The 64,915-nt window shown below is 31.0% G+C and overlaps 1 protein-coding gene across 1 annotated transcript; it reads left to right on the top strand.

Moving 5' to 3' along the window:
• Positions 1–18,214: 18,214 nt before the first annotated feature.
• LOC148303951 (uncharacterized) lies at positions 18,215–52,946 on the top strand. Its single transcript, XM_088269099.1, has 5 exons — positions 18,215–19,276; positions 41,661–41,823; positions 46,292–46,451; positions 47,502–47,631; positions 52,927–52,946. The coding sequence occupies exons 1-5, from the start codon at positions 18,904–18,906 to the stop codon at positions 52,944–52,946; spliced, it is 846 nt and encodes a 281-aa protein (XP_088125225.1). The 5' UTR covers positions 18,215–18,903.
• The last annotated feature ends 11,969 nt before the right edge of the window (positions 52,947–64,915 follow it).

The raw sequence follows: 64,915 nt of genomic DNA, 5'->3' as shown, positions 1-64,915 counted from the left end.
TCATATGGTTGTCAATCATGGGTAGAATGGTGAATGTCACACAGTGTAAAAAGTGGTCACTTAAACCAACCTAAGACAGGTAAGCCCAGTTAATGCCAGACATCCGTATTTTTCTTCATCTTTGTCAATATATCTTGATTAATATCTTAATGAATGAATAAAAAAATCTTCATCATGGGTAGAATGGTGAATGCTACTGGTATACAAAGTGATTAATTATGAGCTCAAGCAGGTCGTAAACCCTATAAATACCTAGACATTCATGTTCTTCTTCATTTATGTTGACATATCAAATTAAATATTTTACTTCCTGGCTACATCCCAGCTTATCGTCCTTGCAGACTACTGGGGTCAGCTCTCCCCGTCCTCAGGTTATAGGTCCTTCTGTCCAGGACAACGTCATCAAGACCATGCCTTCGAATCATGTTATCTTTCTGCATCACCCATGAATTCCTTGGTCTTCCTCTAGGTGACTTTCGAGGAAGATCCTTTTCTATTGCCTGGTTAACTACATGTTCGGGTTCTCTGCGTCCTATATGCCCATACCATGTCCATTGTCTTTTCTCTACCTTTCTATTAATGGCTTTTACGCCCATGCTTCCACGAATGCGTGAACACTTTATTTTGTCTCTAAGGGACACCCCATAAAATAAACTCCCAACTGGACAAAACCCATACCTTTTTTAAAAACATCTTAGTTATGTATATGTTTTTATTTTATTTGTATTAATCCTGACTTTTCACCTTCCACGTTTATAACGTGAATACAATGTTACTTGGTAACGCTGATTTGGGTCAAATATATCATTTTATATGACAGTAACGTTATTATACCTGATGGTAATATATGTACCATACATTGTTGAGTATATTGAAATGACATTACGCTATACGGGAAACTGAACTACACACGGAACGTTAAACAGTAGGAATCGCATGACGTCACCGAAAACGGACGTGATATGTTACGTAAACGGAGACAGGAGGCGTGATCAATAAGCATTACACATCATAATATATATATATATATATATATATATATATATATATATATATATATATATATATATATATATATATATATATATATATACATATATATAAATATATATATATATATATATATATATATATATATATATATATATATATATATATATATATATATATATATATATATATATATATATATATATATATATATATATATATATATATATATATATATATATATATATATATGGAACTAATTTTTTTTATTCACTTTTCTCCACAGTAGTAGTACAGTGTTATGGTGTTAGGCTACCATGCTGAAGGTTCTGGCATCGCGTAACAGGGGGTCAAATCAAATGTAATGTTCCTCTGTTTAATTACTTATATTTACTAAATAGTCACTGGAAGCGCAAGACTGATCACCTTGTCTTTAATTAATAATCAACTAAACACTGTGTCTATCTATTGCAGTGCTTTATAGACAATAGGGTGCGAATGAAAGTCAAAAGAAGTATTAAGAATGAAAATCTATGTGTGAAAAAATACATGTGAAATAATTAACAATAATAAACAAATTTGACAGAGGAGCAATAGAATCCCAAATCAGAAAAACGTCAAAAATGAAAAGAATGAAGAGAATATCATTTTGACCCGGATTTTCTACAAAATAATTTTTTTTTTTCTTTGCATGATTTCAGAATTATTAATCACAGTGGGCAATACTTGAGCAAATTTGCTTATACGACTAATAATATTGACGTAAAAAATAATTATGTACATTTGTTGTTTTAAAACTTAAAATGACTGTAAATTGCAAAGCGCCCTTAAACTGATCTATCACGAAAACGGCGATATATGAATTGGCCAATATAATTATTATTGTTGATATTGTACTTTACGGTATGGTAGGTGGACTGAATATTTTCATTAATTGATTCGGCAGTCACGTTGTGGAAAAATGTATAATTTTTTTCATTTAAGTTTTACTAAGTAAATACCACTATTTCTTAAAACGGTATCTGATCGTTGTGCGGAATGCATCAACACGTGTCATAATAGATTTATTTAGTAAATTTAAAACATTTTGAGTGTGTCCAAATACTTGTTCTCAAATCTGGACTATCTCCAATTATAAGAGTTATTTTTCATATCATTTTTTGACATTTCACCAAAGATGAAGAATAAATTAACTGGTAAAATTATAAGCTAAAATAATAAAAATTAAAATGATATTTTCTGGCGTTTCTCATGTATGTGATTATAATCCAGGATTTGGACCTCACAAACTAATATAAGAGTTTCTGCTTGATAAAAAGCTTCTTTATATCTCACCAATAGATGTCTTTGGTGAAGTTCTAGTGATTCAAGAACAAGGTTTCTAAATTGGTTCATATATATAGAACTTCCAAGAATTTGAGTAGTGTGGTTGTCAATAATGGTTAGAATTGGTGAATGAAACACGTGTGTAAAGTGATTACTTAAACCAGCCTATGACGGTCACCCCAGTACATGCCCAGACTTCCATATTCTTCTTCATATTTGATGAGATGCCAAAAAAGTATATTATTAAGTAAAACTTAAAAAAAATAAACTGTTGATTTTTTACGCTCCATGTATTGCAACTTAAAAACACATAAATTCGTACATATGAAGGTACAAGCAGTCGAAAAACACTCCGCAATGCATTTAACTTATGTTTCTGACGTGGAAAATGCAGGCTGTATCCTGACGCTAGGTCTGAGTAGTGGCTAGCCGCCATTCCGTTCCGGGGGTAGGGGTAGGAACTGAGAGGGAGAGAAGCAAGTACGGGTTGGTACAGGATCCGCTAGGGGTTGGAGTCTGGGGGCGTTACCGTCAGCCATTTCAGCGGAGCATGAATAGATAATAATACTTGAAAACGATAGGGTAATAATTGAGGAAGTAAAGCTTAAGGCTTCGCAACCAGTGATAGAAAATTTGTTTGGGAAATTGGAGAGGATCGTAAAACAGTTTAAGGCCTATGAAGATCTGGTAAGTGTGAAATATTAGCGTAATAAACGAAAATGTTTTCGAGTTACAAAATTCAATTCTTTGTTAATGAAATTTTTTATTTTTCAGAAAATAATCAACTCGTTTATGTATCTCTTTAATATTATTTCTTAAGTTAATTACATTTTTTATGTTTTAAACTAATTAGCTGTAATCTAATACTCAAGCAAAGTTACACATATTCTATCTTAATGTAAATTTACGATAATTGTATGTTATATTTCGTTCCAAGTAACTTAACATAAACAGTTATATTGTCTATGGTATTTAAATTATAATATATTGTAAATAGTAAGGACTTATTTCTTTGAAATCTAAACCGATACAGCAAAAAAAACATATTAGAGATACTTCGTCATAGATATGCCAATTTTATTTTTCCATGAAATATACTGCTGTTTAAACAAAGGTATGGTAGAGTGGATAGCTTAAAATACACCTTTTCTGTGTTGAACGATTCTGCGTAGCATTATTTGTTGGATGAATGGCAGTGATTTCTTCTTGTATTCATTTGTTTATTTCTTTAATATTTGTCTGTTTTTTTTGTTTTTACCACCTAATTTATTGTTTTTTGTTATTGTTGATATTCGACCAATTTTCCTTTTTTTTTAATTATTACTATTATTTTCATGCTTACTTTGGAATATATTTTATTTTCATGCATATTTTTTGTCCATTTAGGATTTGTTTAAGTAATCGATACACATAAATAAATATATGTTTCATTGAATTTATATAAAATAAATAAAGCCTAATAAAACTAAATGCTTAAAACAACAAAATAAAGAGATGAAACGTTTATTTTATTTAAGTAATTATGAAGTACATATATTGAAAATTTACGAGTGTAGCTAGTAATAAATAAACAAGAAACACTTATTACTGGTTACTTTAAAAACCATTATTTCACTCAAAACAAATTAAATAGAACGTTTTTGAACACAAAAATTTTCACTTAAAAATAAAACATTTTAGATTTATTTCCTTTCAGCAGTGCTACCTTGAAAGGAAAAAATTGTTAGGTACCTATTTAATTACTCAATAAGTAAGGTAGATTTTAGTCGTATTCAATGATATATTTGTAATAAACCCATCAACAATAAGTTTATTAAATTACCTACATGCTGCCCAGAATTGAGTTTGCATATTAAATTTTATTAAAACACATCCTTGATCGTTATTCGTGACCTTTGGAATATATGTAATATGTAATTGTTTACGTACTAAATTAGGGAAATTAAAATACCAGATGCTGGTTTGTTCACCCTTTGTACTTCGCAAATTCTCACCTGACGTCAGCACCATCAGCCAAATTTATATGTATCAAAATTACAAGTGGCATACGAAAGTAATCCTACAACAGTGCATTCATATATAATATTTTTGAAGATTTTGCAATTTGGATGTTCAATAATATCCAGAATTGGGAACTTTACACACGAAGACATAAAATTGAGTATGGTATTTTCAAGAGTTTCCCACTACACAAAATAATTCTGAAGGAATATTACAAACATTTCACGAAGGCTCCTGGTAAAACAATGTTAAATTATTTATCGATTTGGCATAACTTTGCGGATAAATATAATGATTTCAATATAAAAATATAAAACTTGTATATGACCACTTTTTGAGTTAATTAATATTATCACGATAAGTCGATTACTTCAAATAATTTCAGATATGTATTTTCACCTACTGATGAGAATATTTGTAGTTCTTGAAATTATCGTTTTTTCACGAATGAGCTCAAAAACGTAGTGTCATACAAATGTTTTATTTTTTACACTTATTTAATTTAATGTAAAATTGAAGCACTTGTGCAACATCACTTTTTGAGTTCATTTATGTAAATACGACTAGTTTCGAGAATTGCTCATGTGTATTTTCACATGTTGATGAGAACATTTGTAGTTCTTGAAATTAGTCGTGTTAACATTAATTAACTGAAAAACGTATAAAAATAAGGATGAAAGTAGACTGAATGCAGTCGAAATGCGATCTCTCAGAAAAATGTGCGACAAAACGATGTATGATAGATGTGCGAATAGTGAAATAAGGAAGGAATGCAAAGCTGAGATAAGCATTATCGATAAAATTAAGAAAGGTGTGTTGAGATGGTTTGGACATGTAAAACGAATGAGTGAGGAAAGAACGGTAAAACAAATTTATGAGGCGAATGTAAGTGGAAAAAGGAGCAGAGGAAGACCGAGAAGAACATGGTATGCCAAATACTTGAAAGTCTGGTTAGGAGTCGTAACAATCGGCGGGTATGTATGAGGAGATGCATGAACGTGGAAGAGGCGAAGAATATTTGCAAGGACAGAGTGGTGTGGCGTTCTATTCTCTCTGCCTACCCCTGCGGGGAAGCGGCGTGATGGTTAGTTAGTTAGTTAGTTAACTGAAAATCGTGGTTTTATACAAGAGTTTTATTTATACATATAATATAATTTAAAAATCTATGTTCAACCATAAATGATGCTGAAGAAGTAGTATGCTTAAGATATTTTCAATTGGAGCATAAATATAATAACGCAGACTTTGAAGAATTCTGCTTAAGGTGTGATAACATTTTTAGTTCAAGAATTTGTAGTGTTTGCGTTAATAAACTAAAAAACGTGGTGTTGTACAAGTTATTAATTCTTATTATATAATACAAAAAACTTACTAGTTTCTACCATAGATGAGCTGAACAAGTAGGACGAGTAAGATATTTTCAATTGAAGTATAAAAATAACAACGCAGAGTTTGAAGAACACTGCTTTAAAAGTATGGTACTCCATAAATATTGATATTGTTTGGGCCTGTATAGAGGAGCAATTTTCCAGATTACCTTCAAGCGGAAGATAGACACGGGATATTATTTATCGGTTGTTTTTCTGACGCTTTTCTCGTAAAACGTTATTAGTGGATTGTTTGTCGCCATCAGTTTTACTGTTATGGCTCCCAGAGAGGGTGGTGGGTGGGCGACAGGGGGATGCTGGCGGGGGATGCTTGGGAGGGGCGGGAGACGCGTCTGACAGTGATCAAATGGTGCGCACACAAACCGAGACTGAAATTATTATACAATTTAACTGTCTATTATCCACGAACGTGTAAGACACTCTTTACATTGTTCGTCTGAATTATTTTTTAAGTACCTACATATAATTAAATATATTTTAGTCGCAACGTAATCCAAACAATAATAGTGATTTCCATACTATATGGCAATATTTCTTTTAAAATCATAAGTTTCACATTTTTAAGATCGATAATTTACGACGTAAACGAGTAAACTTTTCATTTTCACTCTTTTCATTCTCCATACATTCAGGCATCTCATCATACATTTTCAAACCCTTATACATTAAACAGTTTTGTGACTCGTTTTTTTTTCAACAATGGCAGTCTTATTTTATCCTTATTTCTAGTAATATGTTCATAAAAAAATTTGTTTAACACCAATTTATCCTTAAAATAATTGGGTAATTTATTGTTGAAATATTTATAAATAAAGATCAGCATATTTGATTTCAGTTTATTTTTTTATAGATAACCAGTTGAGTTCTTCTCTCATTTTTTCTATATTATTAGATCTATTTTTCTTGCTTATTTTTTTTTTTACAAAAATGTTAATAATATTAGTATAAACCCACTCACCGAGATTTTTATGCCTACCGGTTTCAAGACGTACCCGTCTCTTCGTCAGGACAATCACTACTGCAGCATGCAAACAATACCACCCTTCACCACCATAGCACCATTTACACACTTAAAACTACACAAAATGTTTAACACATGCAATTTTTGGTTGACCCGAAGACCAACATGCACTAAAGTTTTCACCACAGACATGCGTTACGAGCCGAGGTCAAACATGCAATAGGGTTAAACGTATTAATAATCCAGCTTATATACTCTTATAAATTTTTCTTGAGCTAATACTCGATCACGCCAAGTTCTATTTATTATTACATACATCAATTGTCATCACACACGTTATAATATAATTCTTCAATGTTGTTATTTTACATTAATATCTGCCAGCTGATCCGTTAGGAAAATATGATATGAACGCAAACAAACTTGTACATACGTTTGGGGGTTTTAAATCAACATTTCAGCGCCGTAAATCACAATTTCGGGAACCGCGTTGACGTTGCGGAAATACTCGGAAAATATCCGGCGCATTAAAGCAAATTCCTTCCCCGGTTTTTGTCACCCCTTTATTCTTCAAAAAACCCATCACACTCCCGAATAATAAACAAATTTTAAAATTTCAATTAATTCCGAAATATATAAAATTTCAATTAATTCCTCAGAACAGGTATCTCCAAATACCTAGTGAGGATAGGGAAAAAAAAAAATAAAAAAAAAAAAAAAAAAATTACAACCAAATAAATTCCAGCAATACTTTTCAATATAAATTATATTTAAAGCACTAATTTTGTGATTTTCCATTTTATAATTAAAATGAGCCTTTGTTTTAAAATCACTTTAATTATTTTATAATAACTTAAATATAATGTCTACCGGTTTCGAGGCTAACCGCTTCTTTAACAAGACTGATTAACGCTCGTATATATAATATAGTATTAAGAATATAGTAAAATTTATTTATTATTAATATAAACCCTTATCCGCACCTAATGGTGTATAGGGCACTGCATCAAATCGATGCAGTGTTATCTTGATCATTACTTATATAGTAAATAATATAGTGTTAATCAGTATTGATAAAGAAGCGGTTAGCTTCGAAACCGGTAGAAATTATAATTAAGTTATAATAAAATATAATATTTATAGTAAAACAATGTAACATTTTTTTAAATAATTAATTTTAATTTTATTTATTTATTTAACAGTCACCCAGTGAGAAGATGTTTCTGCCGGTACTATTTTTATTTAAAAGCAAAATAATAATAATAAAAATATAACAATAAAATTTTTCATGGTTATCATTTTCATTGTTATTAATTTTAATGTTATTATTGTACACATACATACGCATTTTAGAATGCAAAGTCATGTCTAAATTTCATAGCTAACGTTGAATAGCCTAGGAGATTTGAAATTTTGATGAAACTAAATTTTGGATTTTAAATTTTTTTAAATCAATTTTTATTTTTTATATTTTTTTATATTCATATCTATCGATAGATGAAGAAAAATCAAGAAATATTGAAAGGAACAGGGTAGGGACCATTCGTATGCTGGTTTCTCACTTATATTATCATTTTACACATTATTTGTGTATTCAAAAGGGTCGCTGGTAGATAAAGCTTAATCAAATCAACTATAGATACTGCCCGTGAACTCGCGATGACACTCCGTAAAAATTGTATCGTATAAACATATGTATATGAGATCCAAAAATCGGAGTATTGTGGTTGTCAGTCATGGGTAGAGTGATATATCGCTCACTCCTGTCAAGAACGTCATAAATCAAAAATCGACAATTTTCAGTTTTGCATGTTTTCTGAATGCCCAGAAAATGTACTATATCCCAACAAAAGCGGCGTATTTTTAACTAATGTAATATTTACCCGCTACAAGGCAGAAAGTGTTGTTTTTGCATTTTGAAGAAAAATTATTGTTCTATTATTTTTTTAAATATACTAAATATTTTTCAAATGGAGAAAAAACATTCAGGTTTTACCTAAAAAGATCTGTTGTTTAGTAAAAAGTTCAATAAGTGGCTTGATATTGATTTTTAATACATTGTGTCATATTTTTAAACTTTAAAAACGATCTCCTGAAAAATCAAGTTTTTTTTATATAAGACGTTATTGAAAGGAGTGAGCAATATGTTACACGTGTATAAAGTCCTCACTTCCAGCCCACGACAACTCATAAGCTTTGTAAATACCCAGACTTCCATATTGTTCTTCATCAATGTTAAGACCTCAAAAAGATACAATGTTTTCCTTATTTTTTTATTATTTATTTATTTATACCACAATACCTAATTTTCTTTCCCCGCCTTTATTAATTATGTAGGTTTAACGGATCAAGTAAAGGTACGATCGAGCACATCCTGAGATAGTGGCTTTTAAAGTGAGGGTGGAATGTTTGATTCAGAACCTTCGGGAAATTCTTTGCAATTTCCAGCGCTTAGCAGACTGAGATGGAAAATGTTCATATAACAGGAAGTAGACAGCCATGTAATATGTACATATTTTATATACGCGGGTCGTTTTATCCGAAAACACTTTAAAAGTTCAGCGAAATATAAATCCTTAAAAAATGTTTTCACTGATGGAATCGATGTTAACTTTTTAACGATTCTAAGAATAGCGTAAGAAATAAGATTAACAACATTTTGAGTGTATCAAAATACCTGTTCACAAATCTGGATAATTTCCAATTATAGGAGTTAAAGGAGTCAAATTCTTAAAAAAAACTTCTTCATCTCACCAATAGATGTCTCTAGTGAAAATTCTAGTGATTCGTGTACAATGTTTCGAAATCATATAAATAGAACTTCTAAGAATTTAAGTAGTGTGGTTGTCAATCATGGGTAGAATTGGTGAATGTTACACGTGTGTAAAGTGATCACTTAAACCGGCCAATGACGGTCGTAAGCTCCGTAAATGCCCAGACTCCATATCCTTCTTCATCTATGTTGAGATGTGCAGGCACCGGGGCGTAGTTGGGTAGACACTCGACTGCGAAACTGGCGTCGCGAGTTCGATTCCCGCCAATTGCAAAATAAATTCAAAAAAGATTTATCTTCAATTGGTATGGGTGTTTATGATGTATTTTTCACATTTACCTTTCCTATCCTAACTTTCCTACCTACAGACAAGCTTCTAAAAATAGAGGGCTTTGCGGGTTATTTCTTTAAAAAAATGTTTAAAAACAATATGAGAAATAAGATTATTCACCAAAATCGTAAAATAAATTTATAATGCGGAAAAAAAGTTAACATCCATTTTTAGCTTCAGTTTAAGAATCACAATACCGCTGGAGAATATTTGAAATTTCATTGATTGATTTGGCAGTCACTTTATGGTTATATTAATCCATTTTCAGTTTAAATTTTACTAGGTAAATACCATTATTTATAGAAACTACACACTAGAAACTTAAATTGAAAATATTTTAAATGACTATGTAGTCTATACGAATTGGCTGATGGACATCTCACCCTTTTACACAACATCTGCTTTCTGTTAGTTCAAACTTCATACTAACTAAAAAGCAGCACACTCCTTTTGGCGATCGTACCTTTGAGGATGCGGGGACAATAATGTATAATACTTTTTTTGTTATCAGAAGTAGGAAAGGGTGAGAGTGACAAAGGTTTTAAAAAATATATAAAATGATGGATGTAATGATTGTTAGTTACACATTTTTTAACATATATTTTACTATATCTTACTTTTAAGCTTTGAGCTTTAATAAAGACCCAAGAGTCAGAATAGCTTAAATCCTATTATACGTTTTTCTAACTAAATATTCAGATTAATTGAAATGTCGCTTAAGCGGAAATGGCCCTAAGTGCCACAATTATTTATAAAGTTTCCTTTGCGGCCATTTGAATAATTTTCAAACCATGAATTTATATATTTTTCAAATATAAAATATCAAGCCAAAATAAGTGAAATTGTGTGATAGTTTGCATCAGCGCATCAGTTTTGCAGCGAACGGTATTTTCCATACAATATCGATCACAGTTGAAACTTAAAAAAGTACAAAGGAAAAAATGTCATTTGACTATCGGAAAAAAATGAAAACACTGCGCAAAAGTGACATTTCAATTCGGTGAAATTTATTTTATGTCGACACGGAAAAATCTAAAAAAATGTTATGAAAAGTTTGTGTTATTAAGAATCCATCCAGGTTATGAGAGTTTTGAATATGTGGTTACAATATCATTTAAAAAGTGATTTGAAGAGGTTTTTTTTATTAATTAAAGTGTTACTTTTACACAATTGGTAAGGTAATGGCATAAGGTAAATGCTTAAATATGTCATTAAGTAAGGTAACGAAACGGGAAATGCTTAAATGTGGCATTTAGTAAGGAGACGAAGTGGGAAATCCTTCAATATGGAATTCATAAAGATTACGATATGGGTAATACTTAAATATGTCGTGAAGAAAGGTACAAAGGGAAACGCTTAAATATGGCATTTAGTGCTTAAAAATGCTTAAATATGGCATTTAGTAAGGTAACGACTTCGAAAAAGCTTAAATACGGTAGTACGTGGTATTTTCAGATTTAAAAATAAATAAAAATTTCTCACTGATTCCTATCTTACAATTTTTATTAATTCTATCAGACTCTGGATATTTGTCCTGCGGATGGTATATCAAGATGGATATCGGTAGAGACACCTGTAGTAGATTCTATTATAGTCTATTGATTTTGTTATTATTTTCCTATCTAAATAAGCCAATCTATTTAATTATTCTGATACTTTCAAAATACATATTTTACAAATATGTTTGTTTCGTGACGTCACGCACATTTTTTAATACATAATCGTACATTGCTTTGTAACTTACTGGTAATTTTGTTTGTTCGCTTTCGCAGTGTAGTAGTTATCACGTTTCAGTACCGTGTTGGAGGTCCCGGGTTCTATACTCAGAGGGATCAAAAAAAGCTATTTTCACTCTCATATTTATTCAATATTTCCCTTGACAAGCCTCAAGGATCGTAGGATTGATGAACGTGATTTCGAACAATTAACGATCAAGACAACACTGCATCGATACGATGCAGTGTTCTATGTATTTTTTAAACCCTTCATGGGAATTGAACTCGAGATCTCCAGCACTGTAGCTAAGTGTGCTATCTGCTACACTACGGAGGCTTTTCTCATAATGGACTTCACCCTAAGCTCTTTCACTTACGTTATCTGAATCTTATCAAATATATTCTGCTTCTAGATATCACTTAATCTGTATATATTAATGACCAAGCTAACGCCGCGTTAATCCGTTCTTCATTTTATAATACATTTCAAATTCGTTCATTTTACTTTTGAATAATATACGAACATGTAGCGATGTCATGTTGTTTACCAGGAATGTTCAGAAATAATGCATCAAGCTAAATGGTTTCTTCTCGGAAAGTCTATCAAACGTGCAGCAGTTCAAAACACAGACGTGCTCCGTGCAATAATGCATAAATAGCAAAATAATGTTATTGCTTTGTACACATATTACAACTGCACCCATAGATGAAAGAAAAATTGATAAATTCCAAAAATGCTTCGGTAGTATTTTTTTATTCGTGTAACAATGTGAATGAGAGAACTTCCTAAATAGCTTAATATAGGCAAGAATTCAGCTCCCCACCCACGTATCTACCATTTTTTCTGATTCTAGCTCCAGCATTGCTTTTATAATGTATCAAATGATAAAGCTAAACGCAGTTCAAAAATGTTTTTCATTTTTATTATTTTCTTTGTAAATCAAAATAATATATTGAAGGAAACGGCGCTTCACTAGGTGACTGCCAAATAATAAAACAATGTTACTTATTATCGTAATTTTTTTTTTTAAAGAATGTCTTAGTTTAAATCGGAAAGTTCAGTATGTATTCGATATGTATAATATACCACGTTTTCCCGCAAGATGTCCAAGTATCTAATTTAGCTTTATATGAGATAACTTAAAAAATCATACATTGAACTTTTTATCATCTGCACGGTGATTTTTCATAATCTGCTTTTTTTGCAGGGTTATTATTATTATTATTATTATTTCAAATATACATATAATTTACATTTGAGGCACTAAATTTGTGATTTTCCATTTTGTATTAAAATGTAACTTTGTTTTAAAATCGCTATAAATATTTTATTATAACTTAATAATAATGTATACCGGTTAGATTCCAAATCGGTAGAGATAATATTTAAGTTATAATAAAATATTAATTGTGATTTTAAAACAAAGTTACATTTTAAATATATTATTTATATTATATTAGTTAAAATACACTTTTTGCATAAGCAAAAGGCAAACAAACAGAAAATACATAAATGACAGAAAGTTAATAAAAAAAAGAACTTTTCACGTAGGTACTTACTTTGAGGGATATCCTAGTCTAAAATACAGCAAAGAGCGTTATTTTTAGGATTTTTTTTCGAAAAATACTTAAAGCTAATTCAAAAATCTCCATAAATTGTTGATATCTGTCTAATTTTGTTCTTATTTTTACATAAAACATTTTGATGTTTTCGAAAAATATCCAAATATGAAATTAAGTGATGTAAAAAATTAACTGTTCCGTATTAAAGATTTAATCTTTATGCTTAGTGAATTTCTTTACAACGATTTAACTGACGATTGCTGTTCCTTAATTCATAAAATACAGGAGAATTAATAAAAAATATGTACCTTTTGTATGCATCTATCCCGAAATTCATATATCCATGTCTGGCACCCTCGTAAAATTGAATGCAAGGAAAACATTGGCCAAAAATATTGCTGTGAGTCCATTTAAAGTTTTAATGGCGGTAACATTCGGGACTTTATTAACAAGTTTATCGAACCGTTTCCAATCCGCGCATGATTAATCTTGTATTCGGAATATAAAAGTTTGTATTATGTTTACGGCTAGAAGATAAACATATTATTTTTCACACAAAAAAGCTATTTCGATTTCCGAAAAAAATAAACAATCTGGTTTATAAGATGCGATTGATTTATGTTATGAAGAATGCCTATTAATTATGAATATATATAATAAAATAAAATTGAATTATCAACACACGTGATTGTATCTACATCGTAAAAAATATGCGATTTATGTTTTACATGTGGAGTATTTATGTGTACATTTATAGCTTAATAAATATATTTCCGCCTCCGTAGTGTAATGGTCAGCGCGCTCGGCTACCGTTCTGGAGGTCCCGGGTTCAATTCCCAGAGGGGTCAAATAAATATAAGTGTTTTTGTTCACTGTAATATTTATTCAATATTGCCCTGGACTGGTACCTGAAGCGGAGGGCCGATCACCTTTCCTTCATGTGTAAACGATCAAGATAACACTGCGTTTATATGACGCAGTGCCCTATGCACCATTGGGGTGCGGATAAGGGTTTATTATTATTAAATATATTTAAAACATGTAGGTTTGATTTTTTGTTTATGAAAAATTTAGTTCAATTATTGTGTAATAATTTTTTTACTTTGTAAAATAAAACTTAAACTTAGTTTTTAACCTTTTTAGAACTTTTTGGCCCTTTTTTGTTACCGGATTCGACCTTGTCATCTACAGGGATAAGTACTTTTTTATTATACTGTTGCAAAAACCACTTTGAGAGTTTCCATCGCATTCATGACCAGGTGCTTGTCGAAACCGGTTGGAAAATAGTACCAAAAATAAATGTGGTTAATAAACAAATTTTGAATTCTATTCATAAAGTCACAAAGTATCAGCCAAAAAATAAAAATAATTATTGATTTGTATTCATAATTTACGTAGATTTTTTTAATTATGTGAATACCTTACTGGGTACACCCCGTATTGAGACATTAATTTGTATTGTTTATAAATTTATTATTTTTCATTTACCGTACTTTCTTGTACGTTTTTGGGCTGAAATCAAGTAGTTTTTTTTTATTGTATCTTTTAGTATTTTCAATTTTACTACAATTGAGAAGTGGTTAACGTCATTCCATTCAACCTAAAAAAAATAACGAATGGTAGAATTACTTTTCTTAATTGTCCATTCATTCAAGTTAACGTAAAAATAAACAACAATAATGAAAATATATATTAGATGAGAGAGCAAAACATTTTATTTTTTCTGATGACATTAACTTAATACAGGCTCTAAAAATAGAATTAAGTCCGGATCATGGTGTTTTTATGGATATACTGATCAAGTGACCACCGTCATTTTTTTATTATTATTTTTTGTTTATAAAATATATTTTCATTAATGATTCATCACTTTGTGGTGCACACACACACACACACGCACACACATATATATATATATATATATATATATATATATATATATATATATATATATATATATATATATATATATATATATATATATATATATATATATATATATATATATATATATATATAATTATTTTTAATTTAAATTTTACTTGGTACAAGTAACAGTATCCCCTCTCCTTATCCTTCAACGTCCCAAGAGCAACTCTAAAATTAAGACTTCACATACGGTGTTTGAAAATGATGCGAAATGTATCGAAATACGTGTCACAGTAGATTTAAAGAAAAAGTGGTATTTATCAAGTCAAATTTAAATTTCAAAAATATATACTGTTTGAAAAATATATTTTAATGATCTACAAATATACCGTAGAACGGGGCTAGTTGAACTTTGATGTGTTACTTTAGCCCAGTACAAAAATAAATAAATCTGTATTTGGTCTACAATAATGAACGTATCGTGACAATAAGTGTCACCTGTCAGGGAAACAATGAATCATGTCGATATGTTCATTATTGTACACCAAATACAGATCTAAATATTTTTCTTTGTACTGGGCTCAAGTAACACATCGTAGCCCCGTTCTACGGTACTAGAAACGATTAAGGTTAGATTACAAAATAGATTTTCTTGACTATATAAAAAGTGCAGTTTTGCATCTTCAAATAAAAGTACCAGTATATTATGATAAATCAACCATATCTAAATATCTTCTTTAAGTCCATTGTTACTGCTAACGGTACTGGAACACTTTTGATTAGGAAGACGGAAACGCGCAAATGAAGACAATCTTTTATTTATTAAAAAATCACAAAGTTATAAGAACATAGGGTCACAAATATATCGAAAATTACAAACTTATTAAGGCGAGAAGAACAAAGCGACACCAATATAAAAACAGAGCGAGCGCGGCGTATACACGTTTTGAATATTATTTAATCTGAGCACACAAAATTTTGTCCGCCACCCCTTATATACGATTTTAAAGGAGCTACACGTGGTGGGGACAATATTAAATATATATACTTAAAATATAAGTACTATACAAGTAATATACTAAAATATAAGTCGATGAACTGCATCTCTTTGTTCTTCTCGCGTACATTTATTAATACTATTTTAATACATAAATTATTCTGAAAAATACACAGATTTTGGCCGAAACATCTATGTTCTATAAGTCCACTTTTTGATTATTTTATATAGATTAATCAAGATTTGTCACCACCGACTTAAGACCCCGCCTACTCCTTTCAACCTGTATAACCCTGACCTATTTTGACAAACATCCTTAATGCGTGTTAGATCTCGGCTTTTGTTTTGTTAGTTGTTCTGCAATCCTTAGTGAATGTTGGAAATCACATCGACCAAAAACGCATGTGATTAATATTTTGTGCTGATTTAAATGCGTGAATAGTGCTATGATAATGAAATGGAGTATTATTAATTTAGTAGTGTAGTTATTGTCCTGACGAAGAGACGGGTATGTATCGAAATCCGTAGACTAAAATCTCGATGAGTTGTTACCATATACTAATATTACTAACATTTTTGTAAAACAAGTAAAAATCATTAATTGGTACAACACGTTTCACTGTAATAATATTGATTATCACAAAATGTAGTACATACAAATACCGGAGCAAATTACATACATTATTACAAACTAGAGGTCATAGTTTGAGGCGCAGTGATTCCCAACATGTGGCGTGCGCCCCACTGGGGGGCAATTTGAATGTCTTGGGGGGCAATGCGTTAAATCATTAATATTTGTGCATCAACGAAAAATGCATTTTCCAAATTAGCACACCACATAAAAACTCTTTGCAGCTCATATCAAACCCAAGGATCGCACTTATTTTCTTTCGAGTAGCAAATACAAATTTGTACATATTTTTTATTTTTTAAAATTAAATAATGATTGGATATATTGTACAGAGTGGTACAAAATTAATCACACTTTCGGAAAATGTTATCATTTTGCAAATGGCTATCATATTTGACATTTGTAAACTAGACAGCTGTAGCATACAAATAGATTTAGGGTGGCGTAAAATAAAGAATTCAATTTTGTTTTTGAATAACTTTTTTTATTAAATAAAAAATAATGTTTTGAGTAATGAAAATCTTTATTTGGACTTTCCTAATTTTTCTCGTAAATAGAAAACGATGAAATCTGACAAGTGGCTGCCGTCAGTATTGATACATATTTGTGCCCGTTTTATTAATTTGTTTGTATACTGCAGCAGTCTAGTTCACAAATTTCAAATTTGATTGACGTACGACGCCATTTGCAAAAGTTAAAATATCTTCCGATAGGGGAATTAGTTTTGTGCCACCCTATAAATGCAATTTTTTAATTTGAAGCAATAATTTTACTAATGAGATTTTTTTAAAGTAAATAAAAATTTGATAGGTAAAATATGAATCATTGATGTGAGGCATGGTACAAATAAAGTTGGGCAACACTGGTTTACGGTAATATTTTCACATTTACAACGATAAAATAATCTAAAAAAAGTGAGTTATTATGAACCCTTTTTCGCGTGACATCGTAATAGTTTCATCAGATACCACTAGTTTACCAAGGGGAGGCCTTTAATATATCGTGCGTTAATCTAATTTGGTATGGCACTAACAAAAACGATTATTTTAATATGTACTTATCGTAGATAATCGTTATTTTATAACCGATTCAGGAAAACTGTTATATTAATCATAATTATGAAAATAGTCTCAGAACTTCCGTTTCTGGATTTTTTGTTAATTTATTTATTGTGTCGGTATTCACTTTGTGGTATAACATAATTCAAATGTAAATATACGAATATAACACTTGTTTTTTACTACTTGCATACTATATTTTTACACATGCTTACATCTACGGGTTTAAATAAAAACATTAAATTCATCTTAATTTTTCATTAATTTCTGCATGGTTTAAACCCATAGATGGAAGCATCTGTAACTTTCGAAACTAATAAAGAAAATAATACATAAAAAACGTAATACGTAAAAAACAAGTGTTTTATTTATAATTTATTTAATTTTATAAATTTTTACTATATTATTAATCCAGTGTCTGATAATATATTTGATTATTGACCCTACGGATTGTATATCATTATATAAGTCTATATCAAAATTATAACTAATATACGAAAAGAACTCAACAACAGTATATGTGTAAATACATTTTTCAATTTATTTAAGATATTATGAACCATATTACAAATTTGTAATCTATTAAAAACTAATAATTTTCTATTAATTTCCAGTTCGGTCGAGTCCCTTGTGTCATCAATAATGGACGAATATCGAACAATACCGGTCAACATCGGCATCTGTTTGTATTAGGAAGTACCGACATGCAATCATCCGAGAGATGCAGCTGCAAGTCCGCTCCTAGGGCGGGACGATAATAGACCACGATGCCTATCTACAGGAGCTAGACATTTGAGAAAATTGGCAATCAATGGCCGCTCCGTCAGGAGAGTCATTCCGCAAAAATATTTGGGACTGCCCGGAAAAAGGGCGGCGAATGAGAGATATTGAAGGGAAAATCGCGTTATTTGAACGGCATTTACGAGGATATTCAGATTACCGACCATTTCAACGGTATGTGACAATAATGTCACCGGCAAAACAGACGTTCTGCTGAACTCGATGTCGTTATATTTAACCATCGCTTATTCTGTGAAAGTGATCCGTCGGCTATTCGCAATGAGTATGCGCCAGAGCATAAACGTGCAGTGACTAATCCAACTGGTGTATTTGAAAATTATACAATCGTAAGATTTTTTTACTAGAGAATGAAGAGGTGTAAGTTTATTTGAGATTCGTGCTAAATAGTTGTTTGGGATAAAGTGTGAAATCAAAGTGAACGCGCCGGCGAATGTAAATATTTAAATTTCCCCACTAATGCCGGGTTTCCCGAACGAAGTCCTGGTCAGCCGCATGAACGATGAGACAAATCATAGAAGTGGCTGACAAGGCAGTTTCAACGGATGACTTGATTCCAGCCGAGAAGGAAGAGTTTGCCAAGAGCGTTCTGGATGTGGCTCGCCTGGAAACGGTCCTAGCGGCTTTGGTCGAGAGCAAGGTGGTGGCCATAAGGACTGAGAATGAGAAGAGCGGGTCCAATCACTCGAGTCCGATCGCTCTCTTGGCGGGGAGGATCAATCGGCGCTTCCAGAGCAACTCTACTGTATCTTCCGAGAAGATTAGTAAACACAAGTCTAGTGTAGACAATGTTCGCGGCGCCGAGGAGGGGAAACTACCAGGAGATGAGGGGCGCAGGAAGACTGAGGAGGGAGGCGCCGAGGTGACCCTTCAAGGTAAGCTGTGTGGGAGAGATGTGTGTATATTGTGCGCCTTATCTACACGTTGCTCTGGATTCTGGATCTCGCTTGTTAGCGATAATTGTCCGCATGCCTTCCTACTTAACCACCGTTTCAATGAAATGTCGAGTTTAGGTATATTTGTTCAAGATATTATATGTCTACATATGTGGAGGTCCTCACCAAAAAGTTACATTTCCAATATTGCACAAAAATCCTTTAATTGCAAATCTGCTCTGTTTACTGTTTTCCATCGAAATATTAATTAAAATTGTGACAAAACGTGACCAATCCTGTGTCAAAACGTAACAATTTTACATGGTAGAATTTATAATGGAAATGTATATATTATATCTTTATAACAATGACGCAAAATACCACCATTTTTATCATCGAACATTATTCATTTATTCTTCTTCAAACCCTCATCTGAGCCCAATGGTGCATAGGGCACTGCATCATATAAATGCAGTGTTATCTTGATCATTAACACATAAAGGAAAGGTGATCAGCCTTCCACTTCAAGTACCTGTCCAGGGTAAAATTGAATAAATATAAGAGTAAAAAAATCAATTATATTTAAGACAATTAGTGGTCTTCAAAAAGCGTTTAATTTTTAGTAATTACTGTTTTTGTTAAATTCTCACAAACCATAATTTTAGAGTGATTGAGTTTTTGTATGAGAATTTCAATCAATAGGTTTGTTCTTTATTTATCGAAAATTCTCTTTATGTTATAGTTTACACGAATATTAATATCTAAGAAGGTTTATTTATTTTCTCCTTCGCACAGACGTGAAGCAGACGTATCGGTTAATGGTTTGTGTCTTCGATAGAGTTAGTGGAGCTTCTAGGGTTATAAATAATGCACATCTTAAATAATTCAGGTGGGTTTGTTATCGATTTCATACATGGACTTGATGTGGAAACATATTATCAACATACTGGAACACAAATCGTAATTTTACACACATAAAACGCCCACCTTCTTAGTAAAGTGGTAATGCGAATGGCTACCATGCGGAAGGTCCTGGGTATATATATATATATATATATATATATATATATATATATATATATATATATATATATATATATATATATATATATATATATATATATATATATATATATATATATATATATATATATATATATATATATATATATATATATATATATATTATATATATATATATATATATACATTTTGTAAATGTCCCAAGAGCGTTTAAAATTGAGATAGGATGTGAATGAGTGAAGGAATAGTAAAACAAATTGAAAAGGCAAATGAAAATGATTAAAGCGGAGGAAGACCAAGATAAACTTGGCTTGATCAAGTATTTCAAATTATAGAATCAAATGAAATAAAATCGTGAGTGTACTGGCAAAAAACGTTAATTCGAAAATATGCAATTTTTACTTAATGATGCACATTAAAAAGTTTTCAACGTTCCACTGTCAAAATACAATAGTTTGATATATCATATTTATATGGTTTTATAAGTAAATTCAATTTTAAGTTTAAAAGTGGTATTTATTCAGGCTAAAAGGTTTGAATAACAAGGATTATTCAAACAGGGATTTTAGAGTTAACATTTTTTGTCAGTATACCCGCGAAGCATATGAAAATGAAGAATACAACGTGTCAAAAAATTTTAAGAGTGCAAGATTGATCGCCTTGCTCTCATATAATTAGCTGTCAAGTAAACGCAACGTCAATCCGATAAGGTACCCTGTGCACCACTGAGTGTAGATAGAGGTCAGAAATATATAAATCTTGAACTTCGAGGCCAAATTAGCACTCAGATATATCGACATTTTAAGTGTCAGGTCTTGTTCTAAATCTTCATCAAACGCTGGGGAAATAAACGAGTTAAACTTTCTTTATCGACGACTTAAAGTTAACTGCCGGGTTAACTGGAGTTTGATCTGTATGGATGGTGAAGCCGCAGTAAATAACAGCATTTAACCCTAAAACGGGAGAACGAGCATCCCCAAATAATCCGTTAGGGAAGAGGGCTGTAATTGGGAAGGATATTAAAGAAAAGTAGCAAAGTCTATCAAAAGCGGCTTAAGTAACCATTAGTTTTTATCGGAAAAGTCGGAAGCGATTTTCATATTCTACTCCTTGATCTTCTTGGCCTATCCTGAGCTATGTGGTATTCTGTGACGTCAGGCGCTTGGTATATATTATAATTCAAGTTGAAGGCTGCGTTGAAAAAATACCTGATTAACTCGTTTACATGGTATTACCCTCTTCTGGGATATCATTCACTTGCTACTAACAACCAACTGTCTATGTTACTGCCAGTTTCTTAAGTCTTTTTTAAGTTTTTCCCATGAATTTTAGAATAGTACGATAATAAATGTCTGCCTCCATGGTGTGATGGTTAGCGTGACCAATTCTCAGGGGAGGGTGAAAATAAATTATGATGATTTTACAGTATGATATTTAAAAAAAATAACCCTGGCCTCGTCCCTGAAGCGCAGGAGTGATCATTTTGCCTGCATGAAGGTAACGATCAAGTAAACACTGCGTTAATATGATGCAGTGCCCTATGCACCATTGGGTGCGGATAAGGATTAGAACGGTAGTAAATTACTGTTATATTGCTGTAATGCCTATGTAATCATATACCTACTCTTCCTTCCTTATTTCCTATATCGCAGTAATGTCCTACGATCTAAATTTCTTCACTTATGTCATCAGTATCTATCTTATATATTTCACTCTTCGAATAAGACTTTATTTAAAATTAATTATGTTTTAAAAATATTAAAGTTTTGAAAAATTATGTATAAATGCAATATAACCAGCTCTTACCTTAACAGGTATTTTTTTTTTGTAAAATGTGTATTTAGCACTGGAAAACTTAGTGCGGGCAGATTATTGTATTTTTTTATTTGAAATTATGTAAAATGTAAAGGAAATAAATAAAATTAATATGTTTTGTTTAGCGTTCGTGGACCTACTCACTTCTGAGTATACCACAATATAATAAGATGAACATATAAGAACGTCTGTTGTTCATTTGAAAATTCACGTTAGAAGAAGCATCGAAGAGATTACTATGTGTTTATCAACTTTCTAGTAATCTCTCAGCCGATACGTCCTTTGTCCGCGTTAAGCCTCTTATCTTCTTTTCACTGCAATATCCGAATTATTTTTATGAATGTTTATGAACTAAGGCACTAATATCACACACAGTAAATTGTTATTACATAATCAAATAAAAGATTTATCCGAAGTTATTAACACGGGTAAAATTCATTATTCAACCCTAGGATGACAACCACTCTATTGGGATTTTAAAAATTATTCACAAACGTACTAATTTGACTATAGATGTCACCGAAGAAGTACAACGCGGAATTTTTTTCAATTAAAGCATAAATATAGCTTCCCAAATTTGAGTAGAATGGCGAAAGTTACACGTGTACTAATTAAGTGATAGCTTCTACCAGCCAATGATAAGTCGGAAGCCCTAAAAATTCCTAAACTTGAATATTCTTCTTTATCTATGTTAAGATATCAATAATAATAAAAAAGTGTTACAAAAAATCTCGTTCTTGGTAAACAAATTATCTTAGTAAAAGAATTTACTCGACTTCAGGATAAAAATAATTCCATTTATTGATTCTGTAGTTGCTTTGTAGTAAAAATATCCATTTTTAATACAAGTTTTATTAAGTAAATACCAAACACAAAAAACGCGCTTAGAGTGTCAGAAATGAAGACTCTGCGAAGCATAACAGGCAAGAGTCTTCGAGATAGATTGAGAAATGCCAAGATCAGGGAAATATGCGAGATCGAAGATGTCGTTAGGTGGGGAAGGCAACAAAGAAGACAATGGTATGCGCATGTGAGGAGAATGGAACCATCCAGACCCCCCCCCCCCCACATCGCACTGTACGGCCAACCCCATGGTAGACGACTCCCGGGCAGACCACCAAAGAGATGGGCCGATAGCTGGGAATCGACGTCGCAGGAGGCTAATCCCAATTAAAAACAGGCCGCAAGGCCTATAATAATAATAATAAGAAGAAGAAGTATATACCACTATTTCTTAAAATCTAATGTGACACGTATTTTGATGCATTCCGCATCATTTTCAAATACCGTTGAAAACTAGATTTATATTATCCACTGACACTTCGTGATGGAATTGCATTTTTAATTTATTATTAGATTAAAACCAATATTTTTAGCTTTTCCACTTTTTTATTTGACCAGCGACCGGGTTTCGTCGTTACCGACATCATCAGACTGGTCTGATACTGGTCTACTACCAGTCTGATGATGTCGGTAACGACGAAACCCGGTCGCTGGTCAAATAAAAAAGTGGAAAAGCTAAAAATATTGGTTTTAATCTAATAATAAATTACCGTTGAAAACAATGCGGAATGTATCGAAAAACGTTTCGGAATAGATTTTAAGAAATAGTGGTATACACCAAGTAAAACCTAAATTAAAAATTTTATATTTTTCTTCATCAATGTTGAGATATTAAAAAAAAAAACCGTGATACAAAGACCATTTCGTTTCTTGGTACACGGATTTTGATGATAATAGAATTTACAAGACCTTAGGGTAAAAATAATTCAATACTTTAACAGATTGAACTTTTTAACTTTGCCAAGGTAGAAAAAAACATCGTTTAATCTCGACCGGAGGAGTTCAGGGTTTTCCCACGTCTTATAAAACCATTAACTCGGTTTTTCATATCGAAAGCAGGCAGGGAGGGAGAGAAGTAGGCTTAAATAAATACTTGAACCGAACCTTCGAGCATAAAGAACTTGCAGAAAGCAATTTGTCTTACTTGAACAAGTCAAGATGATTTCATAAGTTTTGCATAAACATCTGCATATTTATGGTACTTCGTACCTTCAATAATTTGTTTTCTTCTAGATTATAATTAGTTACAAGATATTGGGCATATTCGACAAAGCTAAGAAAAACTAAAACTGAGGCTAAATTATGCAGTATTTTATAAAGAAAATAATATAAGCTGCTTATCTTAGAGCAGGCATTAACGACATCTAGTGAGAAAAGACAGAATCTAATACGTTTGCTTATGATTAAAATATAAAATTTCTTTATAATTAAAATGTAACATTGTTTTAAAGTCACTATAAAAGTATATAAAAGTATACATGAAAGTATATTTTTAATGATTTTAAAACAAAGCTACATTTTAATTATAAATGGAAAGTCACAAAGTTAGTGCTTTAAATATAAATTATAGAAAATTTCTTAATTGTATAAGATACTTTTCACTGATGCAAACACATCATGTTTACAATATTTTGAGTGTGTCCAAACATTGCTTACAAATCTGGGTTTGTCCACATATTGACATCTCAACAGAGATGAAGACGAATATGGATCATATTGTTATATTTCAGTTTTGTACTGACACTGGAAATGTATTTTTTATATTCAAACTACAACTGTTTTGTTTTTCCCACTTTTATTATTAGTAACTGCATTACAATTAGAATTAAATGAAGTGAACAGAAATGTAATATTATTCATACATTTACTGTGATGAATATTATTTTATTTTAAGTAAGTCAGAAAAAAACCGAGAAAAAATTGGCATGATCAGGTATTTCTAATACTTAGATATGGTCGGGTCAGGAGTCGAAATAATCACCGGGTATGTATGAGGAGATGGAATGCAGAAGATGCGAAGATTGTTTTCAAATGCAGATTTATGTGTCATTCTGTTCTCTCTGCCAACCCCTGCCGTGACGCTGTGTGATAGTTAGTTTTTTAGTTAAAAATATACATATTTTATTTATTGTTTCGGAATTAACTTTGTGGTAAGACATGTTACAATGATTAAAGAAAACAAAAAAAAAGTTATTATACAGACCTGAATGATGGAAGTTTAACTTCTGAAACATGTAGTCTATAATAAAACTCAAGTGGTAAAAAACAAGTGTTTTCTTTAATCATTGTAAACGTATACATATTAATAAAGAAAACACTTGTTTTTTACCACTTGAGTTTATTTTATGACGACTAGTTTCGGAAGCTAAGCATCCATTTTCAGGTCTTCCGAAACTAGTCGTCATAAAATAAACTCAAGTGGTAAAAAAACAAGTGTTTTCATTAATAATATCATTATGTCTTACCACAAAGAAAATGCCAGAATAATAAATAAAATAAAAATGTACATTTTTTAATCATGTTCTTAGTCAAACTCGACCTTTAAAACTCTGAGAATTTTCAAGCGTCCCGTTGGTCCAATTTTTGAGGGAGTGGATTAAGTTATTAATGGAAGCATTCATTTTAAAATAACGGCTTTTGTCACCCCCATGATGGAACAGAATTTCAGTTGAAAATTTGTCCCTATGCCGGGAAATGTGTTCGGTCCGCGGAAAAGCTTGCATACAAAAAGGTGCTAAATGGAAAACTAGATGAATGCTACTACGTGGTACTATAATAATTTCGCTGAATATCCATTCCGACTACGAAATGCTGTAAACATTTTTGAACAAAAGATTTTCTTGTGTGAAGGCAGAATCTTTGTTCTTAAGGTATACCTATCTGTGCATAAGAGTTTCATATTTTATATGTCCATTCAAGTGTGCCAAAATGTACATTTGAATGCATTTTAAATATTCTAAATTCACAATATTTTTTATGTATCCGAATCCTTGTTCACAAATCTGGGTTTTTCACTTGTTCAACACTTTGTTTAAGAATCCTTGAACAAATATTTGGACACATCCAAAGTGTATATAAAATAAATAGTCAAATTATAAGCTGTATAATTTAAAAAAAAATATGTTCCCAGCCAGCTCACAGTATGTAAAATAATCCGTTTAGGATCTTGCATGTGTTAAAATAAATAATAATAATAAAACCCTTATCTGCACCCCAATGGTGCATAGGGCACTGCGTAATACAAACGCAGTGTAATCTTGATCGTTACACATGAAGGAAAGGTGATCAGCCCTCCGCTTCAGGTACCAGTCCAGGGTAATATTGAATAAATATTAGAGTGAAAAAATCACTTATATTTCTTTTTACCCCCCCTGGGAATCGAACCCGGGTCCTCCAGAACGGTAGCCGAGCGTGATGACCATACGGAGATGGACAAAATAAATAGAAACACCAAAAATCCTGTGATTAAAATTTTGTATTCTTATGTTGTTTAGTCTAAAATAGGGAAATTTTGATTGATGATTTCGTATATTTTAGGAGTATGTTTTTAGGGATGGAAAGATTGATATTGATATAGAAAGGAGAGTGATTGCTGGAAATATATTGGAAACAGGTGAACTGAAATCAGTTATATAAAATAAAAACGGAAGCGACGTGATGGTAAGTTAGTTTTTTTTATCCAAACCAACCTTAATCTAACTTTAAACTTAATCTAAAAAATCTCTTAACAATAAACAAATTCAACGTGATTTGTTATATTTTACCATAATCCAAGTTTATGAAGAAAATATGATAAAATAATAATTTTAAGACAAGACGTCATAAAGATAATAAAATTCGGTTATCTTTGTTTCCGAGTTAGGGATTTATTTAAAATTCAGCTCGACGTAACAAATAATACTTGACTCGCTTCGAGAAACATTTTCCAATATTGTATTACAGATTTTCCTTTCAGACTTTGTAGGTAGATTTTTCTTCTGTCTGATGTACAGATAAACCGCTCAGGAATTATGATTCCGATCGATCACACTTAAGCCTTCCTCCATCGCTACGAACGCGTTCGGCCATTTATTGATTGAATTTTCAACATGAATATAACATCACTAATGGACAACATGTTGAGTGTGTCCAAATACTTGTTCACAAAATCTGGATTATCTCCATATTATTTTTTGACATCTCATCAAAGATGAAGAAGAATAAGGAAGTCTAGGCATTTACGGGGCTGACGACCGTCATAGGCTGGTTTAAGTGATCACTTTACACACGTGTAACATTCACCAATTCTACCCATTATTGACAACCACACTACTCAAATTCTTGGAAGTTCTATTTATATATATATATATATATATATATATATATATATATATATATATATATATATATATATATATATATATATATATATATATATATATATATATATATATATATATATATATATATATATATATATATATATATATATAGTTCCATATATAGTTCTAAGAATCAATTTAGAAACCTTGTTCTTGAATCACTAGAACTTCACTAGAGACATCTATTGGCGAGATGTAAAGATGGTCGTCAGCCCCGTAAATGCCCAGACTTCCATATTCTTCTTCATCTTTGATGAGATGTCAAAAAATAATATCACTAATGGAAATAACATTACCATACGGCCACTCGTCATAGTAATTTATGACAATTTTTTTATCATGCTGACTTTATATGTCGAAGGCGTGCATTTCAATAAGGCACAAAAGCTGGCCTATCGTAAGTTTTTTCTAATCCTTATATTAATAATAAATATGTCCAATTTATGTGGCGCCTATTTCGTGAAAAATCACCTCAAGGTCACCTTATAATTTACTGTAATTTTGAGTTTTGCAGTTCAACATTCTCACAACACGACTCAAGTTTTTGGAACTCTACCCATTATTGGTAGGCTTCTTATTATATATCAGAGATCTTTTTAATGTATGTTAGATGTTGTGAATAAAATTACCAGCAAAATTAAAAGCGTCATAAAAATTAGAAATAATGTTTTCACGCGAATCCCAGTGTAAAAAATAATTGATTAATGTTTTAAAAAAAATATCAATAAAAATATTGTTTTCAATCCTAGATATCTCCCAGTAATGAGCAAATGCTGAGAAGTTCCTGATTAGTAACACTAAATTATCGCTCCTGTTCCCAATACAGATTAAAACTAAACTTTTTAAATTTTTTAAATTAATGTTTTACTTGGTTAATACCACTATAATAGTTGTATTTACTTAGTAAAACATTAATTAAAAATATATTGATTTTACCACAAAGTGACTGCCGAATCAATTAATGAAATTATTTTTTTAAGATAGAAAAAACAAAAATACACTGAATGATCTTTGAAACTTTTACATAATACGCAAGGTAAATAATAAATGCATTTTCCATTTTAAAAAACCCCAGCCTTGTTGTGTATGCAACATGCAATTATTATTAGGCTCCCATCGGTCTGATGATGTCGGTAACGACAAAACCTGGTCACTGGTCAAAAACAATAAAAGTGGATAAAAGCAAATAGTTGTTGATTTATTAAATTCTTCAATTATCTTGATATAATTATCAAAGTATTTTGAAAATGTTTTGTATCTTCTTACAGTCCACTTTTATTTTATAATGATTTTCCCCGTGCCTTGTATTTTTCTATTCGACTTTTAGGCGTTGGATTTCTAAGTTTTGACTCACAATGATTGTCTCGTGGATTGCTGTTTGTTTCTTGTTTCTAATACAGTGATTCCAGACAATCGTTAAAGTTTCATGGAAAAAGCTTTGTTTTATCTTCTGATCTCGTTATAAACGGGCAGATCCGCCGTAATTAATATTTTCTTCCTGTGAGAAAACTAACTTTTTCCGTTGTTTGTAGACATTTTATGCGAGTATTCATTACAGAACAGGTTTACTAACTTCTGTAGTTGTACAAGTTACAGTAGTAATTAGCAAAACTTGCCGTAAGATAAAGGCGTATTGTGCTCAGTAGAATGATCACAGAGCTTTGAGTTTAAGGAACTGTTTTCGTAAAACCATACTGCTTATTATTTTTTGACATCTCATCAAAGATGAAGAAGAATATGGAAGTCTTTAGAAACCTTAGAAAGTCTATGGAAGAATTTAGAAACCTTGTTCATGAATCACTAGAACTTCACTAGAGACATCTATTGGTGAGATGTAAAGAAGCTTTTTATTAAGCAGAAACTCTTATATTAGTATGTGAGATCCGAATCCTGGATTATGAACAAGGTTTCTATATTGGTTCAAATATATAGAACTTCCAAGAATTTGAGTAGTGTGGTTGTCAATAATGGGTAGAATTGGTGAATGTTACACGTGTGTAAAGTGATCACTTAAACCAGCCTATGACGGTCGTAAGCCCCGTAAATGCCCAGACTTCCATATTCTTCTTCATCTTTGATGAGATGTCAAAAAATAATATGAAAATAACTCCTGTAATTGGAGATAATCCAGATTTTGTGAACAAGTATTTGGACACACTCAAAATGTTACCATACTGCTTAGTTATTTACTTAAATATCACGTTTTAAAGAAATTTGACGTAACAGGTTTAAAAAAAAACTTACTTACTAACCATCGCACCGCTTCCCTGCTGGGGTAGACAAACACAATAGAACGCCACACCGATCTTTGCAAAACAATCTTCATCTTTTCCACAGCCATGCATCTCTTCATATTTACCCGCCGATAATTCCGAAATCTGACCTGACCATACCCAAGCATTAGAAATACTCGATCATGCCAAGTTTTCCTCGGTCTTCTTTTGCTTTTATTACCCAACCATATCCCGTCATAAATGATTAGTTTAATATTACTTTTATTCACAATATTATTAATATTTAAAGCATTCACTTTGTAGTTGGTCATTTTTACTTATTTATTTTTTTACAAAAATGTTAATAATATTAGAACAATATATAACCACTCACCGAAATTTTTGTGTCTACCGGTAGACATGAAAATCTCGGTGAATGGTAAATACTAATATTATTAACATTTTTGTAAAAAAATAAATAAGTATTGCTTTTAACATAGTCAATTGAACCATTAGTATTTTATTCCGCTTTTACCAATAGAAAAAAAATGGTCAGGTCAGAGGTCAGAACAATTGGCGAGTATGTATGAGGAGATGCATGCATATGGAAGAGGTGATAGTTTTTTGCAAATACAGATTGGTGAAGCATTCTATTACTTCTGCCTACCCATACGAGAAAGCGGCATGATGATTATTCATGCAAAATGGATGTTCAATCACCGAGCAGAATGATTAGCGTTACATAAGTGCATAAGGTGGTTGTACACTTTAGCAAGCCAAATAAATAAACAGGTCGTAAGCCCTGAAATGCTCAGACATCCATCTTCCATCGTAAAAAAACTATAGACGCTTCATCTCAATTTGGGACGCCTACTATAAATATTGACCGATCGTCAATCGCAACACAACCTTGTCAAAACACGAAACTGAAATAGCCCGAAATATATGACAGTCGAACATATGTCAAAAGCGTCGTTAATCAATAATGAACTAGTCATAATGATGGCATTAAATATTGATTTATCGACATAGAGACGTTTATTTTCTTCATTAACGACACCATAAAGACGGATTTCGGTGTTTTATTTCTATGTCATGTTGTAAAGGGTTCTGGAAATAATTGAACTAATCTGAGCTTGAATTTCGCAATCCCCAATGTTGGCCAAGGATTGGTATAATAAACTAACTAATCGTCACGCCGCTTCACCGCAGGAGTAAGCAGAGAAAATAGTACCTACGCCATACCGATCTGTGTTTGTAAAAAATCTTCAATCTTTCCACATTGAACTACAGATCAACAAGTGGAAATACAAAAAAAGACATCGCAACATAGATGAAGAAGAATATAGAAGTCTTACGACCTGTCAAAGGCTGGATAAGCGATCACATTACACACGTGTCTATTCATCTTCATCTATGTTGAGATATCAAAAATGTAAAATAACTTTTAAGTGGAGAAACCCAGATTTGTGAACAAGTATTTGAATACAATTAAAAATGTTGGAAATTCAAACAGTTTTTATTTTAAGAAGAATAAGAATGACAGAGTGATGATGAGTGACATTTTGTGAATGCGTTCCATGCTTTGGCTATATTTTGTGAGGATAAAAAATAGATTGTATACAGTCAAAACGCGTTTTCTCAGACGAGTGTGCAGCAAAACGATGTATGATAGACGATCAAATGGTAAAATGAGAGAAAGAATGGAAGATGAGATGAGCATTATCGAAAAAATTAAGAAATGTGTTTTGAGATGGTTTAGGTATGTGAATCGAATGAGTGAAGAAAGAGTAGTAATACAAATTTATGAGGCGAATAGGGATGAAATTAGGAGCAGAGGAAGACTGAGATAAACTTGAGATTTTCAAGTATTTCAAATACAGGTGGGCAGGTTAGGAGTCGGAGATGCATGAATGTGGAGAAGAGCGAAGATAGTTTGTAAAGACATTTTGGTGTGGTGTTTTATTCTCTATGCCTACCGCTGCAGGGAGCGGTGTGGTGCTTAGTTGGTTAGTTAGTTTAATAAAATACTTGATGCGACCACTTTTAAATTTATTTATTGGAGAACTAAAGATGTTCTCATCAATACGTGAAAATAGAAACTAGTTTTATTTTAGGAAGAGTAAGAATGACAGATTGATGACGAGCAGCTTTATATTAGCTGTTTTTCATAATGCTGAAATTAATTAGTTATTGTGGCATACTTATAACTGATAAACTGAATTTTTACATATTCTACAAATTTTCACAGCTACATTTTTGCTTTAGCGACATTTGGCCGGACGAGCACAATTTTACGCAAAGTCAACAAAGTGATTCAGGTAATTAGACAAGGGAAGCACATTTATGTAAAAGCATCCCATTAAGAAATATTTAATACGACAGCGGCAAGTTGGCCCGCTAAAGTAAACAGCCTTATGGTAACACTCTTAACACTTTGGTTACCGAAATCCGAAAGGTTTTTGGTACTCTAGCGAGAAATACCGGATCCGTCGGATCTGACGTCATGATTTATAAAAGTATCAGATGCATTTTGGACAATATATTAGGGATTCCTTCAGGTTTGTGCAAAAAATTTCGATTCATACTATGTTTTTTTTCTTTCAATAAGTTATTCATCGATATTCTTGTAATATTACAAAAATTTAAGTTACAAAAAACTTAAAGAGGAACTAGGAGAACAAAGTACATTAAACCAATTTAATTTCTGTGAAAAGTTGTGTAAAGCTGAGATATTATTCTAAAAGATACATTTTTAGAGATCAAGGTTAATAAACAACGTGCAATATTTTTAGTTTAAATAAATAATATATAATACATATATATCATAACTAGAAAAAATCAAATATTTTTTATTTGTTAATTACTCGCACCCCTACTCTATTTCTTTCAACACCGGATGTCGTCAATTAGGTTGGGAGTCGTTTGATCTTCAGTGTTTTGCGCACGGCTTAAAAAGGAGGTGGACACTAAGCAAGTAGCATTTACTTGGTCGAATTTTTACAACATACATTTAGTTAACTAAATATCCAAGAGATATTTTTGTCGTGCGTCAAAAACAAATTGATTTCCACAATGTCACGGAGTGTTTATAAATTACCGAACATGTTTTACTTTTGAATTATTTAGGTTTAAATCACGGTATTTCTAGCAAAGTAACCCCTAAAGTCGTGGTAGCCGAAGGGTTAAGATAGCGTGTTTGTTCATCCTCGCAGAAACAACATAGCCTTTTTGACTAAGCGCCTATTTGCTTTAATTCCACCAAAGTGAAAATACTCTGCGGGGTAACCATTGCTTTGGGACCAAGCGGTTCACTGCTGTCTGCGCCTAGAACAGGCTTTAAGCAGAACTGAACTTTCAACAATGCCTTTAAATTATTTTCTCGCGAGGCAGGTTATATTTTAAGCAGATTTTAGTTTGAGCTATTAGGGATGTGGTATATTTGGTACAGTGAATAAAGTCGGATCTGCTAATTGCTACTTTACCCTGTTCGAAGCATCTCATAACTTGCGAGGTATTGGAAATTCTAATATGTAACAAGCTTTGTGACTTTTTTTTTATATTTAATAAATTGTTTTAGATTCTAAATTTTCACTTGTCATCTTTTTAATTATTTATTCAAATAAATATTTTTATCATACACATTACAGTTTACAAAAATGTGCTCTCATTGAGTTTGCCCATATTGAGGGCATATTTTACAATACATATTTTATAATTTAAGTTTTGCTTGATGAATACCACTATTTTTAAAAATCTATTGTGACACGTGTTTCGATGTCTTCTGTATCATTTTTAAATACCGTGGTTTTAAAAATGGTGTTGGTAAATTATGCGGAATGCATCGAAACACATCAATAAAAGTTCACAGATTTTTAAAAAAATACGTCATTTTAATCCGTTGCTCGATTAATACGATTCCGGATAATCGAGAGTCTATAAACTTGTGTATCGCTCACTCCTTTCAAGAACGTCATAAATCAAAAAACTTGATTTTTCAGGAGAACGTTTTTTAAGTTTAAAAATATAACACAATGTATTAAAAATAAATATCAAGCCACTTATTGAAATTTTTACTGTGCAACAGATCTTTTAAGGTAAAATCTGAAGATTTTTTCCTAATTTGAAAAATACTTATAAAAATAATCACACAACACCTTTTCTTAAAAATGCAAAAGCAACATTTTTTGCCCTGTGGCGGGTAAATATTAAGTTTAAAATATGCCTCTTTTGCTGGGAAATAGTTCATTTTCTGGGCATTCCGAAAACATGCACAACTGAAAATTTACGAATTTTGATTTATGACGTTCTTGAAAGGAGTGAGCGACATGTCACAATAGATTATTAAAAATAGTAGTATTTACCAAGTAAAAGTAAATAAAATATGGATAGATATTACCAAAATGTGACTGCTGAATCAATTAATGATATATTTATAAAGCTATATGAGAGTTAAAATAATTATTGATATTAATACTATGCAGTTGTAAATAAAACATGGCTGACTAAGATTTAAAAAAAAAATATTTCAAGACATTTCTTCTTTACAATCTTAAAATTAATTACGCAGTTTCATTCAATAAAGAGACCTAAGCTCTTGTACTTGGAGAGGGACTCACACTTATTTATTGTTTTTGTTTGTGGGTGATTTTCTTTTACATATTTACTTTATTTACGTAATTCTTTATTTTTTTTTGTTTTTTACTAGTTTAACCTTCTAGTTCCTAAGACAGATTAAAATCAAACAATTTTTTTTATCTAAAAGAAACAAAAATCCGCTAGATCCGCTGTTAACCTTGTATATAATAAGAAACGCAAATAATAAATGCCACTCCCATCTAAAAAAATGTATATCGAAGATAAACACTATGTTGCATTGTTTTTATGCAGTATTGACAATTTTTTATCTTTCGGTCAATAAACAATACCAGGAAATATATTTATTAATATAACACTCTCCTTATCATTCATTGTTTACATTGTGTAAAACTACTTAAAAAAATACTACTTCATGATTACCGATTTTGGAATAATAATTCCATCATTAGGTCAAATGTGGACATTGTTTGACTTCATGATTGAATGATTATTCCGTAACCGGTAGTCATAAAATATTGTTTTTAAAAGTGGTAATATACAAAGTGAACGATGAATGATAAGAAGGGTGTCGTATTACCATACCACAAAACTAATATAAACTAAAATATTTTTCTGTATATTTATATGTATTGATCAGTATCTGTATCAAGCTGATTTTGAGAAATAGGATTAAAAATTATAATTAAAATAAAACTTTGTTTAGTAGATTTATATTATCCACTGACACTTCGTGATGGAATTGCATTTTAATATATTATTAGATTAAAACCAATATTTGTAGCTTTTCCACTTTTTTTTATTTGACCAGCGACCGGGTTTCGTCGTTACCGACATCACCAGTCTGATGATGTCGGTAACGACGAAACCCGGTCGCTGGTCAAATAAAAAAAAAGTGGAAAAGCTACAAATATTGGTTTTAATCTAATAATATATTAAAACTTTGTTTTAAAATCACCGAAAATATTTTATAATAACTTACTTATAATGTCTACCGGTAAGAAGCGGTTAGCTTCGAAACCGGTAAACATGATAATTAATTTATAATAAAATATTTATATTGATTTTAAAACAAAGATAAATTTTAGTTATAAAATGTAAAATCACTAAATTATTGCTTCAAATATAAATTAGAATTTAAAATTCTTGAATCAAAACCGACATTTCATTGACTGTTTATGCCCCTTTAGTGAAAGAAGTTCTTTTTTCTTTCATGCAATTGAGTGTGTTGGAATGTTTTCAGGATTTCATGAGCCAATAATAATAGCTGTCTAGAGATCGTAACACACGGGGTGATCGTGAGATGAACAGGTAGAATAACAAACAATGGATATGTCAGTAAGAGATCTTAATTACCTCAATTATCCGTTCTTCGACGATTGACGTGGATAAAGAATAATAGCCTCGTTAATGAAAAATCTATAAAATTACATGGATATACTAACCATGAATATAGTATTGTGGCAACCCACAACAATCGAACGGACGAGCATAATCGAACACGCAAAACAAGAAATCGAACACGCAAACAGAACGAAGCCGAGCTCGGGCCGAACAAAAACCAGGGCGTCACTTTCCGTCACCGCTCGTCCAGTGATCGACACGTCCACCTCCAACTGCGCTTACGTTAGAATCACGCGATTATTCTTAAATATTTCTTGACTGTCATTTTTTGGAACTGAATAAATCTGTGTTAAAAGTAATCCGCTTTCATCTTGCTTCCCTTCTGTTAAGTAGGTGTTCAACAAGAACCCACAGTATGCATATAATACACAAACAGACACACACATAATGTATGAGTAAATGGGTTGATGAAGAATTAATTTTGTAATTAATTTTGACTTGATTTAGTATTAACTTTAGTATTAACGACTGTCCTAGGTAAACCGTCAGCCCCGTAAATGCCCAGACTTCCAAATTCTCCTTCATCTTTGATGAGATGTCAAAAAATAATATGAAAATAACTCCTGTAATTGGAGATAATCCAGATTTTGTGAACAAGTATTTAGACACACTCCAATGTTGTAGTATTAACTTAATAATATAATAATTGAAATTTTCACATTATTATCATTTATTTATTGTTGAAAACAGGATTAGTTTCCTAGAATTATAGATATTCTTATAGACGGGTAATTAAACAAACTGTTTCTACTTAATGATGACAGCATCTGTAGTTTAGAAACTTATCACTTTTGAGTTTATTAATGTTTACATAAATAATATAAGTGAGTTTTTGACACTAATATTTATTCCATATTACCCTGGACTGGTACCTGAAGCGGAAGGCTGATGATTACCTTTCCTTCATGTGTTAACGATTAAGATAACCATTTTCAATTAATGTTTTACTTAGTAAATACCACTATTTCTTAAAATCTACTGTGACACGTGTTTCGATGCATTCCGCATCATTTTCAAACACCGTATGCACCGTTTGTACGTATAACACCGTTTGAAAATGATGCGGAATGCATCGAAACACGTGTCACAGTAGATTTTAAGAAATAGTGGCATTTACTAAGTAAAGCATTAATTAAAAATGTATAGATTTTACCACAAAGTGACTGCCGAATCAATTGATGAGATTAAGATGGGTTGCATGCAGCGCAGTATGGGTTTTAAAGAATGTTTACATTAATAAACTCAAAAGTGGTCTTATACAAATGTTTCTTTTTTTATATTTACATCATAAATTTTTTACATTTATTTTATTAATTTTTTACAATATGTGTAAGAGTAAAATATGGTATTTTAATGTATATGAATGACTTTATTTTCAATATTCAATTTTTTTGTCTTATTGAAATTCCTTTCGTTCATTCGGTAAACATATTTCAAAATTTCAATAACCTAACAATAACATTTTATTAAACTATCATTGTAGAACTTACATTTCTGGTAACAGATCACGTATCGAGACTTTTCCCTATCTGTTTGAAATTCAAACAACGGAAATGGCACAATAATATCACGAATCTGAAAGTTCGATCCTTTACCAATTCCATTATATTGTTTGGTATTCCATAGAGTTTACGAGTAATTGAAGGTTGGACGAAATGATGTTTAAAGTTGAAATTATAGTACGTACCCTACAGAGCGATCATTTTTATTTTCAATTTACGTTTTGTAAAACTTTTTCGTCTCCAATTTAGATTGAATGCGAATTGTATCATAACATTTAAAGCAACTTTTAACTATGAATGAATCATTTCAAAATGATATAAATAAGCCTAAAAAGCTTCTTTCATCTCACCAATAGATGTTTGTAGTAAAATTGTAGTGATTCAAGCACAATGTTTTGAAACTGGATCATATAAAATAGAACTTCCAAGAATTTGAGTAATGTGATTGTCAATCATGGGTAGAATTAGTGAATGTAACACATGTGTAAAGTGATCACTTAAACCAGCCTATGTCGGCTATAAGCCCCGCAATTGTCCAAAATTCCAAAATCCTCTTCACCTTCGTTGAGATGTCAAAACATAATATGATTAAAACAAAATTTACAATTTAATTTTTATTATTTTTAAGTGGTTGCATTAATCATATTTTCACGTTGTGATTATATCCATCCAATATTCGGTATTTGAAAATTATGCGGATCGCATCGAAACACGTGTCATAATATATGTATACATATATTATGATACATGTATACATATAGTATGTATACATTTAAAAAATGAAATAAACATATGATGTCTAATATAAACAAGTTTAGTCTGTATAGTACACCCATCTGGTCAAAACTTTCACATCAATAGTAAATACCGTAATGTAGTAAGTATCGCACATGCAGATATTAAAACAGTGTAAACGCAGTCTAGTTTCGTTACGCTTCACGAAATTTCCAACAAAAATTAGTAGAAATTTGAAATAATGCTATATTTCTTGCAATGTTTCCATTTCAAAAACATTATTTTAATAGTTGATTTTGTCATTGATGCAAAAATTGTTTATATTTCACTTTTTTATATTTCTGTCCATTATAAGATAAAAACATCGTTTCGACCCCTAAAAATTTCAAATAAAGGCGACACATGTAATAAATCGACGACGATAGATTTAAAAAAAAGAGGATAACCCTCAAAGCCTTTCAAGAAGCTTGAATGCAGGTAGGATGAATGTAGGTATGGATGGGGAAGGTAAATGTGAAAAATGCATCCAAAACACCCAGACTAATTGAAAATAAATCTTTCTTAAATTTATTTTGCAATTGGCGGGAATCGAACCTGCGACGCCAGTTTCGCAGTCGAGCGTCTACCCAACTACGCCACGGCACCATCATGAAAGATGAAAATCGTAATAGGGTTGAGGTTTTTAATTGTTTTTTTTTTTAAATAAATAAATATTGATTTGAAATGAAAAAGCATTAATCTAGGTCGGAGAGAGTTGTCTCCCCTCGACTTTTAAGGGGACACTTCAAGAACCCTAAGGAATGCTTACCTCAAAAATCGATACTTATAACTTTAATATCAGGTTTGACCTAAATTATGCTTAATTTGTCTGGACTATTAAGAAGTTATTTCCATTCGAGTGGTGAAGGGTCGTTATTTCTTTTAAGTATCACATTACACTATCTTTATTTTTGACTGTCGAACAATCGATGACAGGCTTAAAAAACATATATATTTGAAATGATATTTTTCTGTTCTAGAAATAAACATTCTTTTGTGCTATAAATTTGTTTCCTCATCCTGTAAACAAAGCTATTTAAAACTTTTATCAATCGATCGTATTGTTATTTTATATTTCACGTGAATCTCTGTGGTGTTATGATATCAATGCTTACATACTCCATATTTTGAGTATATTTTTTACACTCTCACGATTTTCACCCCTTTGTAATAGTCATCTCATCGTAGGCTTCTTCTTCTTCTTTCTTGCTCCATCCCAACTTATGACTTAGACTGTCGAGGTCAGCTCTCCTCGTCTTAAGGTTGTAGGTCCTTCTATCAAAGACAACGTCACCTCGGTCATACATTTGAATCATGTTACTTTCTGTAGCATCTATGAACTTTTTAGTCTTCTCTAGATGTCTTTCGAGGATGATCCATGGCGATTGCCTGGTTCACGATATGTTCAGGTTCTCTGAGTCAAAATTTCATCGAATGCCTTATAAATACATATCTCTATGGTTCCATGTAATAAAATAACAGTAAATTGTCACAAAATAATTTTTTATGAGTTTTTGTTAGTAAAATACAACTTAGTAGACTCAAAAAATCTGTGTTTGATTTAAAAATTAATACATCAATTATATTAAAATTAAAACTATATAGTTTTTTCCACAAATATTTCTTTTGGCTAGTGACCGGGTTTCTGACATATTCAGACCAGTATGATGACGTTTACAATATATGGGAAAAAAATATTAAGTCGTTATTTTATTATATAAAATATATTTTCACCAAGAAATGTCAGTACAAAACTTACAATACATAGTTTTAATGATAATCAGTTTAAAATCAGTAAATCAGTTAAATCAGTAATAATAATACATGTAGTTTCAACACCTAGTTTGATTTACCCGAAAAGTCAAAAATAACCAAATAAATGATATTTTGTTTGCCATCCGTTTAGATTATCATGCTATACTCCATGATCTATTTGAAGCGAAAAGCGAAATAAATAAGCAAAAAATTACATTAATAAAAAAGCTTTTGATTTGAAATTCATAAAAGGTTGAGCGAAAAATATCAGATTTTTCGTCAACTTTTCTAGAAAAAGTTTAAATATATTCATGATACGTATTAAAATATTCATGACGTTACGGGGGTCAGTTTCATAGGTGAAACAGTGTAGTGACAGCTATAAACTGTCTGTTAGAGATGTTTGAATTATGGATTACGTTACAAATATATAGAACGGAAAAGAGGATGAGTTAAAAAAAACGAAATGCACCTAAAGTTTTCTACAATACCGTAGAACGGGGCTACTTGAACTTTGATGTGTTACTTGAGCATACTTAATTGTTGTCTTATACATACAATACGGGTGTATTTGAATGCAACGCGTTGCAGCGTTATGACAAAACTTTAAAGAAATTAGCGAATATCTTTAAAAGATTTAAGGTTTTGAGCGAACGCATATCAACATTTTTATTTATGTACATTTTATTCATTATTCGATTTGGCCGTCACTTTGTGAGAATATCTATTCATTTTTAATTAAATTTATGTGGCATTTAACAAGTAAAACTTAAATTAAATCATTTTAACTGTTGAATATAAAAAATGGATTTTAACAACTGTGATGACATATTTCATCATTAACTACTTTATATATTTTTTAATTACTAAAATATAAAAACGTTTACGTTTTTTTGTCCCTTCGAAAGAAATTTGATTTAAATCACTTAATTATCGTGGGGCGGAAATTCATGAAAGGTTTCCCTCGACCGAGCCCTGTTCAAATTACGATGGTACTATCTCTACACAAGAGAGATAATTGACCTTTAGGGTTATTGAATCATTTATGAAGGGCCATTGAAATTTGATAATACTTTTTTTCATATAAAGGATTAGCTTAATTTGTATAAGAAAACATTTCGAACAATGAAATTGAAGGTTATCCTAATACAACATTAAAATGTAGGTATGAGTATTTTTTAATCGTTACTTTTATGTAAAATTACATCAATTTTAAATAAGTTCATAGATATAAGAAAAATGTAACTACAAAACATAATTTAACACAACATTTTTCGTGTGTCAAATCCTTGTTCACAAAGCTGGGTTTCTCTTCTTAGTTATTTTTATATGTTGACATATCAACATGGCACGATCAGGTATGCCAAATACTTGAAAGTGGTCAGGTTAGGAGTCGTAACAATCGGCGGGTATGTATGAGGAGATGCATGAACGTGGAAGAGGCGAAGAATGTTTGCAAGGACAGAGTGGTGTGGCGCTCTATTCTCTCTGCCTACCCCTGCGGTGAAGCGGCGTGATGGTTAGTTAGTTAGTTAGTTACATATCAACATAGTTGACGAAGAATATGGAAGTCTGCGTATTTACAGAGATTACGATCCGTCATAGGCTGGTTTAATAGATTAATTTATGTATGTGAAAAATTAACCATGAATGACAATAACACTGTATATATAAAAAAAAGAAAACTCATTTTGAAATTTTACTATTTCGTGCACAAAAAATAATTAAATTGTTTTAAACTTTAACTTGTAAGTATTTCGACTCAACACAGGCTATGCCTAAAGAGCCAAAATACAGATAATTAATATGTACATACCAGTATATATTTAACTAATAAATAAATATGGTATAATTTATACGTCGCTTCACGATCAAGTTCGCGTCTACAGTACGCTGTCAGTGATCAGTGATCACTTTAAACACGTGTATAAAGTGATCCCTTAAACCGACCCAGTTCTTAAACCCTGTAAATACCTGACTTCCATATACTTATTCATCTATGTTGAGATGTCAAAATCTAGTGATTTAAATTTGTAAAATAAGATAAGATAAACGTTTCATCTCAAGTTGAGGATAATCTTACTTTCGTAATTTTTAGATGAGTGCGGAAAACGCAGCGTGGCTATATCACCCGAGAACTCGAAGCAACGCAGGAACAAGCGTCACAGGGATAGGAGCAGCGACAGAAGCTGCGATAGGAGCGAGGAGAGATGTTGGCACGAGCACGACCCCTGCTTACTGCAAAGCCCGGAGATGCAAAGGTAAACTTATACTTAATATATTATTTTTTGACATCTCAAAAAAGATGAAGGAATATATAGAAGTCTGGACATTTACATGGCTTACGCCTATCATAGGCTGGTTTAAGTGATTAATCAATTAACTAGTCTATGATGATTGTAAGCCCCGTAGATAGTGTCACGCAGGCGTGTGTTGTAGATGTATACATCAGACGCTGTATATGAACAGAGAGGTACCACACGTTATGTAAGTAATATTTATCATCGTATTTTGTGATATATTATTATATTTTTTCGAAATCTCAAAAACATCGTATCACGGACACACATCTCATATTTTAGTTATCACAGTGTAAAATCGAAATAAACATAATATTTATAACGGAAATTTCATATTGCTGTATTTCTTTTGATGTAATCCTTATCTCTATGTATCTCATACAAAATCTCTATTAAAAAAAGACTTTTCACTTCTATCACGAGTACGATCCTGCACGCGCATTATTATTATTATATATATTTTTTAAAGCATTTTAAATTATATATAATATCATGCAACATTTTGAGTTCCAGGGTCCTTTGGCCTGCGTTGTTTGCCATTTCGATACAGGGTATAAATCTTCAGTGACCACTCCCCCTAATTTATATGTTTGTTATGTGTTTTGGGTCGTTTTTATAACAATGGTTTACTAGAACCCTTGAGAAAATTAAGGAAACATCCATCACAACCTCTTTTTGGAATATTTGTTCGTTAAGCCACCACGGAACTCATTCCGCACTAGTTACTATTGGTTATTTCAACATAGTTTTAAAGAGCTTGAATGGGTAATTAGCCTCTCTGTTTAATTTGTATTAATTTATCAAATCTGCTGCAGATTTTCTGCTCAATAAAAAGCTTCTTTTCATCTCACCAATAGATGTCTCTTGTAAAGTTCTAGTGATTCAAATGTTTTAAAATTGGTTCATATATATATAGAACTTGCAAGAATTTGAGTAGTGCGGTCGTCAATAATAGGTAGAATTGGTAAATGTTACACGTGTGTAAAGTGATCACGTACACCAACCTATGACAGTCGTCAGCCCCGTAAATGCCCAGACTTAATAATATTTATAAATTTTAATTTTGTTACAAAAAATACTCGTGATAATATTTTCATTTAATTTTAGTTGGCAAGATTCTTTATCAAAAATACAATATGTTTGTCACTATATATTATTAATTGTCAAGAAGAAGAGACCACATTCAGGAAAATGAAATGTGTCGTGTTTTCTTAATAATTCCTACATCAAAGTTGCTGTTAGAACTAATAATATTATCTTTTAATTAGAAATTTCCCAGGAATGCGATGCTTGTATAAAGGAAATATTCATTACATTCTCGTGCTGCTGAAATGGAGTCATGTTTCATTGTAATTAAGGCAACCATTTTTTAGTCATCAAAATTTATTAACAATTTTATTTATATTGTTAAATGTTGGATTGTTATCCGAAGAAAGTTATATGCTTTGAGACGCTTGAAAACGTGATTTTTAATTTTATGTATCTTTTAAGTTGTCCGGCTATTTTATGGATAAAATTTTGAGTATGTCCAAATTTACCTTAAATGCAAATTTTGAACGTGTTTATAATTTTTTTTACTTAGTAGATTAAGGAATAGGTTAAATAAACATACTGCAAAACGAGAATGACTATTCCACATATGGATTACTGCTCAACAATATTATTTAACAATATTATTGGCAAATGAAGTAAATTTAAATGGATTAGAAATTATACAAAATAAAGCGATGAGAATAGTACTCAAGAAAAATAGATATAATAATATCGAAAAAATGAGAGAAGACCTCAACTGGTTATTTATAAGAAAGAGACTAAAATTGAATATGCTGATCTTTATATATAAATATTTAAACGATAAATTACTCAAATATTTTGAGGATAAAATAGTGTTAAACAAACATTTTCATGAACATATTACTAGAAATAAGGATAAAATAAGACTGACGTTGTTGAAAAAAAACGAGTCACAAAATTGTTTAATGTATAAGAGTTTGAAAATGCATGATGAGATGCCTGAATGTATGAAGAATGAAAAGAGTCTGAAAGAATTTAAAAATAAATGTTTTGTTTAGTTCAATTTTGACATTTTATCACAGATTAAGAAGACTATAGTAGTCTGGCTATTTACAGGGTTAATCCGGTTAGGATCTTGCACATGCACATCTAAATACAAGCTTTTTTAATCCGGCCATAGATGGCCGGTGAACTCACATATAAAGTGGCATGAGATTTACGATAAATGTACATTTCTACAAGTCCAAAAAAAATATTAATGTGGTTGTCAATCATCGGTAAAATAATAAATGTTGCACGGGTGTTAAGTAATCACTAAACGCGCCTATGACAGGTCGTAAGCCCTATAATTACCCAGACTTCTATGTATTTTTTCATCTATGTTAAGATGTCAAAATGTAAATATAATTCATAAGTGGAGATACCCAGATTTGTGAACAGGTATTTGGACATCCTCGAAATGCTGTGAATAAAATAACTGGTTAAATAAATGTTTTAATATATTATTCTCAATATTATTAATATTTAAAGCATTTACTTTGTGGTTAGTCATTTTTACTTATTTATTTTTTAACAAAAATGTTAATAATGTTAGTATATAACCACTCATCGAGATATTTATGTCTACCGGTTTTGAGACGTACCCGTCTCTTCGTCAGGACAATCATTACTACAGCATGCAAACAATACCACCCTTCACCACCATAGCACCATTTACACACTTAAAACTATACAAAATTTTTAACACATGTGATTTTTTAATATATATTTAAATCATTAATAGATACAATGAATATTATTTTTTGACATCTCATCAAAGATGAAGAAGAATATGGAAGTCAGGGCATTTACGGGGTTGACGACCGTCGTAGGCTATAATCCAGGATTCGGATCTCACATACTAATATAAGAGTTTCTGCTTAATTAAAAAGCTTCTTTACATCTCACCAATAGATGTCTCTTGCGAAGTTCTAGTGATTCAAGAACAAAGTTTCTAAATTGGTTCATATATATAGAACTTCCAAGAATTTAAGTAGTGTGGTTGTCAATAATGGGTAGAATTGGTGAATGTTACACGTATGTAAAGTGATCACTTAAACCAGCCTATGACGGTCGTCAGCCCCGTAAATGCCCAGACTTCCATATTCTTCTTCATCTTTGATGAGATGTCAAAAAATAATATGAAAATAACTCCTGTAATTGGAGATAATCCAGATTTTGTGAACAAGTATTTGGACACGCTAAAAATGTTGTAGATACAATGAAAATGTTGCGAAAAAACTTACTCTACTGAAACTGAAAAAGGTAATATTACTTAAATATGTTTGCACCTAAATATTCATTGACTGTTTTTCTTTCCTCTTTATAATAATTCATACAACCTTACAGTATAATAAAAGATGGAAAGTATTGTTAGAGTTCTAAAACTCAACGAAATAATAAATTATTTATTTGAATTTTTTGGTCACCTTTGTCCCCCGATAGGGTGGCGTTAAGGGTAGCTCATGATAGGGGATGGGACTCGGTGAATGTGATACAAAGCCTGATTAGAACACGTGTAGGCAGAAGATTGACGACACGTTTGTGTTTTTTTCTCTCGAATTTCGTCAGCAGTTGGAAACATTTTCGAAACACGTGTTACTATTAATTAGCTTTTGTAAACCCAGCCAAACGCCAGGTCGTAAGCCCTGGAATGCTCAGACTTTCATCTTTTTCATATAAAAAGAATGATAGATGTTTCATAGGCGCTGTGGCATAGTGGGTAGACGCTCGACCGTGAAACTGGCGTCACGGGTTCGATTCCCGCCAATTGTAAAATAAATTCGAGATACATTTATTTTCAATTGGTCGGGGTGTTTGTGATGTATTTTTCACATCTACTTTCCCTGTCCTTATTATCCTACCCGCAGACAACTCTCTAAAGTAGAGGTTTTGAGGGTTATTCCTTAAAAAAAAGAGTATTTATGTGGCTTACGACCTGTCATAGTCTCGTTTATCACTTTATAAACGTGTAACATTCACGATTCTGACCATGATTGACCACTACACTACTCAAATTTGTGGAATCCGTATATATGTCGTAAATCTCATGACGCTTTACGTGTTTGGTTGACTGGAGCCATCTATGGTTGGATTGAGAAAGCTTTTATTTAGCAAAGACCTTTTTATTTTAATGTCAGCAAGATAATAACCTGGATTTTTTTTTTACATACTGGGCGACGTCTGCAAACATGATTCATATGCGAGCTCGCGACAGTATCTATGGTTGATTTGAATTTTTATGAATATGATTGTTTCAAGTTTTTTATTGAGCAGAGACTTAATATCTCCAAAGTGGAGTAGCCTTGTTTTGTGGACAAGGATTTAAACACACCCAAAATGTTATTTACTGTCAATAAAACCAATTTGGTTTCAGGCACGCAGATATACTCGGCTCCGTGGTATCTCTGGGTGGTGGAGAGGAGTGCGTGGTGGTCCTGGAGAGGGAACGAGCACGCACGCGCACGAGACGCAAGCGCAGAAGGCGCCGACACCATAGGACCATCATCGTCGAATCCATAGACGAGAGAGTCAAGGTAAATCACCATGAAAAAAATCGTTTCCTCTCCATCACATGTTTAACTAAAAATTAGGATGATTTTTTCAAATTCAATTCAAACCCGTATCCGCACCTTAATGGTGCATAGGGCACTGCATTATATAAACACAGTAATATCTTGATCGTTAACACGAAGGAAAGGTGATCAGCCTTCCACTTCAGGTACCAGTCAAGGGTAATATTGAATAAATATTAGAGTGAAAAAATCACTTATATTTATTTAACCCCCCTCCCTGGGATGAAAGCTTTCAAATATAAATTCACAGTTTAATCGGGATACAATTTTATGTTGTTTCACATATTCAAAAAATTCAGGTCTGTCAGGAAGCCTAGATTCTTCTGCATCAGATCTGGGAATGCGGTGGGACAGCTTTCAATATACAATATAAAAGAGTTATTCATAATTGGATAATGGAAATGGGTAGATCTGAAATAGATCACGTCATTCGGCCATGTCGTATTTGATTGTATGGTATAAACAATTTTTTTCCATTATAATTTTATAAACAAATAATCTCTGCACGGTAAAACTCAGTCTGAGTACATTTTTATAATTTGTAATTTATTATGATGTGCATGATGATGAAATTAAGTTAATAAAATATTCTTGGAACCATTGTATAATTAAGGCACGTTTTTTGCACAAATGAATTATATTTTTAAAATATAATTTTTAGTAAATATACGTAACAAGTAAAAAAAACACAAAAAACATTTCAAATCCGTAAAATGAAAATGACTGAAATCGCAGTATAGTAATCAAAACTATACATATAACCTAACCAAAAATTTGTTAATTTTTAAAATCAGATGACTAGTGACATCTCTGTACAGCTTTTCCGTACATTATTCCTTACGTACTCATACATTTTCCAGAAGGCTTAGCCGAGACGCAAACCATTTATCTTCATGTTGAATAAACAAAATATTTTATTGTTCTAAATAAAAATATCCGTATTTAACGATATGGAAAATTGTTTTAATTAATGTTTTTAATGTTATTATTGATATTATTTTATTGCTTTAGGTTATTGACCCTGATGAACTGCCCAGGAGAGCACGATGGACAATCATGGTGACGGCGTGCTTACTGCTTTTTCTCTGCTTACTCTTAGTGGGAGTTACCTTAAGGATGGCGCCCCTAATAGACGATATGGGTAAGTCAATAGAAAATACAAACATAAATAAATTTATTGATTTTTTTGTTATATTATTTTGAATGAATATTGATCAAAACGACTTGTAAATAATGATTTACATTGATGTCTCAGCATAGATGAAGATGTTTAATGAGATGGGAATTTAGAATCCTAGCTATTTCTATGAATTATGTCATTTGGCTGGTTTAGGCGACCACTTTCAGTAAATATTGATAAGCTAAGATAAGCATTATCGATGAAATTAAGAAAGGTATGTTGAGATGGTTTGGGTACGTGAATCGAATGAGTGAAGAAAGAACTGTTAAATTAAACTTATGATGTGAATGTTGTTGGAAATGGAAGCAAAGGAAGACCGAGGAAAACTTGGCATGAGAAAGTATTTCAAATACTTGAATGTGCTCAGGTCAGGAGTCGGAATAATCCACGGGTACAAATTAGGAGATGTAGGAATGTGGAAGAGGCGAAGATTGTTTGCAAAAACAGATTAGTCTCGCATTCTATTCTTTTCACCTACCCTCTGCGGAAAAGTAACTTATGGGTTAGTTAGTTAGTTGGTAGTGATCGCTTTAACCACTGTGTAACAATCACCATAATGGATCACTGACTGTGAGTTAGAGGCACTAGCTTCGACTCCGTAAAAAGAAAAACTACCTAAAAAAGAGTTAAAATCCAACTTTAATTTGAATGTTTTGCAATCAAAACGGTAACATATTTTATTTCCCAAGTTCTAAATATTTTCAAAAAAAGATCAAAGGACAAAAAAAAATACTTCACGGTAACCCACATAATATAGAGAAGAACAATTTAAGTTCTCAGTTGTCAAATATTGACATTCAAAATGGATGTTACCATTTGGACGTATAAAAGAGATTGGTAGTCAAAATTAAAAATTCCTAAACGTAATAATGGTTTGATCACGCTAGATCCGGCCTGTAGTCTTTGTATCCGGCCTCTGGGATTTTATATCCGCTTCCCGGAAATTGTGGGTCAGCTACGGAATATTTTTTCCGAAATTTAAAATGTTCGTAAGATTCTCTTTATAAGTATTCCGATGTGAAAATAACTAAGAAAAAAAGTAGTATAAAAGTTCCTGATTTATACATGTATATCTTGTGACATCTTTGTGGGATATAATACCACGTTACACAATGTCAAAGTGTCAATCCTATTTAAATAGCAAAATTTATGAGCCAAATGTAGCTGGAACACGAAGCAAAGGAAGACTTGGCACAATCAGGTATGTCAAATACTTGAAAGCGACCTGGACGGGAGTCAAAATAATCGACGGGTAAATTAGATTAAAAATCATACTAAAATAAAAGTGATCACGAGGAAATAGCATTGTCTTCATCTCAGAAACAGATTGTAAACATGTAGCGTTACAGATCAAACATATTATTTTAGATTCAACTTTTTTAAATGATCTGAATGGATCATGTGCGTGCTGTGCCAAAAGTATGTAAGTGGCAAATGCCATGAAAATAGTATTTTTTGTTGTTGTTATTTTAATATGTGTGTAGTTTCTAAAGGTGACGAATCAATTTTTGATGTATATTTATACGACGGTAGCCCCCAAAACGATAAGTGTCCATCTCGAAAATCCCCACCACAAAATAAGAGTTTCGAAAACACAAATTCAAAGTTTATATGCTGACAATTTATGTGCAATAATAATTTACAACATTTTGAGAGTGTCCAAATACTTGTTCACAAAATCTGGATTATCTCCAATTAAAGGAGTTATTTTAATGTTATTTTTTAACATCTCATCAAAGATGAAGAAGAGTATGGAAGTCTGGGCATTTACGGGGCTGACGACCGTCATAGGCTGGTTTAAGTGATCACTTTACACACGTGTAACATTCACCAATTCTACCCATTATTAGCAACCACACTACTCAAATTCTTGGAAGTTCTAAAAATATGAAAAAATTTAGAAACCTTCTTCTTGAATCACTAGAACTACACTAGAGAAATCTATTGGTGAGACGTAAAGAAGATTTTTATTAAGCAGAAACTCTTATTAAGTAGAAATTCTTGGAAGTTCTATATATATGAACCAATTTAGAAACCTTGTTCTTAAATTTGAGTAGTGTGGTAGTTAAAAATGGGTAGAATTGGTGAATGTTACACGTGTGTAAAGTGATCACTTAAACCAGCCTATGACGATTGTGATATGTGATTATTTTTTTATTGAATCAATATAAAAGACCGGAGCGTTATTTCAGGTAAAGTACATTAAAGAAAGAAAAGTAACCCTTTTTTGACATGATGAAGAAGAATATGGAAGTCAGGGTATTTACAGGGCTTTTGACCTATCATAGGTTAAATGATCACTTAACACACATACAACATTCAACATTGTACCCATGATCGACAGCCACACTACTTAAATTTTTGGAACTCCTACACATATCGTAAATCTCATGACGCTTTACAGTCTGTTCACAGTTACTTTACCTCTCGTTTTTTTTATTATTTATTTGGCAGTATAAATAATAAAAAAAAACTAGAGGAAAAATAACTGTGAACAGACTGTACGTGTGAGTTCACTAGAGCCATTGAAAATTGGATTGAGATAGCTTTTATTTAGCAGAGATTTTTTGTTATTATTTAAATGTATGCAAAATCCTAACAGGACTATTTTACATACTATTTTACATAGAGACGCCTGAAAACATGATTTTAAATTTTATGTAGCTTATAATTAGACCAGTTATTTTATTCACAACATTTTTAGTGTGTCCAAATACCGGATTTCTACACTTAGGAGTCATTTTAACATCTTAACACAGATGAAGAAGAATATGAATGTCCGGGAAGAATAATAATATATACAGCAGTAAATTGTAATATGTATATAATTTTTTTAATTTCTCATATATCTTTTATGTTAATGCACTATCTACCCTCCGATTTCTGATATATACATAAAGTTAAAATAAATAAATATGCAACCAAGATGAATTTTCCTCTTTGTTGAAATGTCAAAATATAAAAATCGCTCTTAAGTGGAGAAACCCAGATTTATGAACAAGTATTTGGACACACTCAAAACGTTGCGAGAGAATAGCAAAGCAGACATAATTTTATCTCGTCAAAATTTCGAGTGGTGGCGAAATTAGGGTGTGCTTAAGGGAAATTATATTCGACGAATCATATGTGCTGTGTTTACAAAAATGCTTTGCCAAAGTCAACATATTTATCAGTTTATATGTGGGGATAGGATATTAACTGCGGGCAGAATGCTCGGACACGCGTGGGCCATAAACTCGATGTAATAATACACAGAATAATAATATGACAATATAAGTGTATGTGTTCAGGTATGGGCCTATTTGCAGGGGCGTGTCTTCCATATAAGCAGAAAAGCAGTGCCTATCCTGACTTACCCGCGTGACGTATAAAAACGTAACCAGTATATACCCTACCTTACTAAGTAGTAGCAGATTACCTTACTACCCATATCTTCTGAGAACTTAGCTTACCTTACTACCTACCTCAACTGCCTATCCTAATTTATTCTCTGTGTACGCCACTGCCTATTTGCTCATGCTCTCCCGTGACGTCAGCTCTCTTTGTATTCCCGTTGCACGAATTGTGTTAGGGAAACCGATGCATATTTAGTTCAATGTTTCCATATCGTTTTCAAAACAACTGGTATTTGTACTACAATGTACAAGCGGATTAAAAAAAAATATAGACTGGCGCAAAATTCATCACCCTATAGCAAATGTTATATTTTTTTCAAATGGCGTCGTACGCCAATCATATTTAAAAATTTGTCAACTAGAAAACTGTAGTACACAAATAAATTGATAAAACGGACAAAAATGTCTATCAACACTGGTGGCAGTCAATTGACTGATATCATCTTTTTACGAGACAGAATAAGGAACGCCAAGATAAGGGATGCGAGATCGAAGATGTCGTTAGGTGGGAAGGCAACGAAGGAGACAATAGTATGTGCATGTGAGGAGAATGGAATCATCCAGACTCCCCCACATTGCACTGTATGGCCAATTCCAAGGTAGAGGAGTCCCGGATAGACCAAGAGATGGATTGACAGCTGGGAATCGACATCGCTGAAAGCTAATTCCTCTTAAAAACGGGCCACAAGGCCTACACCAAGCAGAAAATGAAAAAAGTTATTAATAAACATAATTGGATGATAAATTTTACTTAACCTTGAATTTGTTTGTAAACTGCGACTGTCTAGTTCACAAACGTCAAATATGGTTGACATTTGCAAAACTTATAATATTTTATAATAGGGTGGTTAATTTTGCGCCACCCTGTAAATACGGACGTTCGTAAAAACGGCTACGCTATTATCCCCGCATACGTTAGTTTGTAAAGTAAAAGAGCGTGGAAAATGGTTTGAAGTGTGTGTTACATTAAAAATCACTACAATTGTAGAAAAGAGTATTTCAGTTTGCAATAAACGCCGACGAGTAAACTAACAAACTCCCACGTTGCCAATATTCAAGTTATTACGCTGGCCGTAAGTGCATTGAAAACTACTGATGTTTTGAATAATTACACATGTTTCGGAATTTTGATGTCTGCGTTTTGATCTATCTGTATTTTGGTATTTCGATAGTTTGCATTCAGGATTTTTATTGTCGATTGAATTCCTTTGTGTTGATTACTTTTTAAGTCGATTTATTTTATTTTATTTTATTTTATTTATGTAGAAATTTAACAGAACGTTAACATAAATACATTTACAATAATGAATAAAAAGTAAAACAGGTAATTGTAATCTTCAAGTTACAAAATTTCACAAATAATAAATGAGTTAAAAGTAAACAGCAAGAATAAAATAAAGCAAAAGTTAAGAAGATTAATAGGCAGACTTAATTTAGATACGTAGTTATTCATATATTGATATGTAATTAGCATCAATGTATAAATATCGTAAAAACAGCACGGTGGTTAGTTAGTTAGTTAGCTATTAATATATTTTAATATCACTCTGGGCTGGTACCTTAAGCGCAGGACCTTGCCTTCATGTAATAAACGTTGTAGTAAAAATCCATATTTTTGATGAAGTGCCCTATGCACCATTAGGTGCAAACAAAGATCAGCAGTGGTTTGTTTTTAAATAAAAATAATTTCATTTTAATCGGTTGGTATTTGAAGTTTGTAAGTATTTTTCTAAAATACTTTTTTATTATTTAGTTTTCTAGTGCGAACAAAATCATGTTGTAGGTATCGAATGTTAATAGAATATTACGCGGGGTAAATCGAATCACACCGACTGTTCTACCAATTATGTGGAATTGCTAGGTGGCAACTGCTTCTGCTAAGGGTGTAAAACGTGCTTTTCTCACCCTTTTCTGGTAATAAGCGGTCACATAGGTACCTGATATATGAATCATTTTAGTGCTGAGATTTTTTTCACATGTATGCTTAAATTGCTGAGGATTTTTTTGTAAAAATTGTATTTTTTTTAGGTGTGTACAAAATCAACAACGTTGTTCTCAAATATTGACCGATTTTAATATTTGTTTCTGATATTTGTGGAGAACACATAAAACTACTCAAATGTAATATCATTTTATAAAAAAGAAAACAGAAACATTTCATTAACAAGAATATATCAAGGTCGTGTGAAAATTGAGTTTTTATTATTGATGCGCGTTCTCCAATTTCTAAACGATCTAATTTCATCGTCATTATCACTCCTTTGAATATAAAAAATATTTTCGAGCGCTTTAACATTACTATTGGATGAATTCGAAAGTGTATGGGCGAAAAAATTTTTTTTTTTACAAAATATAAATTTGTTTATTTACACCAATGCATTCCACGGTGTAACGATGATTGAAAATAATGCGAAATGTCACAACGGATTTAAAAAAATACTGATATTTACCAAGTAAAACTTTAGTAAAAAAATGGATAGTTATTACCACAAACTGAATCAATTAATGAGAATATTATTAATTATATTTTCATTAATTTATAAGCTTTATGGTAATTTGAGATTATACCTGTTTATAATCATACGATAATAATTATTAATACAGGGAAAACTCTCATACCAAGTAATTTGCATAACGAGATTTTTTTTTGGGAAAAGATGCTCTCTTTACGATCGACATTTCGCATAACGTCAATCACTTGTGATGTATCTTAAACTCATGATTCTAACAAAGGAGGTAAACGCTTTTAATAAGCCAATAAGCTCATTTATGGCATTTCTACATATTTAAAGAAATGTATCGAACAACCAATAACCTAGTATACACCTTTTAAGTCTGTTTCTCATAAATATGAATGTATGTTTATATATATATATATATATATATATATATATATATATATATATATTTTTTTATATATATATGTATATATATATATATATATATATATATATACATTTATGTATATATATATTTATATATATATATATATATATATATACATATATATATATATATATATATATATATATATATATATATATATATATATATATATATATATATATATATATATATATATATATATATATATATATATATATATATATATATATATATATATATATATATATATATATATATATATATATATACACATAATATACATACATACATATATATTTACTGATTCGGCATTTACTTTGTGGAATGACGTGTTGATTATTTAAAAAAAAATTAAATACTTGAATATATCATCTTCTGGTAAACATTGAATCTAACATCTGTAAGTTTTCGAAACTAGTCGCATGTATAAATAAAACTCATTGACGTGGTATATTTAACTGTTTAATTTAAAATAATATATACATAATATGTATATACTTACCTACATATTTATTTATATGAATATGTATATATTCCGTTATATCTGATATTCCTGTCTACTGAAAATGCCCCATTCTACCCTTTTAGGCGGTGCTTTCGTTAATCAATAATAATTAGTGACAACCTCCTTACTTTAGTACGTAGCGTTAATAAATTAAGGTTCTATGGTAAGGAAATATTGCTTAATAGACGGTGAAATTTCGAACAAGGTTAAATTCAAATTATATTCCATATTTTGATGACGACTTTTCCGAATTTAGAAAACTTTTGAAGTGATAAAGCAAAGCAATTTTCGGAGATATACAATGGAGAATCTCAAAGTTTCTTCTGTAAATTGTGTTGATTATGCTTTTATATTTGATTAAATCTAGCCAAAGATGATATTTGAGCAGTGTCTACATTCTGAACAACTACATTCTGGGCAACGTAATGGCCAAATATTAAGAAAAAAAATACCTCATGTATACATATTTGAAGAAAATCCATAATAACATGAAATCAAAATAATGATAATAAAGAAAAACTTGTTTACAACATTTTGAGTGTGTCCAAATACTTCACAAAATCTGGATTATCTCCAATTACAGGAGTTATTTTCATATTATTTTTTTGACATGTCGTCAAAGATGAAGAAGAATATCTAAGTCTGTACACACGTGTAACATTCACCAATTCTACCCGTTATTGACAACCACACTACTTTATTCTTATTACTAATAACTAACATTATTCTTGAATCACTAGAACTTCACCAGAGACATCTATTGGTGAGATGAAAAGAAGCTTTTTATTGAGCAGAAACTCAAATTTAAATGCCTAGACTTCCATATTCTTCTTCATCTTTAATGAGATGTCAAAAAATAATATTGAAATAACTTGTTTGTCTAAAATCTAAAACACGATGTTTAGAGGTATCATAAGAATAATAAAACTGGTGTGATATTAAATTAATCAATATGGCGTCATCTCCATCTTGCTCGGATCTTGTCTCACCCTACCCTACCTTACCAAACCATCACGTTGCTTCTCCGCAGGGGTAAGCAGAGAGACTAGAAAGCCACACTAATCTGACTTTGCAAATAATTTTCGCCTCTTCCATATTCATGCTTTTCCATACATACCCGCCGATTATTCTGTCTTCTGACCTGACCAGTATTTGAAATGCCTTATCATGACGAGTTTACCTCGGTCTTTCTCTGCTTTCATTTGTTTCACATGCCCAAATCATCTCAATGCATGTTTTACAATTTTAACACCGCCCTTATTTTTTTTATTATTTTCACTCGAACCTCTATCATACATCGTTTTGTCCCACATTCGTCTGAGAGATCGCATTTTAACTGCATTCATTCATACTTTCGTCCTTCTTTTGCCAACTTCATGACTGTTGTATATAACTGATTTCAATGCACCATTCACTTTGTTCCCAGCATTAATTCTCCTTGCTATATCTTTTTAAATATTTTCATCCTTAGGAAACATACTTACTACATATTTAAAATTATCTACCTTGCCTTTACTCATTTAAAAAAAAATAATGCATAAAAAAAATGTTATTTGTATGGAGGATTTTTCATGGTTGTTTTGTATACTTTTAACTCAAATTTCATAACATAAATATTTATGCACAGACAATAAAAAGCTATTTTCATTTTTACCCGATAAATCCCTCACCCTGTATGAAATAAATAAAGATTACATTTTTCCATTTACTTAGTTTTTTCATTCGTAATGTTGGAGAAACAAAAAGTTGTCAACAGGAAACTGAGGGAAATTAATTGTAAAATTTTCAGCATTTTGAAAATGTTCAGTAAACTTTTCTTTCAGACAGAGAATGCTCTGAAATTTTTTCGTGGTATTTTATTATCCATGTAATACAAATAAGGGGTTTCTAAACGAATTTTTTTCTCAAATAAAATCGGACCCGCTTCAGCATCCGCGCTTCGAATGACAGCACTTTTATTAAAAATAAAAACCAATAAATACTTTTTTCAAGCAAGGGATGAATGAGATAACGCATTTTTCTGCGAAATATTTATTTATATTATTTTCTGACATCTCAGCACAGATGAAGAAGAATATGGAAGACTGGGCATTAATAGTGCAATTAAGAGTTTTTAATTAATGTTTTACTTAGTAAATACCACTATTTCTTAAAATCTACTGTGACACGTGTTTCGATGCATTCCGCATCATTTTCAAACACCGTTGAAAATGATGCGGAATGCATCGAAACACGTGCCACAGTAGATTTTAAGAAATAGTGGTATTTACTAGGTAAAACATTAATTAAAAATGGATAGATTTTACCACAAAGTGACTGCCGAATCAATTAATGAAACAATTAAGAGTTATTTAAAAAAACTTTTTATTGGATATAATCCAGATTTGTGAACAAGTATTTTCACACACCCATAATGTTATATTTATATTTATTCTTTATTCGTTACATATGATTTAAAAGCAATGGTGTGATATAGTGTTATCGTTATCTTTATATGTATGTTTTTAGATTCATAAATTTGATTTTTTTTCTCATTTATCTGTTTTACATGTCCAGACCATCTCAACACACCTTTATCAATTAAAGCGATCATTTTTATCTTAGCCTTGCATGCTTTCCTTACATCAATCACCATTCGAACATCTATTAACAGAACATTCGTCTGAGAGATCGCATTATGTAAAGGGTATGAAGTCCACTGGCTCTGAGTTCTTATATTACCTACTATGAAGTTACTTTACATCTATCCAAATCAGTGAACGAGAACTGCCAACGAATTGTTTTAACCTTTTTATCCTGTTCATTGCATTAAAAAAATTAATGTATATTTTCACTGTTCGCCTCCGTGGTGGTGTGGTAAGCATATTTAGCTTCCATGCTGGAAGTCTCAGGTTCGATTCACGGGGAGACAAGAACCTTGTCATCATCAGGGTTTATGTACGAAATTCTAAAACATTGAAGTACTCACAGTTAATTAATTAGCCTTCCCTATTCTCTCAATATTTTAGAATTTAGTACTTAAACCCTGATTAGGACAAGGTTCTTGTCTTCTTCTTCTTCTTAATGGCTTCTCACCCATCTTGGGTGTTATAGCCAGTAAAGTTCTTGTCGAAACCGGTTGGATAAATGGTACCAATAAAAAGTGGTTAAAACAAAGTTGTTTTTATTTTATCAAGTTTATAAAATGTGCTACAAAGTATCTGCGAAAAGCATTCAAGAAAGTAAATATATATTTATATATTTCATAAATTAAGTGTAATAAAATCACTCGTAAACGAGTGAAAGCCAAATAGATAAAATAAAAATAAAATTCAGTATGAAAATCAAATAATAAAATTAAACATTTGATGTATTTGAATTATAGACAAGAATATTTCAAATATGAAACTGAAAGAAGCCGGTGGCATAGCTAGTACGAAAATAGCACACACTTTGGTTGGCGAGATTACCACATAAAATTTTATCCTCCAAAAGTAAAATTCACGTTTCTATCCATGCACGAATGTAAGTTGTACATACATTTTCTTTCAGATTTAAAATGCATGCCCATTTTCATTGTAAGAATAAAGAAAATGAACAAATAGCATTGGAGCGAAAGTACTAAATTCTGCAGCTATTGTCGGACTGCATTTTACAGATTTTAAACTCCATGTAAAATTATTATTATTTATTCAGACACTGGATTATTCACCCTGCGGATGACGCATAGGTATATGTATATATATATATATATATATATATATATATATATATATATATATATATATATATATATATATATATATATATATATATATATATATACACACACATACAAACAAAATACCTTTGCAGATTTACACACACTGTACACGTCTGTATGAGGAGTAACATGAATGTGGAAGAGGTAAAAAGGCGTTCTATTATCTCTGCATACCCCTGCGGGTGATAATTTGTTAGTTAAGTTAGTAAGCAAAATGTCCCCTTGGCAAGGAACAATCCAGTAAGGGCAATTTTTTTTATAGAAAAATTTTTGTGTTTTTATTATTTACAAAAATACTTAAATTTCAAACTACATATTTATGTGAGCTTAAGCGGCTTTTATTAGAAATAGGTATCAAATTGTGGTAGAGTGGGTTCGAATCGAAGGCTTAAGAGTCTGCGACACTAACCACGGGACTTCAACCATCACGTAATATTATTGAATATTTACGTATTATCAATAATTACATATTATTAAAATTAAAATCAATTAATGTGTGTATTTTGAAATAAATAAATAAATATAAGAGTATACTCGTATATTCTTATTGTTATCGTAACGATGTCAAAATAAATATATAATAATGACATTTAAGGAGGACAGTAATAAATCATACCCTTGTCATTCGGAGTGGTTTCCAGTCATTTTTCATGAAATACGAATTCAAATGAAATTGAGATAATTCTGTCAAAATATGTTTTCAGGCTAAAAAGCCTAATATTCATATCACGTCTCGATCTCATTTTCCATTAGGCACGTTTGAGATTTATGATTAGTTTTTATGGGAATTTTTATGATAATATTACTCTACGTCTTAATGTCACCAGGAAAACTTATTGACTGTAGTTCGTGTAGAAAATAAATATGAAATGAAACCAATTACACAAACAATACTTTGCTATTTAAAAAAAAGTGAATATTGTTCAAAATTTATTTATTTTAACCACTGCTACATTCTTGATGATAAAACATTATTTTCCATGCATTCAATGTCATTTTATTTACCAAGATTTTTTTAAATAAATAATTGGCAAAATTGCCAATCACCTTGTATCTAAAGATCATAAGTATATTTATAGATTTAGCGTTTATTTGTAGAACTCCATTTTAGTTTATATCTTAAATGTTCTGAGACATTCGTTTGAGAATGCCATAACTAGGCGAAACAACTGTCACAAAATTGATTTTTGTGTTTTTTTTTAACACTTAGACTCAAATAACAACTTAGACTCAAATATCAGTGTTTGATTTTAACATTTAATACATAAATCATAATTTTAATAAATTAACGGGTTTTTAAATTTTACATGAAAACAAAACTGGTCTTCGTTTAAGTAATCTAAAAAAAATAGTTATAAATAACGCGATTAATAAAGACTTACTCTTAACAAATAACCATTTAATTTTAATTTTCGGCTGTGCTTCGTTTCCGCTTCTAAAAACAATAATAATAATAATAAATAATAAATTTGGATAACTTATATAGCGCCATTTTCGTAAAAAAATACCTCAAGGGTAAAATAATCCCATTGTGATTCCTCTGTTTTCTTTCTCTCTTTCAAAGAATAATAATTATATTTTTAGTTTTATATAAATACGAGACCGTAACAATTTCACTTTAGTTTAGTCTAGACTTGATGATGGAATGATAAGGAAAGTGTTTTTTACTATACCACAAAGTTAACAATGCTTTTAATATACAAAATATGGTGAATATTACTCGGTATAAAATAATCACTTAAACCACCTTATAACGAGTCAAAAGCCCTATAAATACCCAGACTTCCATATTATTTTTCATCTTTGTTGAGATGTCAAAATTGTATTATGTTTCTTACCTTCAGTTAGTATTATTACATATTTGTTTACAACATTTTAAGTGTGTCCAAATACTAGTTCACAAACCTGGATTATCTCCAATTATAGGAGTTATTTTTACAGTGATTCAAGAACAATTTTTCGAAATTGGTTCATATATACTACATATATAGAACTTCCAAGAATTTGAGTAGTGTGGTTGTAAAGATTGGGTAGAATTGGTGAACGTTTCACATGTGTAAAGTGATCACTTAAACCATCCTATGACGGTCGTCAGCCCCGTAAATGCTCAGACTTCCATATTTTTCTTCATCTTTGATGAGATGTCAAAAAATAATATATATTTGTTTATGAGAATTTCATTGTTTTGTTAGATTCATATCTCCCGTTTGTTTACACAGAGCATTGTATATTCTAAACAATATTCAAAGAAAATGATTGGAAAACTTGTCGAAGCGAACAATAATACAACGTCAATCGAGCCGAAGCTACTTATATTGTTTATTCTGTACAGAATGTAAATTTTAGGAAATGAAAACAGAGAAATTATTCGAGTACTTGTAAACAATCAATGTTTATAAATTTACGTAGATCTTGGAATATAACAAATATTAAAAAATAAACACACTCACTTCGGTCGAGTTGTATTCAAATTGTTATTATTTCATTTACTTAAATAAATATTTATCTATATTTGAACTATGGCTATTTTAAATTGATCTCCAACACAAGGATGTTTTCCACTTCTAAATTTCAAATTGATGAGCCGTGGTCCCGTGGTTAGTGTCGTGTACTCTGAGTATCTACTTTTTCTGCTTGTTGTAGGCTTTGTGGTCTGCTTTTTAAGAGGGATGAGTCTCTTGCGTAGTGTAGTGGTCTGCGTTTAGCTTCTGTGCTACAGGTCTTAGATTCATTTCCTAGTAGGCTTAAAACAGCTCTAAGTGATTTTTCACTCTAATGTTCATTTAATACTTGCATCGTTCATTTGGACTGGTACCTGAAGCGCTGGGCTGTCAAGCAATCAAGTTTGCACCCCGTGTAAACGTTGCAATGCCCTATGCTTCATTGAGTACGATTAAGGATTAAAATAAGAAGATTAATAAAACAGATGTAATGCTTTTTTAAGGAATTTAATAATGCATAAAACTTATGAAAACTCTTTGCATATTAATATGGTTGTGATTTTAATATGGAATTAGTTGTATATGCTTCATCTATTCACAAGAAAAGCGAAAACGCCTGTGTATGGGAAGACTTATCTTTTTATGTACTCTTTTTATAATACATGTTTATTAATTAATATCTACATATGGTTTATCATAGACTGTTAAACTATGAAAGAATATACGTGTGTGATACTTGGCAAGCCTGTTGCTGCATTTATTATGATTTTATCCATAGAATATAAAATTTGTTCTCTTAAGCCCTTTTTTCTACTACAACCTAAAAGAAAGTTTCAAAAGAAAATTTAAAAACATATACAAGTACCTAAAATTTCAGATTGATTCAAGTTTAAGAAAGTCAAAATCGCGATCGTTTTCGTACAAAATAAAGATACTCCATTATCAAACTGAATAAAACCTATTAAAACTTTTACTGAGAAATATACAATAGGCGTTTGGCCTGTCTTTGTCCCTGATAAATTATTTAAAAAGACTTACAAATAAATATTGTCAAAGTATGTGGAACGATCAATTTAGAATTATGATTTTATTATTTATTTATTTGTTCGGGAATTGTACACCTTTACATTTAAAAAAGTATGTAATAAACAATAGTTACATTAACAATAATAAACATTACATTACATTAACAAAAATAGTTACATTAATAAAAATAAAGACGATTAAACAATTCCACATTTATGTTATAATAACTTTTAAAAACATTAAGAGATAAAAAAGGTGTGGTATAAAAATATATTTTGCAGGAAGGAGAAGGAAAGGAGAGGAATTAATGAAAGTGGTTAAAGGATTTTTTTTCTAGGTAGGAAGATTAAAAATAAGATATATAAATACAAACACACACACACACACATATATATATATATATATATATATATATATATATATATATATATATATATATATATATAAATATATATGTAAATATATATATATATATATATATATATATATATATATATATATATATATATATATATATATATATATATATATATATATATATATATATATATAATAATAATAATACCCTTATCCGCACCCCAATGGTGCATAGGGCACTGCGTCATATAAACGCAGTGTTATCTTGATCGTTTACACATGAAGGAAAGGTGATCAGCCCTCCGCTTCAGGTACCAGTCCTGGGTAATATTGAATAAATATGACAGTGAAAAAATCACTTATATTTATTTTACCCCCCTTGGGATTCGAACCCGGGACCTCCAGAACGGTAGCCGAGCGCGCTGACCATTACACTACGGAGGCGGACAAAAAAAAAAAAAAATATATATATATATATATATATATATATATATATATATATATATATATATATATATATATATATATATATATATACATACATATACACATATACATACATGTACATATATACATACATACACATAAATTATATAATAAGATAAATTGCAGAAATTAATTGATTCTTAAGCAAAATAAACAATCTAAAAAAAGCATAAGCAGTAGATTACGACCTCTCTGGGAATCGATCCCTGGACCTCCAGTACGGTAGATAAGCGCGCTAATAACCACACTATGGAAGCAGATAAATGGGTCTACATTGAGTAAATAAATTCGCCAATTCAATGGCGGGCCATCCAGTTAATTCATGATTTCCGTTTGCTATGGCGGCCATTTTTTAGGTTTAGAAATATTCTATTAATATTTCTACGAATATCTGTTTCAGATTTATTAATATATCATTTATTTACATACACGATTTACACACAACGACGATTTGAGAGTCCCAAGAGTTAACAATAAATATGGGAGTCGAACACTGCAATATGTCGTTCCAAACATTTTTAATTTGTTGCCGGTGGAGGTTAGAGGTCAAAATAAAATATGGAACAAGGGCAAAATAAAGGAATACGTAAATGATTAAGAGTTAATTCTATGAAAATTGTAAAATAGTTTATATTCTCAATTTTCTCTCTCTTTTTTGTATGTATATTAGGTTAAAATGGATAAAAACAATAAAAAAATGTACGTTAAAAGAACTCCACCGACAAGAACACAAGGTGGCTTGGTTATTTGGCTCTACAATTTTTTTAAAAATTTGTTTATAATTGTTCTTCAAATAAATTTACTATTTATGTTAACAAAAAAAATCATAAAAAAAATATTTAAAAAAATGGAATAAAAAACCTGGAATCAAATATATTGTGGGAAAATCTAATTACTAAACCAGCCAAACGATATGTTTGAATTTCATTTACCGTTTATTTTGCTAAAAGTAAATTGCCCATTATTATAAATGAAATGTTTGAGAACGAAGTATACGAAAGCAAATATTTATGCAAAATGGCCGTAATTAATTACCCCAAACGGGATGAATCAATTTCTCAACACTTATTTTATTTCACTATATAACATTAACGTCAAATTACTGTTAACATTATGTAAATCCATAAATAAAGCGATCTTTTATTATTCTTCTTCTTCTAACCCTTATCTTCACCCAATGGTGCATAGGGCACTGCATCGTATTGACGCTGTGTTATCTTGATCGATATTTATACAAAGGCAAGGTGATCATTCCTGCGCTTCAGAGACGAGTTCAGGGTAATTTAAAATTATTTTTTTTGTGTAAAATCTCTAATATTTATTTTCAACCCCCCCTGGGGTTCGAACTCGGGACATCCAGCACGGTAACTAAACATGCTAACCATTGCACCACTTTTATTACCATTTTGTAATCATATCATGTTTAAGTAAAAATACATATATTCTACATATAAAAGTTTTTTTAATGCCCAGAATTCGTTAAATCACAACTTTATTTTCTCTTAATCCAGGTTACATTTTATTCTTAAAACAACGTTTTTGCATTGAAAAAATAAGTTTTTCTTCGAAATAATTAAATGATTTTGAAAAGAAAAGAGTTATGGAAAGGTAAAGAATTGAAAAAAATATAAAAAAATATTCTTTCTCTACATATTCTAAAAATCGAAAAAATATCCATTATACGTTCTTTAAGCAAATTGGGCGTGAAAAGACATGTGACCTCTTCGGTGGTCTCCGGTGGAATGAATGCGACTTAACAAATGTTGGGCTTTTGAAAAATCCGCACATTTATGAAAAAAAATCAACATATTATGAAAAGTAAAGAATGTTAAACATTAAAATATACTTATGTAAATATTTAAGTATACAAATAGAAAAAAATGATGCGGGATGCATCGAAACACGTGTCACAATCGATTTTAAGAAAATGTCATATTTACCAAGTAAAACATAAATGAAATATGTATAGATATTACTATAAAGTGACTACCGATTAATACTTATACAAAAAAAGTATCAAAAAGATAAGTGATATGTGAGTTTCCTAACATGACAAAGTCATAAGAAGCAAGTGATCACATGTTAGAGCCACATCAAGCCATGCCGTGAATCGTATTGCCGTCGAACAGTTACATTTCACCAACACACATATCGCTCACTTCTTTTAACGACGTCATTTATCAAAAAACTTGATTTTTCAGAAGATCGTTTTTAAAGTTTACAAATATAATAAAATGTTTTAAAAATAAATATCAAGCTACTTATTGAACTTTTTACTGTGCAACAGATCTTTTTAGGCAAAACCTGAATGTTTTTTCTACACTTGAAAAATATTTAGTATAATTAAAAAAATAATTAAACAATACATTTTCTTCAAAATGCAAAAAACAACAATCTGTAACTTTCT

Source organism: Brachycentrus maculatus, unplaced genomic scaffold (assembly GCF_059751285.1).
Source record: "Brachycentrus maculatus isolate JH-2025_06_01 unplaced genomic scaffold, ASM5975128v1 h1tg000338l, whole genome shotgun sequence".
Lineage (NCBI taxonomy): Eukaryota > Metazoa > Arthropoda > Insecta > Trichoptera > Brachycentridae > Brachycentrus > Brachycentrus maculatus.
Note: the sequence above shows the minus strand (reverse complement) of the source record. Positions and strands in the feature narration are given on the sequence as shown.

Coding starts and splice junctions, on each gene's coding strand:
- LOC148303951 (XM_088269099.1), top strand. CDS start 18,904: ATGAGACAAATCATAGAAGTGGCTGACAAGGCAGTTTCAACGGATGAC. Junction 41,824..46,291: donor CAAAGCCCGGAGATGCAAAG/GTAAACTTATAC, acceptor ATTTGGTTTCAG/GCACGCAGATATACTCGGCT. Junction 46,452..47,501: donor CCATAGACGAGAGAGTCAAG/GTAAATCACCAT, acceptor TTATTGCTTTAG/GTTATTGACCCTGATGAACT.